The sequence below is a fragment of the Phocoena sinus genome, chromosome 15, assembly GCF_008692025.1.
Source record: "Phocoena sinus isolate mPhoSin1 chromosome 15, mPhoSin1.pri, whole genome shotgun sequence".
Taxonomy (NCBI): domain Eukaryota; kingdom Metazoa; phylum Chordata; class Mammalia; order Artiodactyla; family Phocoenidae; genus Phocoena; species Phocoena sinus.
Window position 1 is genome coordinate 43943561 of NC_045777.1, and position 69861 is coordinate 44013421.

General features: G+C 51.5%; 3 protein-coding genes across 5 annotated transcripts; 2 read left to right on the plus strand and 1 right to left on the minus strand.

The window, feature by feature from the left end:
* Window positions 1-21405: 21405 nt before the first annotated feature.
* CST3 (cystatin C) lies at window positions 21406-25624 on the plus strand. 3 transcript variants are annotated; one of them, XM_032607203.1, is made up of 4 exons: window positions 21406-21614; window positions 21894-22161; window positions 24624-24737; window positions 25285-25624. In XM_032607203.1, the coding sequence occupies exons 2-4, from the start codon at window positions 21916-21918 to the stop codon at window positions 25366-25368; spliced, it is 444 nt and encodes a 147-aa protein (XP_032463094.1). In that variant the 5' UTR covers window positions 21406-21614; window positions 21894-21915; the 3' UTR covers window positions 25369-25624. The 3 variants fall into 3 exon arrangements, with proteins under 3 accessions (XP_032463094.1, XP_032463095.1, XP_032463093.1); XM_032607204.1 differs by lacking the exon at window positions 21406-21614 and adding an exon at window positions 23805-23892 and having other exon boundaries at window positions 21815-22161; XM_032607202.1 differs by lacking the exon at window positions 21406-21614 and having other exon boundaries at window positions 21815-22161.
* A 14543-nt stretch (window positions 25625-40167) lies between these two features.
* CST9L (cystatin 9 like) lies at window positions 40168-42564 on the plus strand. The gene is made up of 3 exons (XM_032606089.1): window positions 40168-40403; window positions 41589-41715; window positions 42472-42564. Exons 1-3 carry the CDS (start codon window positions 40168-40170, stop codon window positions 42562-42564), a joined length of 456 nt encoding a protein of 151 aa, XP_032461980.1.
* A 3704-nt stretch (window positions 42565-46268) lies between these two features.
* CST8 (cystatin 8) lies at window positions 46269-56986 on the minus strand. The gene is made up of 3 exons (XM_032604118.1): window positions 56759-56986; window positions 48084-48197; window positions 46269-46352 (listed from the first exon to the last, which is right to left on the minus strand). The coding sequence occupies exons 1-3, from the start codon at window positions 56984-56986 to the stop codon at window positions 46269-46271; spliced, it is 426 nt and encodes a 141-aa protein (XP_032460009.1).
* Between the last annotated feature and the right edge of the window lie 12875 nt (window positions 56987-69861).

Genomic DNA, 69861 nt, shown 5'->3' on the forward strand with positions numbered 1-69861 from the left:
AACCCAGGAGGGGTCGGCAGATGGGCCGCCACACAACTGCCGAAGCATGAGGAAAGCCTCGTGCTGTTTTAGGCAGCTAAGCTGTGGGAAGGCTCCTTAAGCAGCGACAGGTAACTGACACTCAGAAAGTCCTAAACATTCCCCACAGCAAAGACTTGCCCCACCCACACTGGGTCCAAAGACGGTGAGCCTCCTCGACCCACAGGCTGTGAGCTTTCTTCTGGTGCCCATGATGGCCACGCTGCACATGGACCCAACTCTTCCCTTCTGAGTCCAGCCTATGTCATGGCCCATCGGTCTCCTCCCTCTAGCTTTCATCCTCTTTCCAAAGCACTAGTGTATTCAGAACACATCAAGCCGAACCACCGGGAATCTACCTCCCAAAGGACCCAAAAGAGATCCAGGACGGGTACACACAGGATCACAGCATGACGTCCTGCGGAGTATGGTCCAGACTCTCTCCCCAAAGGCCAGGCCAGGCCAGGCCATTGCCCAGCGGCCTGCAGGATGCACCAGGGAGCAAGGCCACAGTGTTATATGTCACGTCATGGACTAATTAGAGGGTGGTTAGGAGCCATCGAGGGCTTTAAGCAAAGAATCGCAATCCGCTCTGCTACGGTGGGTTGGAAGGCACAGGAGAGGAAGCCTGGAGTCTAGCTGGGGTGATTCACTCAGGACAACCCATGGGCTTCCTTATAGCTATGGCAGTAGGGGTGAGTGACACACTTAAAAGATATTTAAGAGAATTTTGCAAGTCTTCCATTTTTTCTTTTTTTACTGGTTGTAGAAAGATGAAGAATAAAGTGGAAACATTATAGACAGGTAGGTAGGCAGGTTGATAGACAGACGGATAGATAGATGATAGATAGGTAATAGAAAGAAGGAGAAAGAGAAAGGGAAGGAAGGAAGGAAGGAAGGGAGGGAGGGAGGGAGGGAGGAAGGGAAGGAGGGAGGGAGGGAGGGAGGAAGGGAAGGAGGGACGGAGGGAGGGAGGAAGGGAAGGAGGGAGGGAGGGAGGGAGGGAGGGGAGAGAAAGGAAGAAAGAAAGAAAGAAAGGAAGGAAGGAAGGAAGAAAGAAAGGAAGGAAGGAAGGAAGGAAGGAAGGAAGGAAGGAAGGAAGGGAGGGCAGGAGGAAGGGAGGGAGGGAGGGAGGGAGGAGAGAGAAAGGAAGAAAGAAAGAAAGAAAGAAAGAAAAAGAAAGAAAGAAAGAAAGGAAGGAAGAAAGAAAGAAAGGAAGGAAGAAAGAAAGGAAGGAAGGAAGAAAGAAAGGAAGGAAGGAAGGAAGGAAGAAAGAAAGGAAGGAAGGAAGGAAGGAAGGAAGGAAGGAAGGAAGGAAGGTAGGAAGGAAGGAAGGAAGGAAGGGAGGAAGGAATGCCAGGCACAGTTCTAAGCACTGCACAGATCTTATCCCACCTAACTCTCCCGACACCCCCAGGAGGCAGGGCACTGCAGTACTGTGGCGCGTTAGATTATTGTTTAAAAATATCCACACACACCGTCGCCGGTGCACGGTGGCCTGTGGCTCTCCACCACTTCACTGCGGGCTGGGCTGTGTGACTGTGCGACTTGCTCTACCTGAGGTAATGTTAGCAGGTGCGCCCTAACCAAAGGCTTAAAAAGCATTTGTGAATTTCGCATTTGTCACCAGTTTCCTCTTTCCCAACGTAACGAGAGTTCCAACACACGCTTTCTTCATGTGTTCTTGGTATTTGTTTTCTTAATGTCATGGAGTAAATGACAAACAGCAGCGGGGACACAGCTCTTAGCCCCGCGTGCTCTCGGCAGCCCTGGTGGTTGAGGAATCCGGCTGCACCGTCTTCGCTGAGGCCCACGGGGTCTGCCCTCCTGGGGCAGAACTGTGGGCGCACCTCGCCCACCCCCACCTTGTTTATGGTGGTCTTGGATCCGGGTATCTAGAGGCGTAGTCTGGGATGGGATTCTAGGACACGGGTTTCCTGAAGGGGTGTTTCCAGGGGAAACTTGCAGTGTGAGGGGCGGGCAGGAAAGGCAGAGGAAGCCATGGGCAGAGGCGGGTTTCAGGTGAGCTCCAGCCTCAGGGTGACCCCAGGGTCCCTGGAGCCTGAGTGGTACCACAGCGTTGTCCCCCTGGAGGCACAGGGTCCAGGCTCCAGATGGTCATTGGCCAAGGGCAGGGGGTCAGTCACCAGGCCCTAAGCCAAGGACACCTGTCTGGAGCAGCATCCGCAGGAGGAGGGGATGGGCCCACCCGCCTGGAGGGGCGCTGGGGGGCAGCCCTGCTACATGAGGTGTCCTTGGCTCCATGTGGAGACTTCAAGTGTGGGGCCGGAGACTTAGTGTCCTGAGCATCGACACAAGGTCCCAGGCAAGGCCTGAGGAGGGAGTGTGGATGTGATGCTGGACAGCACCCCAAAGGCAACAAGAATGACCACCTGGACCGGCCGTGACATTACAGGACCTTGCGACCCCTTAACCTGCAGGTACGTCACTGACAACGTGGGCAGGAGCTTCACGGATCCGCCCACCCATGACCTTCTCCTTGAGCTCAGAGACGCGACCGGCCAGACAATAGTGCCTTGTTCCCTAAACACCATGCACTGAGCTCATCCCAGGAGAGGAAGCCCAGGGCTCCGCCCATCTCCTGGCGCTAAGCCAAGTTCTGGCTCCTCCGTCCATGCCGTCTGTGTAACCACGGGCGTCGCCGGCCCTGCAGCACCCCCCCCCCCGAAATGGCCCTACTATCACTCCTCTGCAGGTGAGCTGAGCATTCAGGAGAGAGAAGTAAAAGGAAAAGAAGGTGAATTCAGAGAAATGAAACCCGGAATAAAATGTTACTTTTGCCGCAAGACTGAAGAGCAAGACTCGACAGCAGGACTGTGACAAGCAGAGTGTAAAGTCCCCGTTTCAAACCCCACGATGCGTAAGCACGTCACAGGTCACAGAACATGCCCAGGCCCGGCTCCGCCTGCACTCCTTCCTCTAGACCTCCGATTGCTGAGGTTCCTGGACCGGTCCCCTTGGCAACAACAGCTTGCTGGGATGAGGGAGGAGGTGGGTGGGTCAGGAGTCGACGTGAGGGGCTCATCTTCCCATGGTTTCGATACCTGACACACTCCCGCATCCCAGCCAAATCTGAAGGCCTGGCTTTTCGAACTACCTCTGCTTCTGCCCCTGGAGCTGTCTTCCTCGCTCACCTGAGTTAGGAGGGGCTGAACCACACCTTGGGGTCCAACCAGGCCGCACGAAGGGTCAAGTTCAGGGTTTGGGTTAGAACTTAGAGATAGTCGGCTACAGCCAGCCCTGAATTACGGAGACCCCGTGCAGCCCTTGCCCACCCAGCTCTTATCAGGGACAAACCTCAAGGCTTCCATAATTTTCCTAAGCCCCTATCTTGTTCAGTTTCTTCTGGAGCTAACAGAGGGTGCCAGGATTACCCAAGCCTCAGGTTCACGATTCCTTGCAACCCAGGTGGGAGGCCAGATGCCAGGGAGGCAAAGTGGACGGGCCACGTGGAAGAGGCCACATAACGTTGCTCAGCTCCCGGATGGGACACACTCCACACCGAGAAAGCCTAGCCCCACCAGCTCTGTGTGTGTGTGTGTGTGTGTGTGTGTGTGTGTGTGTGTGTGCTTGTGTGTGCGTTCATGTAACTTTCACTTGGTGCCCAGTCAGCATTTCCTTCAATGCCCTCATCAAGCGAAGGAGGAATTCGGGGATGAATTCTGGCTTTAAAGGTGTAAAGGCTCTTAACCTTCATTTTTACTCTTAATGGAGATTAGCTGTTCACCTTTGTGTTTGGAGAAATAACATGACTTTTTGGATTCCACAGTTCTGATTCAAGGTGGTTTGTCTTGGATTCCATGCTTGAAATGTCAAGAGAAGAGGATTTCCCCTTGTCCTCAGAGGAACCAGAGAGAGCAAAGAGAAGGCAAGCCTTCACCCTGACCTTCCCGTTTTGCCCAGGTTGCTTGTACTTTCACTGCCACCCTTGTACCAATGTGAGCAGCTGGAAATCGAAGATGTACAGTGATTCCCTCTCCCCTTTTGTTTGTTAGCTGTGAAATAAATCCCTGGGCATTTTCATGGCAGCTCTTTGAGGACGTCATTGCTAATTAAGTTCCACTGGAGGGTGGCTGATCACACATCAGGGAACATCGTCATAATCTGGTGTAAAATGCCCGACACTGTCGGCCAGTGGAATTCTGAATGCCCAATGGCTAACTTGGGGAGTTTTATCTTCTCCTAGGTGGTGTTAGAAAGCAGCTCAAGGGGTGAAAGGACACTGGGGCTGCAGCTCGAGGACACTGGTGCCGGTCCCTCCACTGCCACTGTCTTGGACTTAGTGCAGCTGGGTCCCAGGCAGATGGAGCCATGCCCTGAAAGACGCACGCCTCCAGAACATCAGCACTTAGTAGCTGGAGGAGATAATTATTAAATTACTTCATACACACTCACAAATCACAACCAATGACACGAAGCTGTGTTCTAATTTAGCTTAAAATGGCTACACTGTCATTTTACTGAGAAGTATGGGAAATCCCAGAAGGTCCAGAATCAGCAGCTGGTGGTGGGTAAAATGAGGAAATTCATCAGTGTCGTCTTTTATACCAAGAATGGGATTTTCTAGAGGCAAGGAGCACAGCGCCCTGCAAGGAACTGAAACCAAGGCTAACCAGCTTCAGAGAAAAGGGCTCATCTGAAAGGAAATGAGGTGGTACACAAAAGTGGGGAGGCTTGGAGAGCCCGGTTCAGAAATGAGCACAGACCGAGGGGTGTTGGGTGGCCTGATCACGGCCATGGCCACACCGGTCAGGGCTGAGCTCCCACCACCGCTCGGCAGTGGACCCTGACATCAGTGCCGTGGCCGAAAGGGCAGTGTGCCGGCCACCGGCACTGCCATGGAGGACGTGGACGCTTCCTTGTACAGTGTTCCTGTCTCTCTGTATTCCTATTCCCAATTAAAAATCCAGAATGGGAGCGTCTGACTGGCGTCCATGTCCCACGGTCCAGGAGGCGGGAGAGGGGTCTGGCTTTCTCAGCTGGTGTAGACGAGGCTGCAGTTCTGACTCCACGCCAGGACACACACAAGCGGGTGCCCCAGGAGGGAAGCCGGTTCAGACTCTCGACAGCCCCCCAAAACGAAACATTAAAGCAGCCAATATCCAGTACAGAAACCTAAAATCTTAGATTTGACTGGGGAGCTCAGTCATTAAGACAGCTTCAGCAGCAACAGTTAGCACAAGTTTCACAGGCCATGCTGACCATGCAAGCTGGGGAAGCCCTGGTCTACAGCCCCGGACAGGGATGGTCTGCCCGGGCTGTGGTCCACCTGCTCTGCGGCCCACCTGCTCTGCCCAGCTTGTTGCCAAGGTTGCTGTCCAGTTGTTGGCAGGGGGACTCAGTCCGGGACTGCTTTCCCCCTGGGCTCCCTGTCTCAGTTCCACGTCCTGCACGGCAGGTAGTCTCTGAGCTAGGACATCTGGACGTCTGTCACCTTGTGATGTTCAAGCCGAGTTTCCACCTGGGAGGTGGTGAATATTAGGGCCTCACAGCATCGCCTCCTCTCCTCTCCCCGGAGGCACACGGGAGAACAGCCCTGAAGTCAGAGCAGTGCCCGCCCCACTCTGGGCAAACTCCCCCACCTCCTCCGAGGTCTTTCTGGTGAGTTGCAGACCCCATGCAGCTGCCCTCCCCCTCCACTTATCCACCTGGTAAACAAAGGGGGAGGGAAGCAGCCTCAGGTCAGTCCTTGGTAGGGAGCTTAGCTCAGAGCCGGAAGTGAAAAGGGGATGGAGAAGGACTGAGTTCCTCCTGTACAGTGGAGAGATTTGGCCTTTTATACCAGACCCTCTGGGAGGAAGTGAAAGAGGAGGTGGGAAGCAGGTCGCTGTCTGTGGCAGGAAGTGAGGGAGCTAAGGAAACCCCCTCCCCAGTGGGAGCCCCTGCCTCACGCCTCTGGACCCCTGGCAGAGAGAGGGCAGAGCCGTTGGGCAAACGTGTGCACCCAGTGAGTCCACACGAAACAGTGGATACACAAGGCCCCGTGTCCTGATACCACTGTAGCCGAGGCTGTGTTTAGCTGGGTTCCAGCTTCTCCAACACAGGAAGGCCCTTTCCAGTGTGGCCCAGACACTGCTCCTGCCCCGTCCGGGAGAGTGCGGCCAGCCTGAGATTTCTGCCCCTCGGCGTGAGTGCAGAGCGTTGGCTGACAGTACAGTCCTTTATTCTACCCCCTCCATTCTCACAAGGAGAAATTCAAATTCTGGAAGGGACAAAGCTCGCATTTATCCAGGCCAGCTAATGAGGAATGCCGGACCAAATGCTGAGAATTCACACTGCTTAGGAAGTCAGCCTCGAACCCAAAGGATCCACAATTGAGCCAGAAAAGAGCCTTTTCCCCATCAAGCACTTCTTTGTTTTAACAACTCCCTTCAGCTCTGCATGCCCACCAGTGATTTATCCTTAATAAACGTATTCTCTGCACTCACTACTTCCTTCTTCTTGAAGCATCACCACCAAAACCCCGCGTGTGGCTGGTGATGTATTTAGGTCTGCAGATCTTTGGGGCTGGGTTGCTGAATCTCACTAAGAAGCGAGTGTAAGCCTTGCTTACACAGAAGGACCAGGAGACTGCCCCGGTGCCGACCAATAACCAGCAGCCCTGTGATGTTCAGGAATCTGTGCCCAGGATGGCAGAGAAACCCGGGCGTTCCCTCCCAGCTCCCACCCTGGGGCCGTGCCTGTGGGGTGCCGGCCTCACCCTGCCACTCCCTTCTGGTCCCTGTTGGGCCCAATCCATCACTTTCCACACCCTGTTGTCTCACACCCAGCCCAGTTCCACATCCATGGAGAAGAAACACACTTGGTCCCCACCCCGTTTCTGCCTGTGTGAGTGTGAAGATGTGCTGACCACCAACTCTTTGTGGATTGCAATATCTACAAATCAGAGGTAATGCCTCTCGGACTGGCTGAAAGGAAGTGAGGCAGCACATAAGGAAGGACCTGGGACCACCTTCATTTCCCTGCCTCGCCCTCTGTTCCTGCCGCCTCCTCCTTTCCCACCCTTGCCCACTCGAGGTCATCCCCACTTACCATCACCATTCTCACAGCCTCGGGGTGAGAGGGAGTTACATTTCCTAAGCACCGTAGTGGGAATTTTAGGAAGAAACCCACATATGCGTAGGATGGCCCTTTCTGCCACAGATCCTTGGCCTCAAATCACCATACGGCCCCTGGACCGTTACCCAGAAGAGGGAATTGGGGTCAGCACACCCGGAGGACCAGGATGCGGGCTCCGACTCGTAATGGTACCTAGTCCAAGCTCGTACTGCTCACTGCACGACAGGGCAATCAATCGAGATCCGAGTTGCTGGGGAAGGAATAGCGACATCATTCAGAAGCCAGCAGACCGAGCAGAGGGTAGACAAGTGTCCCAAAGAACCACCTTGCTGCGGACTGGATGCTAGTTTCTTTTATAGAACAAAGAAAGGGGCAGGCGAGGAGGTAAGTTAAAAAGACCCTAAACTTATGGCCTTGCAAATATTACCTGATCCGGCCAGACTGCAGAGAGGATGCCTTAATTTCTTCCTTCCTGCAGCCATTCACAGGTGGGCCTGGTCAGGAGGTTTCCTGGGAGCTAAACAAAGGTATTTTAGCTTAATATTCAGGCATGGGAGGTGAGGTTCCAGGACACGGGCCATTATGTATACTTTAAGCTATAGGCAGCATCCCTTTAGTCATTAACTTATAGCAAAAGCAATAGAAAACAAAGATTAAAGTGAAAGAAACAGATCCAATATGGAATCAGATTTGTTCTTCCCTGTTACTGTAAATTACGAGTAATATTAGCTGAGCGCTTGGCTTCTCGGTGGAGACAGCAGCCACCCAACACAGCGTTTGCCGCGGTGTCAGAATCTGCTGGGCCCAGCCCAAGTCCCACGGCCACACCTCTGGGAAGTGGACTTGCAGCCAAGATTCAGTGAGCAGCGCTTTTTGCGAAAATAAAAACGCATGGCAGGATGTGGGTGTATGCAGCCAACACATCAGCAAGGATTGCCTGTTCTGGAAACTTCGGTCAAGCTCGGTGTGGTACGTGCGTCCAAGCAGTGACTTCAGCTCCATCCTGCTCCAGCAGGACCCCGGGTCACCCACTGCGGCCCGAGGGCTTGGTGGCCTCCCAAGCGAAACCTCCGTCCGCTGGGCAGGCGTCTAAGAGAAACAAAGCCAGACGTCCCTCGCATCCTTGACTGCTAAACACTTGGTGTTATTCTGAGACTGAGGGAGGACTAACTCCTGGCTCTGGGAGCACCTGTCTGACCTTCGGCCTGGCCTGGCCACCCAGTGCTCGGGCTACAATCACCCGAGGAGACTGAAAACTATGGACGCCTGGCAGTTACCCAGAAACTCTGGGGGTGGGGGGGTGCCTGACCCCAAATAGCACCCCTGGGGCCCTGCTGTGTGACAGAGGAGGACCTCTGGCTGGGCCCTGAGGGACCCTTCCCAGAGTCCCGGCTCTCAGGGGTGTCCCCTCAGGCGAGCTGGGTGCCACCTCCTTTGTCCTGACCCCAGGGGAACCCATGGGCCACAGGGTGGGTTCAGGGGGTAGCTCGGCCCACTCCTGCAGGGCATGGAGATCACAGATGACAGAGAACGGGGTGGGGTGCGCAGGGAGGAAGGCAAGGAGGAGGCCTAAGGCGGGGGGTGGGGGCGGGATTTGGGTGGTCAGCAGCGGGCAGGACCCGGCTGGACCTGGGTGCTAAATTGCCTGAGTTTGATCATTATGTTGTGATTATATATTTTTTTAAAGTCATTTTCTTAGAGGTACTTCTTTTTCAAGGAGAAGTATTTAGGCATAAAAGGCCATAATACTGTAACTTACTCTCCAAAGCGTCAGCAAGTAATTACAATTATAATATATACATGTGTACTTATAATTGTATTTTCCACATGCCATTCCTGGCTCTTATAACAAGCCTGCCTTTCAAAATGCATATTTTCTTCCAAGATATTGTTTCTAAGGGTTTATGAGCTAGAAAACCAAAGAATGAGGTTTCTTTGAATTGTGTATAAAGTAAGAGTTCATCAGCTCTGAATAATCTGGTGAATAAAGTGATGAACCTCTTGCCATCTAACTGGCCTGCACACAACATGGTTGGACCTAGAGACTGTCATACTGAGTGAAGTAAGTCAGACAGAGAAAGACAGATATCATATGAAATCACTTATATGTGGAATCTGTAAAAAGGGTACGCATGAACTTGTCTACAAAACAGAAATAGAGTCACAGATGTAGAAAACAGACTTATGGTTACCGAGGGGGAAGGGTGGGAGGGATAAATTGGGAGACTGGGATTGACACATACACACTACCATCTATAAAATTGATAACTAATAAGGACCTACTGTATAGCACAGGGAACTCTACTCAGTACTCTGTAATGGGCTATATGGGAAAAGAATCTAAAAAAGAATCCTACAGAGACTAGCTACAAATCTAAAAATGTCACCTCTACTCCAATAAAAATTTTTAAAATTAATAATAATAATTGGCCTGCATAGACTCATTCTACTTATTCTTGTATTCTTGGGTGGAGTTTGCTGGAGCCGTAGTTTCTGGATAAAGTGTTGCCATTTTAAAATAGTTTAGCAGTGATTAGAAAATTAAATGTTTTAAAACATTTCTTAGAAAATTTCAGATATTTTTTATGCAATTCAATTTTTGTAGTTTTATGCAATTCAAATTTTGTAGTCTGAGGGAAACTTGCAGTGATTCTTTGCCCAAAGTATAGAAGACTTGAAAAACATATGCTTGCTTTTCCACGTGTTAACTTGCTTAGACAACCATGTTGGGTTTTAGTTTCTAAGTGTGCAGTTCAACCAAGCCTGGAAAGGTCAGAGGACTCCATTTCCTGGAATAAGGCAGGACGGGGATCAGACCAACCTCCCACTAGAAAAAAACCAGCGTCACTGACTCCAAAAATTTTTTAAATTTCTTAAAAGCCTCAAAGATTTGGCAAGATAACAAGAAACTAAAGTCCAAAATCAAAGGGGAGATGAGATCTCTGAAAGTTAAATGGTACCCTTAGAGTTGTCTTTGAACTAAGGGCATTTGCCAACTTGGGCAAACTTCAACTTTTAATTTTATACGTGTGTGTTTATGTGTGGGTACGTATGGGAGTAGATCAAGCAAACGCTAACAATTGGTATATATGTGTGTGTCAGTCAGGGCCCAGGCAGAGAAGCAGAACCAGAAGGAAATGCATGTGCAGAGGTTCAGGGTGAGGCACGGGCCTGCAGACAGGCAACAAGGCCACAGGGAGGGAGGCTGCTCGGGGACGCGGGGCTGGAGCTGCGGCCCCCGGGACAGGCAGGCCTCAGGCCTTTGGGCCTGATCTCAGGTGGCATCGGCCTGCAGCGGCTTGAAGCAGGGTTTCAGTTCCCGGCCAGAGATTGGGGTCAGGCCGAGGCAGTGAGAGCACTGAATCCTAGCCACTAGACCAGTGGCCAGTGACAAAGCCCTGGCCCTTTGGCTTTGCCGAAAAGAATTCCCACAAAGACAGAAAGTAGTGAAACCAGTAAAGTGTTTATTAGGAGGAAAAAGGGTACAGTACGTGTGGATAGACACACAGGCGGACTCAGAGAGAGAGTCGTGCCCTCGTGGTAGTTTAAATCACTTATATGGGGCATTTCTTCTGGGTTTCCTTTGGCCAATCATCTTGCTTTGCCTGGTTCTGAGTCCATATTTGGTTTATCTCAGGATCCTGCCGTGTGTGCAGGCGCCTCTCTTAGCCAAGATGGATGCCAGTGAAGAGGCCTATGGGTAGGTTGGCATCAGTGACACACTCTCCCTTTCTGACCTTCAAGGAGCTTTATAGTCGGGAAGGTCTCCTTGACTTCAGGATGAGAAATAAGTGGTCTCTTATCTTTTATCTGGGCGGGGCCCAGCCTCCTCTATTATCCTGCTATTATGGAGTTTCTGTCCACAGGAGAGAAACTCCAGCTGCTCAGCCTGGGGCCCATTATCTCCTGCCTCAGACCTGCTGCGTGAAGCCCACTGGGTCATCCAGGACACCCTCCCCTCCCTCAAGCGAACCTACTATGACTCTAACCACGTCTAAAAAATACCTTCACAACAACGCCAGGTCACACAGAAAACCCACCATCTACTTTTACAACTTTTCCATAATTTTGAAATCTTTCTAAATAAAAAGTCTCACGTGCTGAGCTGGGAGTTCCTTTCTCAGACCCGAGGGTCCGAAGGCCCGCCCTACTGGTCTGGCTGCACAATTCTGTCCCCATGTCCCTCACAGCCACACAAGGACCGGACCTTCCTCCCTTTAACCCCTGAGGAAATCAGCACACGCCCTCCCAGACAGGACGCCAGGCCTCAGCCACAGTGCTTCTCGAAACTTGATGTGCGATGAATCACTTGTTCTTCAGGAAGAGGGAAAGCAGTGCAGGCCAGAAACTCAGATCCACCTAAAGAAAGGAAGCAAAGGAATAGCAGAAGGCAAAATAAACTCTTTCATTTTGCTTAGTTATTTTATTTTTCTCTCACCTTCCACAAGCTAACCTGAACCACAGGAACGCACTGGATGAACACGTGAGGATACAATCTCCTCCCAAAGTAAAACTCTGTGCTTTACTTTTATACTGCCTTTTTTTTTTTCTTTGGCCCATATCCCAGCCTTCCCAAATAGCTCTGTTTTCTCTTTGTTTCTTCTCCAACTTGCAGGCTGACCTGAATGTTTCACAGGCAGGCACATGACCACAGTTGCCGTTGTTGTGAACGAGCTGGTGCCGCACCGTTGTGGCCCAGGGAGCTTGGAACCCCTGGTGACGCTCACAGCCGTCACGTCTGGCAGGGGACTCCGGCTAACACTCATTCCTCTTTGCAAAGACGCCCTCTTCTTGGATAAGCTGGACATATTCAATGGTTGCCGCCTGACCCTGGGAGCCAGGCGGGCGTGGGGGTGACACCCCCTGGTTCCTTTTCACATCACTGTCTCTGCCAGTTCTCATCTGCCTGTAGCCTCCGACTTCCGACTGTAGGGTGACCAAGAACAGCTCAGCGAGAAGCAGGTTTAGGCTCCTCAAGCACCTCAGGTACAGAAAACACGCTACTCTGGAGGGCAAGTAAGAACCACAGGAGGATGGAATTACGCTTTAAGCGCCAGCCGTTTCCAAACAAGCGTGTCCAGACCTGACCTCCCCGGATAACTGGCAGCCTGCTGTGTGTCTCAGCCACAGAACCCTGACCACTCAGTAGATTTCATTTCCCAAAATTCCTGAGACATGAAAAACAACTGGTACCATGGACTGTTTTCTTTTTTTGACTGTTTTCAATTGTACTTCTCTTTTTCCAAGTCCCTGGAGGGTTGTCCCTTCCCTGTCTTACTGAAAGAATTAACTCCAGTTCCATACGACTTAAGCTATAATGGGAGGAAATGGTGACATTTTCACAAAAACAACAAAAAACAGTTTCAGAATGCTAATCCAGTTCATTCATTAATTCAGGTAATACTTATCCATATTATTATGGTCATGGGCCAGGCAAGGGGAATGTCAGTGAACAAAACAGACAGAAGTACCAAGCTTGGGACTTCCCTGGTGGCGCAGTGGTTAAGAATCCGCCTGCCTATGCAGGGGACATGGGTTCGAGCCCTGGTCCGGGAAGATCCCACATGCCGCAGAGCAACTAAGCCAGTGAGCCACAACTACTGAGCCTGCGCTCCAGAGCCTGCGAGCCACACCTACTGAAGCCCGTGCCTAGAGCCCGTGCTCCGCAACAAGAGAAGCCACCGCGATGAGAAGCCCCATGCACCGCAACGAAGAGTAGCCCCTGCTCGCCGCAACTAGAAAAAGCCTGAGCGCAGCAACAAAGACCCAACACAGCCAAAAATAAATAAATAAATAAATTTATTTTAAAAAGAAAGAAAGAAAGAAACACCAGGCTTACATTCTGTGGGTAGAGATAGAAAAGAAAGAAATTATGTAACCACACATTCAGAAGGTACGATGGGAAAAATAAACCAGGGAAAGGGGCTGGGGATGTGGAGAAGGGGACTCACAATTTTAAAATGTGGGGTCGGGGAAGGTATCGCTGAGGCGCTGACCCTGAAGTCACAGCCCCGACTGCAGTGGGGAACTCTGTGGGCAACAGCTTAGGGATGGGCAACATTAGAGGGGGGCGGTCTTTGGCCACCAAGTAGAAAGGCAATCCGATGAATTTGGAGGTAGGATTCTGGTACCAATTACTGATTCTGGTCACCAGTTCAGAGGTGTGAGCTCTCCCCACAGCTAGCAATGCTCTGACACCAGCTGGGTGTCCTACAATTCAACTCAATCCTGACACTATCTATGTGAAGATGACGTCAGACACCACAGGATAAGGGCTCAGTCCCACCACTGACCCACCCACCCAGTTCAGAAGCCAGTTGCAAGATTGATTCAGCCTCCAGCCCCTCTCCCCCAACCCCAGGATCGGGGGCGGGCAAGACTGAAAATTCCCATCCTCTAATCACGTGGTTAGACTCCCTGGAAACAAGCTCCCAGCCTTGGGTGGTGGTCCAAAAGGCACCTCGTTACATAACGAAAGACACCTTTATGGCTCTCATCCCTCAGGAAATTGCAAGAGTTTTAGGAGCACTGTGCCAGAAAAAGGGATGGAGACTAAATATGTATTTCTTATTATAGCTTTCCCCCAATATCCAAAAATAGAGCGTTCCTAGGAAACCTTTCATAGATGAAACATCATAGAGTGAAGAAGTTACTATATTAGGAAACATCTTGCTAACAGACGCACAAAATAAATGGAGGTAAAGCCCAGATGCTCACAGACACAGCTCACAGCTCTGGTGGCCGATGCTGAGATACTGAGTGTGGTTCCAGGGAAGGAGCTGGCAGGGCCGCTCCCACGCCTGGGGTGCAAGTTACCCCTATAAAGGCTCAATGGAAACAGATGCTGAACGCAATTTTCACATCTTGCCTTTTGTTGTAAAAGTGAAAATCCTCTTCAGATTTCCTTCCTTTAGTGAAAACAGGTCTTACGTAAAAGCGAGGTGGCGTAAAGGAAACTTTGGAAAGCGGGGATCCCTGTGTAAATCACACCATCAAGGGGGTAAGGTGGCAGTTCTGTGCTGGAGACACAGAGTGGGAGTCGTGGGCATGGAGGATATTACAGCCGTGAGTGGGTGCACCTAGAGGGAAGGCACTCTCAGAGGTGCTGGAGGCGCAGGGCTCCAGCTGAGCCTGGCGGGGAGGCTGGACCAGGGAATTCTTCACCCCTAGACCAGCAAAGATAGGCCATGCTCCAGGTTTCTTGGAGTTCACAGAGAATCAAGACCATACGCTACTTCTGCAGCCATGGCCAGGTGCCTGGTGAGAGGCTCAGGCAGAACCCGGAGCACGGGCCCCTGGGCATTCCCGCACCTGCGACAGTTTGCATCACGCGGTGTTGAAATACCTGTTACATGCCTTTCTCATCAGACCAGGATGTCTGGAGGGCAGGAGCCGAGCTTTTCCATCTTTAAAGTCAGTCTCTGACATCCTGTGTTCCATGGATGTTCTCGAAGTTGATGAGTGAATAAATAGCACAGACACGGAATTGATAACATTTTTCACGGAGGGTAAGTCCAAGGCGGAACCACCACGATGTGATCCAGGTAGGAAGGCTGCAGTCCCGGCACAGAGCTGCCCATCGCGTGGCACCACTGAGGGTCTCGGGTCCAGCAAAGGGGCATTGAGGCCACCTGTACTTGTAAATATTCCCAAACAAAATAAAGCACAAAAAGCTGCTTCTGACACTACTTGACCACCACCACTTCCTTTTTGCTCCTTGGACCTGACTGAGTCAGGCACAGCTTTCTGGAGAATTATTTGGCAATCTGTATCCAAAAGAATCTTTGTAGCTTCTGACCCAGTAATTCCAATTCCAGGAAGAAAACAATCCAAAACACACACCAAGGAGCTTCCCTGGTGGCACAGTGGTTGAGAGTCTGCCTGCCGTTGCGGGGGACATGGGTTCGTGCCCCGGTCCGGGGGGGATCCCACATGCTGCAGAGCGGCTGGGCCCGTGAGCCATGGCCACTGAGCCTGCGCGTCCGGAGCCTGTGCTCCGCAGTGGGAGAGGCCACAGCGGTGAGAGGCCCGCATAACGCAAAACAAAACAAAACAAAACACACCAAGACTTTATTCCTATAGTAGTGTGTTTCACAGTATTACTCATCCCAGGAAAAAAAATGGAAACAATCTAAATGTCTAGCATTAGAGAAAAAATTAAACTATGGAATAACTAGTTGAATAGGGAGCAGAACAGAGTTTTCAAAGACGATTAACTTCACGAAAAACATTCACGACATAATGACAGTGAAAAACATGGCAGGAATTAGTCATCACATGACCTCCTGCACACATGTCCACAGAGGTACACACACAGTCACGTATACACATGTAACTTACCTCCTTTACAGTTTTTTTTATAACAAACATATTGTACTAATCTGATTAAAAAAAAAACAAGAACTTTTATTTTCAAATACAGGGAAGCATTGGGAACATCTGCTCTTTGTCTTTTAAAATCAGGTTTTCCTCTACATTTTCAAAAAGTAAAACTAGCTTTGGGGATGGGGCGAGGAAGGGAAGGAAGTTGTTTCAGGTTGAAAAGGGAAGCTGCAGCAAACATTCTGAGTGACCGAGGCTTGCTGCCCTTGTCACTATAGCTGCGCCTGCAATCCGGGGCCCGAGACACTCCTGAGACTCTTCTGGAGGGGCTCCCATGGCAGTCAAAGGCTGTCTTATAAACATACAACTTAAACAGCAGGGATGATCTCAGAAACATCAGGCTGAGTGAAAAAAGCCACATACTGTAGAATTCCATTCAATGAACTTCCAGAATAGACAAAACTAATCTATATATTGTTTTAAAAATCAGTGAAGCATTGTCCCTGGGGGTGGGGACCCAAAGTGCCTGGGAGTGGGGGTGAGGGAACTTGCTGAGGTGATGGTCACATTCTGTAGCTGATAGGAGTTTGGGTTACATGCATCTGTCAAAATCAAGTGAATGGGGACTTCCCTGGTGGCTCAGTGGTTAAAAATCCACCTGCCAATGCAGGGGACACAGGTTCGAGCCCTGGTCCGAGAAGATCCCACATGCCACGGAGCAATTAAGCCCATGCACCACAACTACTGAGCCTGAGCTCTAGAGCCTATGAGCCACAACCACTGAGCCCACGTGCCACAACTACTGAAACTCGCGTGCCTAGAGCCCGTGTTCCGCAACAAGAGAAGCCACCACAATGAGAAGCCCATGCACCACAACGAAAAGTAGTCCCTGCTCGCTGCAACTAGAGAAGGCCCACAGGAAGCAATGAAGACCCAACGCAGCCAAAAATAAATAAATTAATTAATTTTTAAAAATCAAGTGACTGTTCACTTCAGATTTGTGCATTTCACCGTAGGTAAATTTTCCAACAAGTGAAAAAGCTGTAAATAAACATCAAGCTCCAGTTAATGCCCTGCAGGCATAAGTATTTCGGAGGGGGGTGTGTGAAATGCACTGATGTCGACAACTCCCTTTGAAATGCACTTAAAAAGATAGATTGGGGCTTCCCTGGTGGCGCAGTGGTGAAGAACCCACCTGCCAATGCAGGTGACACAGGTTCGAGCCCTGGTCCAGGAAGATCCCACATGCCACAGAGCAACAAAGCCCGTGTGCCACAACTACTGAACCTGCGCTCTAGAGCCCGTGTGCCACAACTACTGAAGCCCGCGCGCCTTGAACCCGTGCTCCGCAACAAGAGAAGCCACCGCAATGAGATGTCCGTGTGCAGCAATGAAGACCCAACGCAGCCAAAAATAAATGAATAAAATTAATAAATTAAAAAAAAGATAGATTGATGACTGAAGAGAAAGGACAGGTGGACAATGTGATAAAGTAAGGTTGCAGTATTAGTGGTAGAATTTGGGTGGTGAGTATATGGGTGTTTTCGCTGAAATCCTTCTAACTTGGTTGCATGTTTGAAAATGTCCATAATAAAATGTCAGGGGAAATGTATCCCCTTCCTTCCCTGCACTCACCCCCCTTCCGCCTCTCTTTCTTCTCCCTTTTTTGGTTCTCCCCAGTCTCATAGGCCCAGACTTGGCAAGAGTATTTTCATCACGTTCCAGGTAAAACCTGGGGTCGGGCAGAGCACGGCCTGCCTGGCTTCTAGTGGGAAAGAAATATTATTCCAACACTTGTCCTCTGAGCCTGGCAGGAAGGGGGGCAGGGGACACTTTGGAGGGGGCAGGGAGTGCCAGCTCCAGCATCCAGGGTGCCAGCTTTCACGGGCCGCCCCACTGCAGATGGCTGAAGGAACGAGGCTGCACAAACACCCAGAGGGAAGTCAAGCAGTGACCACACCGAGGATCTGGAAAGGAAACGCTGACCATCCAGAATTGCCAAGGGGATTGCTAAACCCAGCTCAGAGCCACGCTGCTTTCCTCATGGCTGGACTGAGGCCCAGAGAGACGGGGGGGGCATGGGAGACGATGCACAGGCGCCCGCCCTGGTCCCTAGACGCCCTTTCCCTCCCCCGACACCGCGGGCTGTGCTGCTTCCGCCGCATGTGGGAGCTGCTCTGGTAAATGTGCCGCTTGAGAGGATAAATGGTAATTGACAACACAAGGCGAGGAGGGCCCTTTCCACGTGGACCTGAGCACAAGCTTTCAGAGGATTCTCTGCTCCCCCGTTAAGTGCAAAACAGCTATAGGCCACTGAGCTCACTCTGGCCTCTTCTATGGGGGCTGCCAACAGCCTTTACCTTGAGCATCCCGGTGTACCATTGCCATGGCATCAATCCCTAGTAGAGCCCTAAATGCTTTGCCCACACAGGCACACGGTGTAGAAGCATCTCCATGTCTCCCCAAGTGGGGGTGGGAAGGGGGCACAGGGGGAAGTTGTGTGTAAGGGACCTCAGGGCTCAACCCCAGAGAACCCTGTGCCTCCGATAAGAGAGGCTCCTAATCTTTCCGTGTTAAGATGTCACAAAAACGTACGACTTGCTCGGTCTAAGCTACCATTGTGGACACCAAGTTTTAATTGCTCAAAGCCCTAGTGTTCACAATCTCAACTCTTGGCCACTTGATGTGACCACTTACCACTTTGGGGGATGTTTTATGTGCTTGGTCATTTATTTATTGAAGTATTACTTAATATCCACTTATTATTGTTTATTGATTTCAGAGAACTGTCACTCCCTCACCTTAAATTCTCACTCTGCTAATTCAGATCACGAGATCAGCAGACACACACGCAGCCTTGTGGAAACATGGTCGGTTTGCTCTTCACCCGGCAGAAGGGAAACACACTCACCTCCTGGGCAGACGTGTCCCCTCCATGCTGCACTCCGTGGGTGGGTGCTGGAACCCCGTGCCTCACCTTGAGTTCACTGTTTCTCTCTGGGTTCCTGCTAGCTTATCCCAGGAGCTGCAGGCCCCAGAAACCAGGGCTTGGGCGGCTCTGTCATTTTTCACCGTGCTTACACATCCCACTGAAGCCTGGCCATTTCTGTGTTTCCGACCCCCACACCCTACAGTTAACAAAGTGGCCAGCCTCACCAGACTTGTGACGTGTGCCGAGATCATCCACACAGCTGGAGCAGAGGCCCAGCCTCATCCTGGCCTTCCCCTCCTTATCAGACTGTCCTGCAGGCTGCTCCAGTGGCTCCCATGGGTACCCTGTGCTAGGATTGGAGATGTTGCTGTACCAAGATGCCTACCGCCAGTGTAATCAACCTCCAGATGCACGTGTCACCGTTCAGGCCACCCCAACAGGCTCAAACCCACCACCGTGCTCCCATTCTCTGCTGACCCGCACCTCCTCCGTGATGACGGACGGGAGGACCCCGCCGGTCTCTGCACAGCACACCTTCTGAGGCTGCAGCCCCAGCTGCCCAGTGTGGTGGGAAACCCCAGTGGGGATCAGTCCCTGCCCTTAAGAGACAGTCATGCTGCTCAGAAGTGCTGGCCGGGGCAGTCCACTCTGCCCTGCTCTGTGGAGCTCCCCTCTCTTCTAGTTCACTGAGAAAGCACCTCTTCTCCCTCATCGCACTGCAAAGGCATCCCTGCTGCACCTAGTGGGTGCCATGACTTTTCTAGAGGCTCCTGAGTCAGAGCAGGGAGAGACTGGGGGGAGGAGAGCGCAGAAGATGCCACCCCTAAATGTGCCGCTTTGGCATGTGGAGTATTTAGAGCTGAAGGCAGTCAAGACGCAGCAGCCTCAGGAAAAACTTTTACCTCCTCCTAACTGCCTCAAGAAATTTAGATACCGGACAGAGAGACGCTACCAGAGACATGTTTTTATCTGAGAGAGCCATCTGTGTGGTAGGGCTGACATCTGATCCTCCAGCAACTCCTCGTCTCATCTTCCTGTGAGTCCCCTCGGCTCCATTTGAAGCCCCAGGCCCCCATTCCTTAGATCAGGGCGGCTTACAAGCTTCAACTACCTGACTGCCTTTGTGGCGCATCTTTGTGGGGCTCCTAAATGTATACAGTTAAATTAATTTTTCTCCTGTTAATCTGCCTTATGGCAATTTAATTATTAGACCAGCCAAAGAACCTAGAAGGGTACAAGGAAACATTTCTTGCCCCTACAATTATAACTGGGCCTCAGGCAACAGGGTCTCAGAAACACTGAACGTGAATATTCATTACTGATATCTTTCAGGGTTCCATGCCGGCTCCCTGCTGCTCCAGCCCCAAGGCCACAGCGGCTCTAGGATGATGCCTTGATGCCTTGACCACTCCCGGGAGAGTTCCTCTGTGTTTGCTCCAAGGGCCCAGAGGCCTCCTGATGTTTCTGCCACCATCTCCATAGGTCATTGGTCACTGGGCCACCTTCAGGCACACAGGGTGCAGGTAAGAGAATAGCCTTTCCCTCCACTCCCAGGGCCATGCTCAGGCCCAGACCTGCATGGTCCTGGGCTGGAGGGTCTGGTAGCCCACACAGTACCCAGCTGACCACGTCCTCTCAGCCCGGGGAGAAATAGAACCAATAATTAGGTTAACCCAACAATAGAGGAGGCTCAAAAATGATGCTCAAAACCCAGATGCGCACACTGCATGAGGCCATTTGCAGAAAGTTCAAGGAGAGGCAAAGCCCTAGTCCACAGAGACAGATGTGTGCATCACCCAGAACCAGGGGCGTACACAGGATTGACCACAGAGAGGCAGGAGGAAATGTTCTAGAGCTTGGTGGGGCGGCACTACCGGTGTATGCACGTGCTAGAATTCCTCAGTCTGGACACATAAAATGAGGCATGCATTGTATGGGCATCATACCTCATTCAAGTTGATTTTTAAAAATCAAGAAAGGTTTCCAAGCAGTGGACAGAAGACCAGGGCTAGACATGCACCTCCCTGAGGGTACAAGCAGCTGCCCCTCCCCCACTGGCCAGGTAAGGGTCATCTTCACCCCTCCACCTGCATCCCCCACCCATAGTAGGGCGCATACAGCTGCCAGGGTGAGATTGCAGGTCATACCTCTTCTCTGCTTAAACACCAGCCGCTTTGCTTCCTGTCCCTAGAGCAGGCCGGCCGAGCCCCACCCCAGGGCCTTTGCACTGGCTGTTCCCTCTGCCTGATGCTCTCTTCCCTTGTGTCTGCAGGACTTCCTGCCCTTTAGGTAGGTTTCCACCTAAATGTGTGTCGCCTCAGAGGCATCCCTGACTGGGGTCCATCTCTATTTCACCCTTCACTCCGCTTCCAACAAAGTCCCTGTAGCTCCCTGATCTTAATTACTGATCACTACCCTCCCCCCTACACCCCCTAACGCTGGGCTGGGCAATGCCACAGCCAGGCTTGGAGATGAGGTCAGTCCACACTGACGCCTGCTCTAAGGATAAAATGTACACACACAGAAGATTGTAAGATATGTCATTCACATATGGGTTAAACAAAAAGTATTGTTTTTATATGCTTGTTTCTTTTTGCTCTTTTTTTTTTTTTTTTTTTTTTTGTGGTACATGGGCCTCTCACTGTTGTGGCCTCTTCCATTGCGGAGCACAGGCTCAGTGGCCATGGCTCACGGGCCTAGCCGCTCTGCGGCATGTGGGATCTTCCCGGACCAGGGCATGAACCCATGTCCCCTGCATTGGCAGGAGGACTCTCGACCACTGCGCCACCAGGGAAGCCCACTTTTTGCTCTTTTTAATGTGTCTCCCAGCTAATGTAGTTATGCAAGGGTTTGTCTTATGTCTCCATCACGTAGGGGCTCTACCACCTGGAGTCCCTGGCCCCCGGGTCCCCTGCCCACACTCCATACACAGGCCCCAGACGCTCTGGCCAGGGAGAAGCCCCAGAAAGGTGTGCCAACTGAATAAATAAATGAGCTGTGAGAAAGAGAACCCGATGAGCTTTTCTCAAATAAAGGTTAATTCATTTACGTTTGGCAAAGAAGTTCCCCCAGGACCGGGCGCACACGAGGTCTTCCTTCGTCTGCCTCGGAAGGCTGCAGCCTTGTGCGCTGGGGACTCCTAGACGCGGACAGCCGAGAGGGGGGGCGAGAGACGCCCCTTCCCCCTTTCAGACCAGGAGACAGAGCTCGGGGTTACAAGCATCGCCGACCTCAAGGAGGTGACACCTTCTGCGAGACCGGGGTGAGCCGGGCTGAGGAGCGCGGGAGTGGGAAAACGGGACTCGGAGAGGAGGACCGGGACTGGGAAGGAGTGAGCCGCGTCGGGCGGGTAGAGAAGCGAGAGGAGGGGCACGATTGGGGGAGGGGCAGGACTAGGGCGGAGGACAGGGGCGAGCGGTGGGGAGGGGCGGAAGAGGAGAAGCCAGGCGGGCGGGGGCGGGGCATCCGGGGCGGCCCAGGGATAAAGACTCGGTGGCTGACTGGGCTGTGCTCCTGTCACCGGATCGCTCTTCGGCTGCAGCTCCGTCCGCCTCCGAGAGATCATGGCCGGATCCCCGCGCACCCCGCTGCTTCTGCTGGCCGTCTTGGCCCTCGCCCTGGCCCTGGCCGTGAGCCCTGCGGCAGGGCAGGGCGTCAGAAAGAAAGGCCTGGTGGGCGGCCTGATGGAGGCGGACGTCAACGAGAAGGGCGTACAGGAGGCGCTGTCCTTTGCCATCAGAGAGTACAACAAGCAAAGCAACGACGCCTATCAGAGCCGCGCGGTGCGCGTAGTGCGCGCCTTCAAGCAGGTGCGTCCAGTCTGGGAGGGGGCACAGGGCCGGGATGCGGGGGCCGGGGAGGGGGCGCGGAGCCCCGGGTGCAGGGGCCGGGGGCGCCGGGCCAAGCTACAAGGCAGGGGCGCCGGGGCCGGGCAGCCCTGAATGCGGGAGGCCGGCCCCCGAGAGGGCGTGGCCTGCGCGCTCACCAGCCCCGCCCCCCCAGCCCCCCCAGCTCTCGGGAGGGCAGCTCCCAGCCCCTTGAGGCCCCGGGGATCGCAAAGGACGCGGACGGACTTCTCACCCCGGCGCAGCCCCCGACCTTTTCCGGCGCCCGCAGCCCTTGGCGAGACCGGCCGGCCCTCTCGGTCGGCGCTGGGGTCAGGGCCCAGCCTCCTGGGACCCGGGGGGGCTTGGCGCGAGTTGTCAACTAAATGACCGCAGGCGAGGTAAAAACAGACCCACACCTGTCTGTCCTTCTGGCTCTGCCACTGAATGCCCTTAAGCACTTTTTCCTTTTTATTTTGACATAATTTCAGACTTAAAAAGCAGTAGCAAAAATAGCACATAGAATCACTGTAGATTCTTCACCCAGATTCTTCAAACGTTAAAAAGTTGACATAGTTGCTTGATCCACCTCATCCCCACGTACACGTGTGTAGGGATGTATATATGCATTTATTTTTCTGAACCCTTTGAAGGTAAACACTTTTGTGTATATTTCCTAAAAACAAGGTTATTTTCTTCCATAACCACAATACAGTTTTGAAAATCAGGACTCTTTAATACACAGGCCTTATTCAGATGCCACTGATCATCCCACTGTGTCATTTATAGCCAAGGACACTCCCAGGCCACACGATGCAGCCACTGTCCTGCAGCCCCTTTTACTCTGGAGCAGCCCCTGGGTTGTCTCATGACCTTGGCGTTGTTTCTGAAGGGTCCAGCCAGTTGTGGCTCAGACTGTCAGTGGGTTTGGGCTGGCCTGATGTTTCCTCGACATGAGAGAGCCTCTAGTCACACAGAAGAGGCATGCTCCCCTCTGAGCCTCCTGTCAGCAGATGCCACTAAACGTACCTGGCCACCATGTTGTCGTGTAGTGGCACTGGGGACAGACACTCTGAACATCCTCCAGGGCACCCGGAGGTCATCAGCAAACAGACAAGTCCGTGAGTTGGCCCATGGTGTCCAGTGTGTCCCAGAGCAGGGGATCTGGCATAAGAATACAAAGCTTCCTGGACCGTCGCTTCCACCGGCAGGTCACATCCATGGGAACAGCCTCTGGGCTGTGACATCTCACTCCCACCCTGAGATGGGCACACGGTCGCTGACAGCCTGACCTCTGCCTCTGTCAGCCTGCCTGGGGTTCTGGCCAGATAAGGAGCCCATTGTCAGAGTTGAGAAGAGGGCAGGAGGGAGAGTTAGGATGGGCTACAGGGCCTTGCGCTGGTCCTTGAAGGAAGGCTAGAATTTAGACCCTCCGGCCTGCATCCCATTGGAGAGCAGGACGCAGCCACACAGCACCGAGAGTGTGGTCCTGCATGCCAGCCATAGGGCTCCCTGCCATCTTCTCTTGAAACTTCAGAAGATGGGTCAAGACCAGACCCATTTCTCCTCCTGCAGCAGTGGGCTGGTGCTGTCCCCTTTGGATAGGACCTGCTCTCTCCATTCACCAGGTCCCCTCCAGCCTGCTCCTCTCCAGTGTGACACTAGCTCACTGGCCACATGGGGAAGCTGACAGCAGAGGGATCATGGGTCTACCAGGTGGGTCTACCAGGTGGAGCCTGGGTCCTGGCCCCTCATTCCGTGTTTCTCCAGGTTCTAACGAAACATGTCTGGGATGCCTGTGTGAAGCCAGAGTTCGCTTCTCTTCTGTAATCTCAAGTGTAAAAGGCACGCAATATATGACACACTTGAGAAATATTCCCATCAAAAACCACACCTAAGAGGAAGGCACTCCAGGCGGTCTTTTATTGGCCTAAACGTCCGCGAACGTGAAGCTCTCGTTTTCTTCTGTTCCGGGAGGGAATAAATAAACCTGGGCTACATGCAGGGAATGGGATGCTGTGGGCTCCACCCTGGGGACTGGAGTTCACCGTAAGTGTAATCACCAGGCCACAGCTTTCCTGCGGATGCAGTGTGGACTCTTGACACAGGGCCACCATCTTGCGCTCAGTCCCCTCCCTGGCCCTGGGCGCTGGCCAGTTGCTTGCCTGTACCCAGGCTGGCTCCTCGGAGCTGTGCCTTCTGTTCCTGGACCCAGTTAGAGCGTTGGTCCCTGGCTTCCCCCTCTGTGTCCCTGTGGGAGATGCCTTGTTGGAGCAGCTGGTAAACAAGTTCCAGGGAGGGCCTGGGGCGCAGCGGCCGTCAGGAGGCGGCTGTGCTTCCTGGGTGTGGCTCTGGCAGCCTGTGAACGCGGGGGGTGGTGGGAAGAAGGTAACCATGTGTGTGCAGCCGGCAGGTGTCATAAGCGTGTGTGCTCTCTCCGTGTCCAGGTTGTGTCCGGGATGAACTACTTCTTGGACGTGGAGATTGGCCGAACCACGTGCACAAAGTCCCAGGCCAACTTGGACAACTGTCCCTTCCATGACCAGCCACAACTGAAAAGGGTACGCGCCTGACGGGAGCAGGGGTTGGGGGTGCTCATGGGGGCGCATCACGGGTGCCTGCCGGGGCTGTGAAGGGAAGGGTATGTGTGCACGTGACTGCTCTGGATTTATGGGGGTTTAGCTGGGGAATTGGGGCACCGTCTGCTTTGGGGATTGTTGCCTGCGGGATGGAGGACCCAGCTGCGGGTGTTTGCTGGGAAGGGAGAAAAGGCCCTTTAATCCCAGCCTCGCGCCCCCATCCCCGGGCAGATTAGAGGGAATTGGAGGCCTGTAACCGGCCCACCATGCCACCTGCTCACCAAAGGCCAGACTCTCCCAGGGGCTTGGCTGGTTCTCAGGGGTCTCGGCCTCAGGGAGGGCTGCACTCCTTTGTCACCCCTCCCGGGCCCCACCTCTGCAGGGGCTTTCCTGGACCTGGGTCCCAGCCCCTGGGTCCTCCCCTCTGGTCCTGTCTCAGTGCCAGCCTGCTGGGGGTGGGGGCTGGGGCCAGTGCACTTTCCTCTTTAACTGTAACCCTGACCAACCATCCCTCTCTTCCCTTTCGCAGCAAAAGCTTTGCAACTTCCAGGTTTACGTCGTCCCCTGGACGAACACCATCTCCCTGGTGAATTTCAGCTGCCAGAATGAATAGGGGACTGGGCATCAGGCAGGCCGCTGACTGCCTCTCACTCACGCCCCCCCAGAGCACTCACACCTCCCTCCGATGGGTGACCCGCCTGGTGGATGTGCCCTCCGTGTGCCGTCCCAGCAGACACACAGAGAAGGCTCCTTGGGCATTTTTGGAACGGCTAAGGGGCTCTAACTCATTTCTTTCTTCTAATTGCTTTCCAAGTGAACCAAATGCCCTCGCTCTGCTATTTTACTCAATAAAAAAGTAACAGCAGCTACTCCTTGAGTTGCTCACTGTCTCGGGCGGTGCAGCGGGAAGGATCTAAGCAGTTACTTTATGGAGGCACCCCGTCTCGCTGGCTCTGAGGGCAGGCAATGGGGAGGGGCGGGGAGCAGGCGTGGCAGGCGAGCTGGGCCTTCAGCTCTCATACTCCTGATAATCGGACAAGGGAGAGGAGGGGGGACCTAAGCTGCTGACCCCAGAGACTCAGCTGCTGTGTCTGTGAATGAGTCAGACTGTGTGCTGGGGCTGGACAGGAGGCTGGGGAGGTGATGGAGCCTGAGACCTGAGTCACCCTCCGAGGGGCTGCACGTGTGCTGAGCTGATCAGACTCCTGGGATGAGTCTCACTGGTCACGTTCCCTAGAAGCAAAATAATGATTTAATGTCTACCTCTTTCCACAAACAACTTTGGGTACCTACGAAAAAACAAAGACCAAAAGTATGTGTAACTGATGGAGCGAGGGAATACGGATCAGAATCAAGGTCAAACAAGGTCGGAATTGGGAATTCAATAGAATGAGAGCAGGCCTTCTCTGATACATTTCGGGAGCCGTGGAATCTACAAGGATTTTACCTATTCACACTCCTCCTATTCTCTGGGCTCCTAGATAAAACGGGTCTTAGCGCAGAACTCCACGTAAGGGGTGTGGAACTTAAGACACATAGTGGGCCTTCTTCTTTCCCTAAGGGCTGTATAATTAATAGGCAATGTCACCTCTTAGTGTCACCATCGTTCTGCAGCAGAGTGGATATTTAGTGCCCCAAGCTGGGAACAACGCCGCTCCCTGCACTGCCCTCACGTTGACCATTCACTACCGAGGGTGACGCTTCCTCTGTTCCCAGATACCCACCACGCTCAGGTCAGCGTTGCCCAGCCCTCCTGTTGTGTTGCAGTGACCACAGAAGGCGAAGGGACAAAGGGAACTCACCTAGATGACTCCAAGGCTGGCACCTCAGGTGCCACAGCTGCACCTGCAAAGCTAGAACCGGGACACCAGGAAGAGGGTGGGGACCGTCCCCTTCCACCTGCCGTCCCCTGACTCACTGGGCCCTGAGGGCTTCCCCCCCACCCCGCCGCCCCCTATCTCTGTCTTCACCGAGCGCACAGCAGAGCCTTCTCACCCCAGACTTGACTTAACAGAAGGGCTTTGGGATTCAAGGAGTGAGGCGCTGTCTGCAGGCCTGGCACTGGCCAGGTTTGAACCTGGGGCTGGGCCCTGCAGGGGATCCTGGGACTTGTGGACACAGAAGTGGTGGCCTGGGGCAAAGGCCTCCCTGCAGAGACTCTCCTCCTGGGTGGAAAATCTTGCCTTTCCACAAGCAGCCAGCAGCTAGGCTGATTTCCCATAAAGTCATCCCTTTGTGATGCTTCCAATGCCCTGTTCGTCGTGGAAGTCTGGGCAGCTGCGTCGGGGTGTTCTCTGCTTGGCTCACCTGCTTCTCCCACCACCTAGCCCCCGCTTCCGCAGCCCACACTGCAGGGTTCAGGTCGGTGCCACCCCAGGTGGGACAGGGGGTGGGACTGTGTGACTGGGAGGCCTCACTGACCAGGATGTCACCCAGACCAGTGTGTCTAGGTAGGAAGCACAGCCCCTGAAACTTTCATCTGCACGGTTGTACTTTTTCTTTTTTTCTTTTTGCTGTACGCGGGCCTCTCACTGTTGTGGCCTCTCCCGTTGCGGAGCACAGGCTCTGGACGCGCAGGCTCAGCGGCCATGGCTCACGGGCCCAGCCGCTCCACGGCATGTGGGATCTTCCCGGACCGGGGCACGAACCCGTGTCCCCTGCATCGACAGGCAGACTCTCAATCACTGCACAACCAGAGAAGCCCTGCACAGTTGTACTTTTATGCTTGTTTATTTTAAACATAAATATAAGTGTGGTTAAAAAGCAGAATTCAACTGAGTGAATTTGAAGGTCTTGGCTTTATCCAATGGCTCATGAATGTGGCAGCATCTCATAGAGCGACCTGAAGGGCACGCAGAGGAGCCCTAGAGCATGGAAGTTGCTATAGAAAGGAGGGTGGGTGAGGAAGTCAGCCAAAGAAAAGGGTTATTTTGGGCCTAGACATCTTTGGGAGGAAGGGGAGCAGGGAAGGCATGGGTTTTACCGTGCAGGCTGCCTCTTCTTCCTCTGGGGATGGGGAGGCCCCACGTGACAGGTGACCTCATCGTACTGAGCAGAAAATCCCATGCTGTTAGGATGACATTTCTGGGGAAGGTCAAGACTACACTTAGGTGAGGTGTTAAATCTAGGTTTTGTATCCTGTGACGCCACTGGGGGGCTGTGTGTTTTCTCTTTGTGTATAATTGAAGTGAAACTATTCATATAATTAGATTTAGCACAGGGCGTGGCTCTGGATGAAGCTCATTGATCTAACTACATTTTATAGTGGTTTAAAACGTTGACACTCCTTGCATTGAGAGGTGGGGTCCGTAAGCTGCCTATTCACTCTAGGTGGGCTTGTGACTCCTTCAACCGAAAACTGCAGAAGAAGTGGCCCTGTGACCTTCAAGCTGCAGAGAAAGCTTCCTTCCCCCAGCTCCCTCAGACACTTGCCTTGGGGGAAGCCATGTGGAGAGGCCCCAGGGGTGCCCACCGGACGGCCCCAGAGGAGCTCCCAGCCAAAGCCGGCATCAGCGGCCGCCAGGTGAGTGGGCCACCATGGATGTCCAGCCCACCTGGACATCCAGCCCTGGCTGTCATCTGATTGCAGTCACGAGACAGCCCCAAGCAAGAGAAAATGGTTGTTGTACAGCACCTAGTGTTCAAGGGATGTGTCACATGGCGGTGGGTCTGGGGCAGGTGCGTGTGGAGAGCACACAGACACAGAAGGGGTGATGCCCAGGGAGGCTGGGTGAATGTCCCACTGGCCACGTGGCCTCCAGCTCCCGCTGTGTTGAGCCTCAGGTGTCGTTCTGGGGTGGAGGGAGGGGCAGTAGAGCTCCTTCCTCGTGGGGTCGCGGGAATCCCGTTTGTTCATGTCTGTAAACACCTAGAACAGTGCACAACACATGAAGCCACTGAAGTTTGTCACATTAATGCATCTCATGTCTCCAGTCAGAATGTCAACAGACTTTAGTTTTAGGTGGTGTCTTACAAGAGTCTAATGTCATTTTTTCAAATGAGGTGATTAGCCTTTTTTTTTCCTGTGAATTTTCCAAGAACTGCTTCAAAAGATGAGGCTTTTCGTTCCCACAGCATAGGGGGTCACTTTCTGTATCTCAGTGCTAAATCTAGCTGGTTCATTTTTCTGTGCCAACTACTCCATTTTAATACACTGTTTTCATATCCACTGGGTAAGAGCCATCCTCTTTATTATTTTCTAAATTTTATTTCCAAATATGTTGTATTTATTTATTTCTAAATATGTTGTATTTGTTTTTTTTAATTTTCAAACAGGTTCTGATCCTCTCTCGTGACTCTGGGCAGTGGCCACAGCTCCCCGTCAGCCCCGTGGACACGAGGGTGAACAACCGACACACTTACAACCGTTCTGGACCCAGACAACCACTCTGTTTTTCACTTTCAGTACCGTATTCAATAAATTACATGAGAGAGTCAACACTTCATTATAAAATAGGGCTTGTGTTAGATGGTTTTGCCCAACCGCAGGCTAATGTAAGTATTCTGAGCACATTTAAGGTGGGCTAGGCTAAACTCCAATGTTTGGTAGGTTAGGCCTATTAGATGCAGTTTTGACTTACAATATTTCAACTTATGATGAGTTTATCAGGCTGTAAGTTGAGAAGATCTGTATCCCCTTTTTGTGGATCATTTCTTGACTTATTTGATTCTAGCTGGTTTGGGTCATGGAGACTCTGGCTCAGGCATACTCTCCAAACCATGGGCATTGTTTTGTTTCTAATAATAATTTTTGTCTCCCTAATTCACTGTATTCTCTTGGAAGTTTTAAATGCATGTGGGCAGCCATTGACCAGGCGATAGTTGGTCTCTTGCGGACTAAAAGACGAAAGAGAACAGGGGACATAACCGGCTCCAAGGAAACGAGCTTGACATCCTCTCCTGTGAACACCACACTGAGACCCAAGGAGGCAATGGTAACTGAGTCACACTAAGGCCAGTGGTTTTTTTTTTTTTGTGGTACGCTGGCCTTTCCCTGTTGTGGCCTCTCCCTCTGCGGAGCACAGGCTCCGGACGTGCAGGCTCAGCGGCCATGGCTCACGGGCCCAGCCAGTCCGTGGCATGTGGGATCTTCTCGGACCGGGGCACGAACCCATGTCCCCTGCATCGGCAGGCGGACTCTCAACCACTGCGCCACCAGGGAAGCCCAGGCCAGTGGTTTTGATCAAACCTCTGGAGTGGCCAAGAGGATGACCGGTGGCGTCGGGTGGGGGGGGGACTATGGAAATAAATATCTAGGCCCAAGACAGGGCTGCTCCTCCTGAAGATGCCACGTCAGCAAACTGAACTTCAGGGTTCTTGTAAATGCTTCACTTGACCAGAAATGCAGAATATCCAGTCAGCCAATCCGCAAATTCCAAGCCAACTCTGGCTCCACGTTTATTTCCTTGTTCCTTGATCTTTCTAAAACAAGATCAGATATGCAGCCCCCCCCATCATGCCCTGTGTCCACGTTGCTGCTTCCGACGCTCTATAAACTCGCTCTTGACCAAAATCCCTTGAGAAGAATGTGCCACTGTACTCCCCCAACCCATGGATTATTTTCCCTTGAATAGAGGGCATCAAACTTGTTCCTAAATTGTCTTAATTTTGTCATTTGACAATCTTGTCAAGAAATAGGAAAGACAACCCAAAGACTGGAAGAAAACATTTGGAAATCATCTATCTGATATGGAGCGTGTATCCAGAATTCATAAAGAACTCTTACAACTCAATAAGAAGAGAACTAACCCATTTTTAAATAAACAAATAAACCCCAATTTTAAAAATTAAAAAATAACACAATGAAATTTTTACAAAAATAACTCAATTTAAAGATCCCAAAGGATCTGAACAGACATGTCTCCAAAGAAGACATGCAAATGGCCAATAAGCACATGAAAAATGCTCATCGTTAGCCACTAGGGAAACGCAAATCAAAATCAAACTGAGAGACCACTTCATACCCACCACATGGTTATAAGAAGAAAGACAAACAATAACAAATTAGAATCCTCATATATTGCTGGTGGGGATTAAAATGGTGCAACTGTAAAAGGTTAAATGTAGAGTTACCACATCACCCAGCAATTCTACTTCTCTGTTGATACTGATATAAATGAAAATGTGACCATAAAAAACTTATACATGAATTCTTATAGCAGCATTATTCACAGTTTCAAAAAATAGAAATAAAACCCCCAGATGTCTGTCAATTGATGAACGAGTAAACAAAATGTAATATATCTACACAACAGAATATGTTGGGCAATAAAAAGAAGGATGTACTGATCCATGCTACCGCATGGATGAACCCTGAAAACGTTACGCTATTTGAAAAAACTCAGCAACAAAAAGACCACATATTGTATAATCCTGTTTATGTTAAATGGCCAAAGGAGGCAAATTTATGGAGACAGAATGTAGACTAGTGGTTGCCCAGGGTTGGGGGTGGCAGAGGGGTGGGAAGTGACTGTTACAGGTAGGGGGTGGCTTTGGGGGAATAATGAAAATGGTCTAAAATTAGATTTGCACAATTCTGTGAATATACTAAGAACCACTAAACTGTACACATTAAATGGTTGAATTGTGTGGTTTGTGAATTATACCTGAATAAAGTTGTTTTTAAAAAATTCATCCCAAAGCTACAATTGACCCAAACCAAATGTTTTCTGCCTGTTCTCTTTCCCATCCCAAATAATTTCCAGCCACATTTCCAAGCCTCAACAAAATTAAATCAGTACAGTCAAACAATTGTACTCTGATGACAAGTCAACATAGACATTTCCAGCCCGCCTGACCCCCATTATCTCATTCCCAGGAAAAATCAAATTCAAGATTAACTCCTCTTGCAAGATGAAGTCCTAAGAAATTAGAGTCCAAAGGATTTAAAACCCCAACTAGGATGCCCTTGTTCTTGTGTGAGTTAAAGACCCAAAGTCTTAAGTTAAAGTTCACCAAGGATCCTCCCCCAATTTTTATTTGGTTCAGGCTCAGCCAGAATCTCAGCCATTGAGGCTCCTGGTCTTGGTTCCTGGGCGAAGTCCAATTTCCTGCAGCCACTAGAGCCCATTTCTCACTCTGATTGGGTGTAGGGGTTTTAAAGCAGCACTTCCCAAAATGTAGTCCTTGGACCAGTAGCAGTAGCAATGCCAGCCGGGAATCTGTTAGGAATAAACATTCCTGGGCTCCAGCCCAGCCCTGCTGAATCAGTCTGGGGTGGAGCCCAATAATCCATGTTAAGAAACTGTGGCAGTGCTTCCCTGGTGGCGCAGTGGTTGAGAGTCCGCCTGCCGATGCAGGGGACACGGGTTCGTGCCCCAGTCCGGGAAGATCCCACATGCCGCCGAGCGGCTAGGCCCGTGAGCCATGGCCGCTGAGCCTGCGCGTCCGGAGCCTATGCTCCGCAATGGGAGAGGACACAGCAGTGAGAGGCCCGCGTACCGCAAAAAAAAGAAGAAACTGTGGCAGGCAGCCCCCTGGCTGGTCCCCCTGATCTCCATCTCCTGGGATTCATGCCCTTGTGTAATCCCTTTCCCCTGAGTATGGCTGGACTCAGTGACTAGTTTTTAATGAAAGGACCACAGCAGAAGTGATGAGGCATCACTGACCAATCTTTCCATAACATCTGTAGACTGTGGCTTCCGCCTCGGGCTTCCGCCTCGGGCACTCGATGGCTCACTGTGACCACAGGACACTCAGGCAGCCCCTGGAGAGACTCACAGACGAGGAACCAAGACATGCCAGCAGCCACATGGAGGGGCTTGGAATCAGCCCCTCACCAGCCAAAGCAGTCAAGCCTCCATCTGAGACGCATCTATGCTGACAGCCTGATGTAACCTCATGGTACCTTGGGCTGGAGGCACCAGTTTGGCTGCACCTGGATTCCTGGGGCACAGAAACGGTGAGACAATCAATGCTCACTGTTTGAAGTTGCTAATTTGTTGCACAGCAATGGGTAACTGACTCACCAGCCCTGAGGGCATTCTGAAGCAGGCTAAAGTTGAGAACCACTGCTTCACTGAAGGAATTGTCAGAGACCAACTGAATCAGATTTCTCACTCCTCCCCTTGCCCTTCAGTAAGGATCAGGAAAGTTGTTTTTTTTTTTTTTTTTTTTTGCGGTATGTGGGCCTCTCACTGTTGTGGCCTCTCCCTCTGCGGAGCACAGGCTCCGGACGCGCAGGCTCAGCGACCATGGCTCACGGGCCCAGCCGCTCCGCGGCATGTGGGATCTTCCCGGACCGGGGCACGAACCCGTGTCCCCTGCATCGGCAGGCGGATTCTCAATCACTGCGCCACCAGGGAAGCCCAGGAAAGTTTTTGATGGTCTTCTGCCCTTTCATTAAGGAGTCCTTTGGCTGCTTGTGGTTTTTTGTTTGGTTGGTTGCACTTTTTAGTGCCAGAATAAGTCAACACGGCTGTGAATTTAGTTTTTCCCAAGCAATCTTGCAATCTCATGAGGTGCAAGCTATGAGGAGGGATGTCGGGGAAAGAGGGAGGGGCACAGAGACAGGGTAGGTGGGAAGCCTGAGGGCAAGGCAATCACCTTAGGATTTGACTGCAAGGGATTTGAGCTCTCTCCCATGCTTATCTTAGACCATGTAGACTGAAAGTCTAAAGGCAAGTGCCACTGATCACTCCCCAAGTGAGCCCTGGCTATTGCTGGCACCGTCCCCCTGCCCCGTCCCCATACTCACATCACTCTGTGGGGTCTCACAGCTTCTTTGCATTCCCAGGGATGCAAAAAGCTGAGAACCATTCTTTTCTTTTTTCAAATTAATGTCAACACACGAGCAACCCCTTCACGCTCCCAGCCACTGTCCAGGCCCCAGGAGCAGGTCACTGTGTCCCAGTTTTCCCAGGGCCTCCCTGGGGCTGGTCTGGTCACAGGTTTACATCACTGCCCTGAACTGGCCAGTATCAGGCTCTCTGTCTGATCTCTGATGTGACAGGGGCAGCGGACACACGCAGGCATCGCCCCACCTCTGGTACCTGATGCTCACATTTCACTACTGCTAGAGGTCACCTTTTGACTTGAACCACTGTGCGTGGATGCTGGACAGGTAGATCCAAGTCTAATTCTTCAGCCTGCGTTCACGTGGGTGGTGGGAGGCTTAAGAAAGAGGTTCACTTAGTTGAGAACAGCTGACGGGCCTGAAAATGTAAAGAAGGTGGAAAATGGATGGGATCAGTTTTCTGTTCCCCCAAAGGGAATGCCACCTCTGCACTGACTTTCCTGTGTGATGTTTCCAGAGTAAGTGCCAGTGCTGGGCATCTGTGGTTGATCCCTGAACAACACGAATTAAAGAAGTGGAAATTTGGCCGAGTTGACGGAACTGCCGCAGGAGACCCCAAACCGACTCTGAATGGACTCGTTTCAAGGAAAAGCAGCTGGCGTCTCCGCCACGGTAGCCGTGAAGGCAAAAAAGACACACTTGTCAGATTGGCAGCGTCTAAAGAGACTGTTTTGAAAAGAGCAGCGGTAAACACTGCCCAGAGTTGTCAAAATGAAAAGTCTGCAGGTTTCCACACAGCGTGAGAAAGTGGCCCGGGCGGGACAGCCCCAAAGGCCCAGGCAGAGGGGTTCCGGCCACGAGGGAGAAAGGGAGGCACTTGGCTGGCGGACGATCGCACAGATCTTCTCCCTGATTTCATCCCAGGATAGAACAAGAGCCCAGGGCTGCTGACCTGGGCGTGGAGCAGGGACGGTGGTGTTCCGGGAGCCCCAGTTCAGCGGGGCTAAGAGGTCACACAGCACAGCTGCCCACACCCCTCATGGGAACTTGACCCCAAGCCACATGCAGGAAGAGGGGAGGGGCTGGGAAAGCTGAGAACCTGCTGTGGGGTCAGAACACAGGGACTGTATCGCCCGAGCTCCCCAACACGTGGAATTGGAAGCTGGGAGGGCGAGTTTGGCTGTCAAAGCCTTTCAAAGAGGCAACCATCCTACTCGATTCTCCAGGATGAGTTTCCTTGAGCTCTGATCCCAGCGTGAATCAGACCAAGGCCAAGTAGCAACGCCCGCCCCCCTAACCTGCGTCCACCCCATCCCGGGGGGACCTGACAGGCAGTGATGGAGCCTGCAAAGCCCTCCTTGATAATAGTATTTGATGCACATTTCCTGAGTTGTTTTGCAGATGTAACCCCCTGTCCCGCAACAAATGGAAGATGTTCACTGCTTGATGACCAAGAGCACATAGCCCTAGGCCTCCTGGAGCCTAAGGACTGAAAATGTTAACCCCTGTGACACCGCCCTGCTACCTCACCATCAGCCAATCAGAGAACTGTGCACAAGCTGATCACAGACCTGCAAGCCCCCTCCCTCACCTGGCTTTTAAAAGTGCTTTGCTGAAACCCTTCCGGCGAGCTCGAGGCTTTTTAGGGCGTGAGCCACCTGGACTCCTTGCCTGGCCCTGCAGTAAACCTTTCTTTGCTCCAAATTCTGACATTTCGGTTTGTTTGGCCTCACTGTGCGTAGGGCACACGAACGTGCGTTAACAACCCTATACCCCGTCGCACAGCCCAGAACCCCAGTGCTTACTGCTGGTGACGAGGGTGGTCAGGACCATGCCTGGCTCCCGAGGGACGCTTGTCCCATGACTAGGGAGAAGCATGGGCGGCACAGAATTGCTTGTCAGCGCCTGGCTCTGCCAGGGTCTCTGTGGTGCCATCCACACATTACCTTGTGCATCTCATAACCACCCTCCAGGCGGGTGCCGGGTGATTCGAAATCTGTGGTCATGGAAACAGGAGCTGACTTGAATCAGAAATGTGTCCCCGGGGCGGCGAGTAGGAAGAAGTGTAAATGAGGCCCCAGCTCAGAGGTGTCAGCCCCAGGGCCTCCATGGCCCTGCTTTGCCTCCTCCTGGTCCTGTGCATGGCCTCCACCTCCCCCTGCCCGCTGGACCAGTGGAGGAGGCCTCACATCCTTTGTATTTTTCTTTCTTTTTGTCATTTTCAGATGCTGTTGTAGCTCTTCCTTTTCAGTTTAAATTTGCTGGAAGTCTAAACGGCATTCCTTAAGTGAACAAAACTCAGTCACGTGATACCTGCGCTAAGCAGGGTGGGGTGGGGCTGGGCCCACACAGAGGGGCTGTCCTGGCCCTGCTCCAGCTGATCCTGATACAGTCCAGGGCTCTTGGCCTTCCCCAATCAATAGAAAGTGATCAGAGGCCAGACAAGGCATTCAGGCTGGCTTTGTTGGGGCCCCGGCTGCAGCAGGGGGGAGTGAAGACAAACAGGTCCCCTTGCTTGCCTGCTCCCTGAGGGGGGGGCGAGCTTGTTCCTTATATGGCGTGAGGGTACGAGTGTGTCCAGGGGTCGGGCTGGAGTTGTGGCCCGGGTGGTCTGCCCGCCCCTTAGGTGGTGGTGTGTGCTGGGGGCATGCCCAGTACCCTGCTTCTGCTCCAGGCTCTTCAAAAATGGCAGTTGGGTTTTTTGGTCTCTTTTGTCCAGAATTTGCCCTAACTTCATGCATGCAGTTATTTTTAGTCCCATGCCATTTCTTTGTATTTTGTTGCTGGAGGAGAGGTGTGTCCAGGTGCAAGCATCGCAGAACTGCAGCAAAGCGTCCCAGGTCCCAGCCGGTCTCAATTTCTCTGGCAGACGGTGGTCACGCAGCTCGGTCCTGGGGTTCTCTCTGCCCATTTCTTCCTCTGACCACGTGGACCCTAGGCACATCCTTGTTTCCCAGCTCCTGGGGAGCCTGGGGAATCTTGGGCTATTTGGGTGGGGTCCCGAGGGGAGTGTTAAACAGGAGGTGGTCTGGAAGCCAAGCATGCGATCCTGGGCAAGGAGGCGCAGACAGGAGGGTCCGGTCAGTCTGGGCAGTGAGTTCAGGGCACCAGACCCCCCGGAAGGAAGGCTTTGAGCTGTGAGTTTGGGGGCGTTGTCCGGAAGGCTCATTGTGTGTCCTGTGTAGAGATGACCGACTGCTCACCCCAGCTCCCCAGAGAAGGGCTGGTGGTTGGTCCTGGCCATGGCCCATACTCTCTGATCCTTGAAAGGGATGCTTCTGGCACACAGAGCTGGGCTTCACGGAATCAGGCCCATTTCAGTGAGTACTTCTGGAGAACTCCCTGTGAGACGCCCAGGGGGTGTTTGGTGCCAGCAACACGAACATGGACGTGACAGAAGCCCTGCCTCCCCTGGGAGACAGGCCAACCGGTGCCCATGATCCAGTCCAAGGAGACAGAGTTCTTCCGATGGGAGTCAGGACAGCTTTGGAAAAGAGGTGGCACTTGGCCTGGACCCTGAGGGATGAGTAGGAGTCTTGAGAGCAAAGGTAGCCCAATCCCAGGTACAGGCAGGGCCAGGCAGAGGGACCCCAGCAGGGACTGCACACCTTCTGGGTTTCCTGGGCCCCGGCTCTGTCTGTGCCCATGTCTTAGGGCCTCCCAACCTAAGGCCCACATTCACCTTTCTTCCCTGGGCTCTTGTCTGGATGTGTCCGTAGCTCTCAGTCTGGGAAGGGAGACCACCAGACCACCAAGGACTCGGGGGCTCTGTACACATTTGTAAGGGCCAGTCGTGTCCACGTGCTGTGTCCCGGGCTGGCTGTGGCCATGCCGTCCTCTCCTGGGCTGCACTGAGAGGAGAGATGCTGTGCACAGGGGTCCACACCGTCCCTCGTATGAGAGTGTGTGTGGACACCCGCTTTGAATGCACAGGTCTGCTTGGCCTCAGGACATGAACAAGACAGACCCGTGTTTTTCAGGCTCCTCTGGTGACAAAGTGTGAGTGGCCACTGTGGGCATTGCCGGCCTCTGTCAAGATACTTGCTATCCATCCAGGTGTGTGTCAGGACTCACTCACGTCTCCACAGCCTGTTCCCCCCAAAAATCCACTGAGACGTTCCTGCAGTTGCTGACCACCTCATCTCACCCCTACACCTGGATATTCACTGTCCGGCAAAAAAAGCCACGTCACTTCCGTTTCCTTTGCAGTTTTAGTGAACTTACAGCCATCTAAGAAAACGGACAACCCGTTGTGGATTTTTTTGGTTACATCACTTTATGGAAAATATGACCGACAAGCAAAAGCTGCACACATCCAATGTCTACACTTAAGAGTTTGGAGGTTGGGATCCATGTGAGAAAGCTCCCACTGCCCAGGCTATACACGGATCACCTTCACGTTTTTATTTAATGTTTTGCTTTTCCGGTGTTGAGAGCACTTATTCAACATCTGACCTGTCAGCCCAGGTGCCAGTCCACGGCAGTGTCAGCTCCAGGCCCTATGTCATAGAGTACACGTCCAGAAATTGTCCATCTCGTAAGTAAGATTTATATCCTCTGACCAACATCCCCTCCAGTTGCCTCCTTCCAGCGCTGGGAGCCAGCATTCCACTTTCTGCTTCTGTGACTTTGAGTACTTTGGAGTCCTCATGAAAGTGGAATCAAGCAGTGTTTTGTCCTCTGTCTGGCTTCCGTCACTAAAATTTCCTCCTGGTCCATCCACATTGATGTAACATCCTTCTGCTTCGAGGTTGAATGGTAGTCCAGAGACACAACCTCTCTCGGGTTTTCCTGCACGTCTGGCTGCTTCTCACACCTGATCATATTGCCTTGCTTCTTTGTTGCAAACACCAAATGGCAAAACGACATCTTCTAGCTAGGACTGAGTCCTGTGCTTGGACACCAGGGAACGGCGACCATGGAAACTGTTTGAAAAAAAAAAAAAAAAAATCACAGGGAATTCTCAGGCAGTCCAGTGGTTAGAGCTCTGAGCTTTCACTGCTGAGGGCCAGGCCAAGATCTCAGGGAGGAGTGAGGGGAGGATGAGATGTGAGCTGGTCTCGGGCACCTGGGCACCCCGAGGAGGGGAGGCTTGGGCAGGGTTCAGAGCGCCTGCTCCCGGGAAGACAGCAGCTCTAAGCAAGTCGGGCGGGGGTGGGGTGGGGACAGAAAGTCAGGGTCAAAGCCCCTTCTCTCCCCCCATAGGCACCATCTACTCACTGATGCTGGGCTTCTAGAAACTCACCTTTTTCTCTGTCCCCAGGCGTGGTATCCTTACTCCTTCTCTGATCCAGTGTGGCCACCAGAAACCATTCTCAAGTCCCCAGCCCACACAAGTGAGTGACTTCCCATTGTGACTCTGCTGTGGCCACTCCCGGGGACCCTGAACTGTGCTACTCAACGTGTGGACCAGAGGCAGGGACAGTACCATCCCCTGCGAACCGACTAAGAGGCACATTCTCCAGGCCTGAACAGACCTGTTGGGTCAGGATCCTGGAGGAGGGCAAGGCCCAGAGTAGGGGGCATCCACAGACCTCCAGGGGATGCTCAGCCCCTCGGAAGTGCTCCAGTAGCTGCGGACAGAGGATAAAGGCCTGTTTCGGGGGCACAGAGGCAAAGTCTTGTCTGGAAAGAGTGTGCTGTGTCATCGTCCCAGAGCTGGTTTGTGCCCCAGCTGGAGGCTGTGACAGTCTCTTCCTCGGACGCAAACCCAACACACAGGAGTCGTGTGCCCGCTGAGCTGTGGCCCCGAGGCGCCGAGACACTGGCGTCTGCTGCGGGCTCAGCTCAGCCTCCTGAGCACCTTGGCTTCCTCCCCTCTCTCTGCTTCCCCCTCACTCACTCTGCCTCCTCCGGTGACAGCCCCAGACAAGGGGGCACCCGGGCCCAGGGTGTGTCAGAGGCCACCCTCCAGTCACACCTCTGGAGGGAGGGTGTGTCCATCAGCTAGCCAGGCCCCAGGCTGAGAACCCAGGGCGGAGTGATTGTGTCATGCGAGATGCAGGGATTTGGCGGGAAGCTCCTGCTTCTAGGACCTGCAAGTCTTCTCCCCCGGCACCCGCCCAGGGGCTTGGGCACCTGTGTTCCAGAACTTGAGGGGGCTGGGGGCCACGGGGGACAAGGACACACTTGCACTTGTCCAGACCTCGGCCCTCTGCTGCTTTCTTAGCGTGAATACACTTCCCCTCTGGGCAGGCCGCCTTCTGTCACCCACAAGCTGGCTCTGGGCCACTCATCCTCTTTGGCTCTGTCCCTCCTCTTCTCGCTGATCCACACCTACTGCTGTGTCCAGAGACCCCCTTCCAATTCAACCCTTTGCAATTGTGTCCTTGATTCAGAGTCCGAAACTGGGACACACAACTCAGCCTCCCCTCCCACTGAGGTGCCGAGGGGGGTGTGTGGCTGGGCTTCAGCTGCAGGGGTCCCTCCTCCACGGCTGGTCCTTCTCCACCCACCCTGCCTGGGTCTCACTTCTCTTTCCTCAACAGGAGGCAATTTTATCAGCTTTGGATGGAGGAGGCAGGGTCACAAGAGGGAAGGGACAGGGTGTGACGCCAGAGGGGAGGACCAGGGCTAGGAGTATGTCCCGGAGCAGACGAACTGGCCCAATGCCCAGGGAGGCTGGGTGGGAGCCGGCGCAGGGAAGGGCGAAGCCTGGGTGTCCGGGCGCCCACAGCCATGCTGTGTCAGCAGTGGACGTGCAGGTGGGCTCAGCCCTGGGCCCTGCTCCTCTTAGGTCCCCAGCTCGTGGTGACTCACGGCTGGCAACCCCAAGGGGAAGGGAATGGTGAAGACCAAGCAACCTTGGAACTTTACTTCCCTGCCACCGTGGAGTATGCCGTACATGTATTCAACCAGAGGAGCCAGGACAGCAATGCCTACAAGGTGGTGCGGATCCTGAGGTCGTGGAAGGAGCCGGTAGGTACCACATCCTCCCCGCTCCTGCACTGGCCCACACCTGCTGCTAATGAGGGTCAGGAGGGGGTTGTCATCAAGGGACCTCTATCACCATTTGAAACCCATAATATAGAGGGATAAACTCTATTTGGTTAGTTTCAGGTTTTATAAAAAAAATAACTTGGAATTTTTTAAACTGGCAGTCTACTCACATGTAAGGGGTGTTTTCAGTTTTCATCATTTCTTACCTTGTTTAATGAAGAATGACCAAATATGGAGTAAGAGGGGATGAAACTATTTAGTAAAAATAAAGAGCCAGACAGAAGATACTGGATTAGAGAGATTTAGAAAAGATTTCATGGAAATAACATTAAAATAGGTTAGTTGAGGAAAAACAGAGAGAGAGAGATACACAGAGACACCCACAGAGGGAGGGGGAGAGCGGCTCGGGAGTCACAGGCCCCCCTGGTCCTGAGGAGCCTCTGGGAGCTCACAACCTTTCCTCTGACTCCACGTGTTCTGGGCTCCCTCTGGGTCCCCACCTACGTGGACCGAGTGTGATTTACACTCTTCCCAGATGGCATTCTTAACCCTAAAATGTTCCCCTAGCAATGCAGTCTCTACAGAATGCAACCAGGGGTGTGGTTTTCATGTGGGCTGCAGACACGAACACCGAGAACACTCCGGAGGAGGAGCACTTCTGGTCCTGTGTGTGGTTGCGTGCGCGTGCGTGGTTGTGTGTGCGTGTGTGGCTGTGTGCGTGTACTTTGTCTGAATGCTTGTGTGTGGTGGGGCGCTGGGGCGTCACTCCCTCTGCACCACTGGGTTGAGTGATAGAAGGAAGGCAAAGGGCCCTCCACACTGCTGGGCTTCACTCCGTGGACACTGGAGCTGGTCCTGGCTGGTCCGGCTGCCCTGCACCCTCCAGCTGGGCCTCTGTCTATGGTCTTTGGCCTGGAGTCCAAGACTGACTCTGGGTGTTGGAAATAAAGGCCGGATGGAGCCAGAAGACACTGTAAGGCTGAAGGACCAGGGAGTGGAGAAGAGGACAGAAACCTTCAGAGTGCACTTTGTGAGAGGGGTGGTTTCATAGAGCCATCGTCCCAATCCTGTGAGTGTGCCTGTGTGCTTGTATTCTCGTGTGTGTGTGTGTGTGCGTGAATGTGTGTGTGGGGGGGTGCAGGGAATGGGTCCACTTCAAGCTCTGTACAAACGCAGGCAAATGGCATCGTGTTCTCCACGGAGCTGCAGCTCAGCAGAACCAGGTGTGGGAAATTTGACGAAGACATTGAGAACTGTCCGTTTCAAGCAAGTCCAGACGTGAACAATGTAAGACACGCGACAGCAGCCCTCAGGTTACAAGGCTGTGGACGCTGCCTCGGGGCAGGGGGTGTGGGGAGCGATGACAATGCCCTTCCAAGGGACACGGAGGGACATTCGCAGGATGGAGCCCAGCCAGACAGGCCGGCCCCGGTCACTCGTATGCCCCTGGCCCGTCTAGCCGCTGCACCCCAGGTCACACTGAGGTCAGGTTGCTCCGGACCACTTGGGTCCGGGTCACCTGGGGCAGAGACGGGAATGTGCCCTCCCTGGTGTTCACCCACCTCCCTTCCCTGCCTTCAGGAAAAGTGCGGAGAGGAGCGGCAACAACATCACCTTGGCTGAGTAGCCCCCTCTCGGGTCCCCCTGCCACTGACCCAGAGCCCGAGGGGTGGAAGCTGAGGAGCCCCACTGCCCTCCCTCCCAGGCCCTGCCCTGGTGATAAGGCGGGTGAACCCCGCCCCAGGACAAACCCGAGTCGAATCAGAGGCCCTGCTGGGACGCTGGGGTCATGGGTCACACTGGGACATCCTGGGGGGCGGGTCCCTGGAGACCACAGAGCTGGAGAGGGGAGAATGACCCAGGTGCCTCTGGGGTTAGGAGAGAGTCCCAGGTCGGGAACATCCAGGACTGAGGGCCAGAGCCTGCACCCCCAGCTGCCCACCCCAGGAAGGCAAGGTTGGGGGGATGCTGGCTTTAGAGCTGGGGCCACACGCTTCCCAAGGCTCCTCCCGCCACTCTCTGTCCCTGTGCTTTGTCCCGTAGACCATCACCTGCTTCTTTACAATTGACACTGAACCCTGGAGAACAAACTTTCAACTCCTGAACAACACCTGCTCGGAGGGCTCAGCTGAATGAGACCACACCCTGCCGTGGCCCTTCAGTGGCTGAGCAGCTCTGGTTCTGTCCTCTGTATGAACAGGTGTCTGGGTGTCACATCCGGGCAATGTGGACATTCCTCCCTGTCATTTCCTCCTGTAGAATTGGTCATTAAACGTCAGCACTGCAAGCAGCTTTGTGCCACCTGGTTCCAGAGGTTGGGTGCTGGGCAGCTGAGGCTGTCCTGCCAGCAGGGCAGCCGGCTGAGCCCAGGGGCTGGGTCTCTCCTCCGTGGACACCTGAGCCAGCCGCAGGTGCCGCAAGGTAGGAGCACAGGTGCGTCTGAGCAGTGTCTCCAGGCTCAGCATCCCTGCCCCAGGGTGGCCATTCAGAGGTGGCTGTGCTGAAGCCCATGGCTGCCCTGGGACTGTTGGTAGCAGCCACGTGGACCTTCTCCCTCCTTGCCTCCTCTCCTTGTGCTGCCTGCGATCACCTCCTGAATCAAAACCTGCTCTCAAGTGTGTGTCGCAGGGTCTCCTGGAGAGGGGACCCTTTGTGTGGTGTGAGGACTTCTTCAGGATGCGTCCTCCACACACACCTGGCTGACTTCCCAGGCCCGTGACTCCGGCAGAGCCAAGGGGAGCCCAGACACGGGCATCCTCGCTGTTGGTGGGCGTTGCTCAGCATAGGCACGGCTGTGCTCTTGTCCCCCTGCCACCTGGGCCTGGACCAGGCAAGTTGCTCTCCAAGACCCTCCCCCACCCCTCCTCCTTCTCCCTCTGAGGCCTTTCCTGACTCCTGGCTGTTTCCACCAAAGGAAGCTTAAAGGATCCTTTACGCACTGTGCTTCCCATCATGTTTCCAAGGAACCGAAGCCACAACTCTCCTTAAGCAACTCCTGGGAAAGGGTCTCCTCTGAGGTCACCCCAATGTGGGGAAGCTGCCTGGCCCTTCATGAGCTCACCCCTTTCCTGGGGCTGTGGAGGGACCCTGGGAGGGGCGTCAAACCCGGCTTCTGCCAGGGATGGTGCGCTGCCTGTCAGCCCACACGCGTGGGGCTTTGCCAGTGCATCTGCCCCTGGAGGGGAGCTGCAGGGCCTGGGTTTGTTCCGACCCCACTATCCCTCACTAGTCCAGAAGGTAGGACACCTGCACTGCTTAGCTTGGTGAGCACAGGTGTGGACTGAGGGATGTGTCCTGGTGGGAGGAGCCTCCTCCCTGACCCTGCGCACCTCTGCCTGGAATGGTGTGTGCTGGACCCCTTCCTCCCACTGGAATCTGTGCACTGAAGAATCAGGGAAGTGGGTTTCTGGCCCTGTTGTCCATCCCTGGGCAACACCTCGCCGAAGGCAGAGGCAGGATTGCTGGGCTCCAAGCGCAGCCCACAGCTAAGGCAGGCACCCCCTCTCCTGAAACGAGAAACTAGTGGGGACTCTGCCCTCCCAGCTGCTGACCTGTCGGCCATAGGCTCTGGGTCACCAAGGCTTGCAGCTGGGCATCGAGAGGGCCATGAAAGGAAATGCAGCATCAGTGACCAAATGCCTTGCCTCCAGACCCTGTGTTCTGCTCTGTGCCCACTTTCCCATCTGCCAGGGGCACATTCGGACACTTTCCTCAGCTTTCCCACGTGTCAGGATCCAGGCACAGCCCTGGAGCTCAATAAATAAGGACTCAACACAAAGGAATAAGCAAGTGGAGACTTTGGGAGGACTTTGCAGCTGCCCGGGTCTCTCCGGTGGACAGGAAGGGGCGGGGCTGTCTGGTGATGGACGCAGGGTCACACCCAGCAGCTGGCCGTCCCTTCCCTGTGTACTCCTCAGCCCACTCTCCCTGTCTGCACCTCCCCCAGCCCTGGTCCCCAGACTCCCAGGGAGCTAGAACAGCCGTGGGATTTGGATCCTAGTTTCTTCGTGGCGGTAATCAGTCCGGGAATGCAACATGCCCTGCTGGAAGGTGCATTTGTGACTCTTTCTCTTTTTTTTCCCCCCCCAAATTCTTGACGATCTATGCTGGGGGGAGAGGGGTGAATGAAAAGGGCGAGGGAGATTAAGAGGTACAAAAGTCTAGTTATAAATGAGATACAGGATGAAAGGTCCAGCATGGGGGCAGTCAATAATATTGTAATAACTTTGTATCAATAGGGTGACAGATAGCAACTAGACTTATCTTGGGGATCACTTTGTACAATAGAGGAATATTGTTGTGTAGTTGGAACTAAGAGTGTTGTAGGTCAATTACACTGTAATTTATAAAAAAGAACTGAGGTATTTCTCTCCCAAGTCCTGCATTGGCGGAGGGCTCCTCTCAGGAGCATCAGGCACCCTGCTGTCCAACCCGCCCCTCACAGATGCTCACCGCAGGCAAGTCCTGCCAGAGGAGGAGTCCCAGGGAGGCTTCACCTGTCAGCCAGGTGGGATTCGACCTGCTCCTGTGTGGTTGTTGACACTTACCTGGCTGGCTGGCCCTCACCTGCACACCAGTGCTGTAGTTTCCACACCTACGTTTTGGAACGTGCTTCCTTCTTGTCATGTTGACCCGCTTCACCATCTCAGCCCAGCCCTACACATACACACACACACAGACACACATACACACACGGACATACACACAGCGAGAGCCGGCCTCTTCCATGGCCTCTGCTGAACCATATCTCTTGGTCATCACACCTTTAAGCCTCCCCTCCCGCACTGAACCAGAGCTGATCTAGGTGACCAACAACAAAAAGAGTTGACGGTGCGTCACACCTGAGGCTGGGTCACCGAGGGCGCTGTGGCTTCCATCCCCGTCTCTCGGACACTCTGTCCAGAGGAACCGATCTCCCTTACCCAGCGCAGAGAGGCCAAGTGGAGAGGCCCACACTGAGGATAGCAGAGACCACCTGCCGACAGCCAACGCCAGCCAGCAGCCGGGAGGGCAAGCCGCCTGGAGAGTGGGTTCTCCGGGGCCAAACTCACCTTCAGATGAGGGCAGTGCCGTCAGAGCCTGAGTGTGACCTCAGGATAGCTGACATCAGCCAAGCCACCCCAGACCCCTGGTGCACAGACACCACGGAGACGTAAATACGTTGCTGAAGCACCAAGGGCAGGGTGATCAGTCACGCATCATTAGATTATACCTCTTACCCTGTGCGAGCACACACACGCATGAACACACACACACACACATGCACAAATGCAGCCTGCTCTCCATGTACCATCACTCTTGCATTTTTCTGCCTCAATTCAAAACCAAAAGTAAAACACAAATCTCCAAATGATACAGCTAGCTCCCAGGTTGGATCGGGGGGGTTAAAACTGTTTCTAAAGCCATTTTGCTGTTTTCCAGAACCCTGGGCAGGGAGATTTCTGTGGAAATCCATGGATGGACATTCTCAACGCATCTTTAGAGCCTTGCAGAAACTACCCACCAGCCTGAAGCAGTGGAGGGGTGGGTCTTCCTATTAGTTCCACACAAAGAGCTGTCAGCGAAAAGTAACTTGTGCCCAGAGTTTGGTGAAACACGGAAACAGGTTCGTGTTCTCTTCCATTCATTGGGAGCAGACTGCCCCTGCTGGTACATGCGTTGACCAAGCAGAAGACACTACACAGCCCGGCACAATATCAGCCTCCACGCCCGAAGAATGCACAAAAAAGCAACAAGGCTACAAAATGAAGTCAATAGGTCAGATGTGTTATTTAAATGTTCTGCGAGTGTCTTTGCTTCTTTAAATGCTCATGAGAGTGGCAGAATGTGCTAGAAGACCATTAGACAGGCTCACATTCTTTCTTCAGCATACTGAGTTCAAAGTTCCAGGGTTTGGATGCCACAATAAAGGTGCAATGAAACATCTAAAAGAGACAAAAACAATAACCAGCTGGTAAGAACAATTGCAAAAAACAAAAGTCAAAAACCCCCAGAAGTTCCTCTTTCCAGGTGCCAGGATTTAGCTTCAAGAGGGACAAAAGGCCATCTGAGCCAGCCACGCCTCTACAGATCCCCAAGCTGTTGGCCCAATGGCAGAGCAGCCAGCCTCATGACTGGGATGGACCCCCATCGGTTCACCTCCCTGAGAGCTGAAGCCATCACGGTTGTGGCTCCATTTGCTCCAGGTTAGCAAGAGTTGGAGCCCAGGACCAATTATCCTCAAGAAATCCTAGTGTCCAGCTCTGGCCCTTCTCCAGACACGCCAACTTCCTGTGGCCCATGGAGACCCCACGCGACGTGGAGGGCCCAGTGGGTCCTTCCCAGGGTATACGGCACCACAAGAATAGCCAGGGTCCTGCATGTCTTGGAAAGCGGTGTCAGAGTCTGGCCAGATTCCACCAGGGAAAGCTTGCAGCTGGGGAGCTGGGAGGAGACACAGGGCCTGCAGAGGGAGCGGGGCTCCAGGCTCCTGGTGTGGATGAGATCACTGTGTCCCTCCTCTCACCTAAAATCTTTATTCAGTTAGAAGAAAAATATAAAGTACAAATAGCTCTTTATGGCAACACCCAGTAGAAGTGAAGTTGCATAAGATACACAGACTGAGGGGTCAGGTTGAGGGGGAAATAGGACCAAGTGACCAGTAACCCAGACAGACCACGGAGGAACTGAGGCCAGGTCAGCGGGGTGTCCAGGCTGGAGGGGCATCAGGATGGGTGGAGCTGGTTCCTGGCAATGGCAGGGAGGGCAGGGAGGGCAGGTAGTGCGCTTACCAGAGGGTTAACTAATTGCTTAACTTGTGATCGCCAGGGTAGACAGGAAAAAATCGCAAAATAAAGGGATTGAAAACCCAATTATTAAAATCAACCATAGAGAATACTTTAGTACTGTATTAACATATTAAAAATCTTTAAGAGGTGAAAAAATATTGGACAAGGAATTCAACTTCTTGGAACTCTGCCCACAAGGCAACAGCAATCAGATATACACACAAACAGAAATAAAGAAGAATATTCATTATGGCACTGTTCATAATAGCTAAAAATTAGAAAAACTTAAATAATCAATTCTCAGGGGGTGACTAAATAATATGTGGAAACACCATTAAACGAAGTCAAATAGTTTCATTACATAACGCCCTCAAATAATTTTACGGTTTTGGAAATCCTTAGATTTTATTATTAAATAAAAATCTAAATTGTGGAACAGTGTACAGTGTGATCCCCACTACACAAAAATACAAATGTAAAATATAGAAGAAACTAGGATGTATAAAACTAAGTTGACAGCAGTAAACTTTCCATAAAGGAATTTTTAGCTGATTGTTTTTTTTCTTCTGTAGTTGATTTTAAGCTACTTAATACTTCGGAAAATTTCTAAATTTTCTACCTTAAGTGAATAGGGCCTTTTACTATTTAAAACAGTATCAGGTTTTAAAATTTATTTTCCACGGAGCTCAGGTAGTTACCCTTTCTTCCTTTCTAAGTCTCAATAAATAAAGAAAACAGATAAGCTCGAATCTATAGGAGGTCAGAAATGGGGAATCTCTAGGAGTTCCATGATCCATGCAAAGGCACAGACTGGGAGGAATCCTTGGAAGGTAACAGGTGATTTTGAGCAGACCATCCAAGGCTGTTGAACTCTATCTTAGCACCTACCTTCTGCATTTGGGGATCCCATTGTACTAAGCAGTTTTCATTCTCCCCCGAAGCTTTCCTGCACATTGTCCGGGCAATTTTGACTTCAAGAAGGTAATCCAAACTATCTGTGACCTGTCCATGAGTAAGTTAAAGTTAGAGATCATAAAAGAATATGTGGTATCAATTGTCATTTCTGATAAACAAACATGTCACTGACTGCTTAGGGCAAAAGGTGTCTTCTCACCTCCTTCCCTCCTACAGTTTTTTTTTTTTTTGGCCAGAGTTTTGGGGTAACGTGGAGGTGGTTCTTACCTCTCTCTCTCTCTCTCTCTCTCTCTCTCTGTTTCTCAGTCACTCTCATTATGGTATTTAATTTTAAAGTAATGTCACAGTAAACTGTCACCAAAATAAAGCAAGAAGACTATTCCCTAAAGGCCATTTTTCCTGGGAAAACTAATGGTTTGCTCATTGGAGCTCTGGAAATAAACAGCATTTTTATCGAAATCCACTGAGAATGTATCGATTCCCTTTAAAGTTTTGGTAGTTTTAGTCATCCTTGCCTTATTCCACGTCATATACCCTCCCAAATCCCTGAATTTCTGGGCATCTCCCCTCCCCTCCCCTCCCCATGCAGAACCTCCCCTCCCCATCCAGCATCACTCAGAGGCAGTAGCATGGGTGGATTAAGAGCAGACAACCTGGGTTTAAATCTTGGCTCTTCTACTTAGTAGCTGTGTGACCCTGGGCAAGTTACTAAACCCCTCTGTGCCTGTTTCCTCCTATGTGAACTTGAAAACCTGAGTGCGCATACAGAAAGCCACTGGATCTAGCACAAAGTAAACATGGCTCCAGGCTGCCATTGGCGGTCTTTCCTACCAGTCTTCGCCGTGTGTGAAATCGGCAGCAGAACCCCAGCCAGCTATGAACTGGAGCAGGCGGCCACATGCTTTTTCTTCAAGGGCCAGAGAGGAAATATTCCAGGCTTTGCAGCACAAATACAGCCCAGAGGACCCTCAAAAAGTGTGTGTGGCTGTGTCTTAACAAAACTGTGTTTATGGACACTGAAGTTTCAATGTAAAGTAATTTTCATATGTCACAAAATAGTCTCCTTCTTTTGTTTCTTATAATCATTTGTAGCTCACGGGATGTACAAATATGAGAAGTGGGCCAGATTTGACTTCAGGCTGTTAGTGGCCACTGCTGATAAAGATCTTTGCACTTTTAACTTAAATCATCCAATGGAATAGAGCAGTTTTCTTTCTATGGCACATGGGCCTATGTTATTTTTATCCGAATTTTCACCCAGCATTTTTCTGTTCGCTTTCATTAGGAGTTATTTTTGTTTGGGGGGTGGTGCATTCTTCCTTACCCCCTTTCTTCAATATGTTTTCCAGCAGTTTGTAGCTGGAATGCCAAGGATTTTTAAACACTTCTGTTCTAGCCTCTTTTGGAACCTGTTTCTACCTGATTCTTTTGCATCCTTACCCGCATTTGAGCTGACAGTCAACTAAGAAATAAAATGTACATTCCTGACCACTCCCTCCCATCAGGAAACTTGCACAAGCCTCTTAGATAGCCTCATCCACCAGAGGGAAGACAGCAGAAGGAAGAACTACAGTCTTGCAGCCTGTGGAACAAAAACCACATTCACAGAAGGATAGACAAGATGAAAAGGCAGAGAGCTATGAATTGAAGAATTGAAGAACAAACAAATGGAGATGAACAATACAATAACTGAAATGAAAAATACACTAGAAGCAATCAATAGCAGAATAACAGAGGCAGAAGAATGAATAAGTGACCTGGAAGACAGAATGGTGGAATTCACTGCTGCAGAACAGAATAAAGAAAAAAGAATGAAAAGAAATGAAGACAGCCTAAGAGACCTCTGGGACAACATTAAACACAACAACATTCACATTATAGGTGTCCCAGAAGGAGAAGAGAGAGAGAAAGGACCCGAGAAAATATTTGAAGAGATTATAGTTGAAAACTTCCCTAACATGGGAAAGGAAATAGCTACCCAAGTCCAGGAAGTGCAGAGAGTCCTGTACAGGATAAACCCAAGGAGAAACACACTGAGATACATAGTAATCAAACTGGCAAAAATTAAAGACAAAGAAAAATTATTGAAAGCAGCAAGGGAAAAATGACAAATAACATACAAGGGAATTCCCATAAGCTTAACAGCTGATTTCTCAGCAGAAATTCTACAAGCCAGAAGAGGGTGGCATGATATACTTAAAGTGATGAAAGGGAAGACCCTACAACCAAGATTACTCTACCTGGCAAGGATCTCATTCAGATTCGATGGAGAAATCAAAAGCTTTACAGACAAGCAAAAGATAAGAGAATTCAGCACCACCAAACCAGCTCTACAAGAAATGCTAAAGGAACTTCTCTAAGTGGGAAACACAAGAGAAGAAAATGACCTACAAAAACAAACCCAAAACAATTAAGAAAATGGTAATAGGAACATACATATCGATAATTACCTTAAATGTGAATGGATTAAATGCTCCAACCAAAAGACACAGGCTTCCTGAATGGATACAAAAACAATACCCATATATTTGCTGTCTACAAGAGACCCACTTCAGACCTAGGGACACATACAGACTGAAAGTGAGGGGATGGAAAAAGATATTCCTTGCAAATGGAAATCAAAAGAAAGCTGGAGTAGCAATACTCATATCAGGTAAAATAGACTTTAAAATAAAGAATGTTAAAGGAGACAAGGAAAAATACTACCTAATGATCAAGGGATCAATCCAAGAAGAAGATAAAACAATTATACATATATATGCACCCAACATAGGAGCACCTCAATACATAAGGCAACTGCTAACAGCTATAAAAAGGGAAATCGACAGTAACACAGTAACAGTGGGGGACTTTAGCACCTCACTTGCACCAATGGACAGATCATCCAAACAGAAAATTACTAAGGAAACACAGCTTTAAATGACACAGTAGACCAAGTAGATTTGATTGATATTTATAGGACATTGCCTCCAAAAACAGCAGATTACACTTTCTTCTCAAGTGTGCATGGAACATTCTCCAGGATATATCACATCTTGGGTCACAAATCAAGCCTCAGTAAATTTAAGAAAACTGAAATAATATCAAGCATCTTTTCTGACCAAAATGCTATGAGATTAGAAATCAAAGGAAAAAACAAAACACATGGAGGCTAAACAAGACGTTACTAAATAACCAAGAGATCACTGAAGAAATCAAAGAGGAAATCAAAAAATACCTAGAGACATATGACAATGAAAACACGATGATCCAAAACCTATGGGATGCAGCAAAAGCAGTTCTAAGAGGGAAGTTTATAGCTATACAAGCCTACCTCAAGAAACAAGAAAAATCTCAAATAAACAATCTAACCTTACACCTAAAGAAACTAGAGAAAGAAGAACAAACAAAACCCAAAGTTAGCAGAAGGAAAGAAATCATAAAGATCAGAGCAGAAATAAATGAAATAGAAACAAAGAAAATAATAACAAATATCAATAGAACTAAAAGCTGGTTCTTTGAGAAGAGAGACAAAATTGATAAACCATTAGCCAGACTCATCAAGACAAAGAGGCAGAAGACTCAAATCAATAAAATTAGAAATGAAAAAGGAGAAGTTACAACAGACACTGCAGAAATACAAAGGATCCTAAGAGACTACTACAAGCAACTCTATGCCAATAAAATGGACAACCTGGAAGAAATGGACAAATTCCTAGAAAGGTATAACCTTCCAAGACTGAACCAGCAAGAAATAGAAAATATGAACAGACAAATCACAAGTAATGAAATTGAAACTGTGATTAAAAATCTTCCAACAAACAAAAGCCCAGGACCAGGTGGCTTCACAAGTGAATTCTATCAAACATTTAGAGAAGAGATAACACCCATCCTTCTCAAACTCTTCTAAAAAATTGCACAAGAAGGAACACTTCCAAACTCATTCTATGAGGCCACCATCACCCTGATACCAAAACCAGACAAAGATACTACAAAAAAAAAAGAAAATTACAGACCAATATCACTGATGAATATAGATGCAAAAATCCTCAACAAAATACTAGCAAACAGAATCCAGCAACACATTAAAAGGATCAAACACCATGATCAAGTGGGATTTATCCCAGGGATGTGAGGATTCTTCAATATACACAAATCAATCAATGCAATACACCATATTAACAAATTGAAGAATAAAAACCATTTGATCATCTCAATAGATGCAGAAAAAGCTTTTGACAAAATTCAACATCGATTTATGATAAAAATTCTCCAGAAAGTAGGCATAGAGGGAACCTACCTCAACATAATAAAGGCCATATATGACAAACCCACAGCAAACATCATTCTCAATGGTGAAACACTGAAAGCATTTCATCTAAGATCAGGAACAAGAGAAGGATGTCCACTCTCACCACTATTATTCAACATAGGCTTGGAAGTCCTAGCCATGGCAATCAGAGAAGAAAAAGAAATAAAAGGAATACAAGTTGGAAAAGAAGAAGTAAAACTGTCACTGTTTGCAGATGACACGATACTATACATAGAGAATCCTAAAGATGCCACCAGAAAACTGCTAGAGCTAATCAATGAATTTGGTAAAGTTGCAGGATACAAAATTAATGCACAGAAATCTCTTGCATTCCTATACACTAATGATGAAAAATCTGAAAGAGAAATTAAGGAAACACTCCCATTTATCACTGCAGCAAAAAGAATAAAATACCTAGGAATAAACCTACATAGGCAGACAAAAGGCCTGTATGCAGAAAACTATAAGACACTGATGAAAGAAATTAAAGATGATACCAACAGATGGAGAGATATACCATGTTCTTGGATTGGAAGAATCAATATTGTGAAAATGACTCGACTACCCAAAGCAATCTACAGATTCAATGCAATCCCTATCAAATTACCAATGGCATTTTTTTACAGAACTGAACTGAAAAAGTCTTAAAATTTGTATGGAGACATAAAAGATCCCGAATAACCAAAGCAGTCTTGAGGGAATAAAACGGAGCTGGAGGAATCAGACTCCCTGACTTCAGACTATACTACAAAGCTACAGTAATCAAGACAATATGGTACTGGCACTAAAACAGAAATATAGATCAATGGAACAAGACAGAAAGCACAGAGATAAACCCACGCACCTATGGTCAACTAATATATGACAAAGGAGGCAAGGGTACACAATGGAGAAAGGACAGTCTCTTCAATAAGTGGTGCTGGGAAAACTGGACAGCTACATGTAAGAAATGAAATTAGAACACTCCTTAACACCATACACAAAAATAAACTCAAAATGAATTAGAGATCTAAATGTAAGACTGGACACTATAAAACTCTTAGAGGAAGACATAGGAAGAACACTCTTTGACATAAATCACGGCAAGATCTTTTTTGATCCACCACCTAGAGTAACGGAAATAAAAACAAAAATAAACAAATGGGACCTAATGAAACTTAAAAGCTTTTGCACAGCAAAGGAAACCATAAGCAAGATGAAAAGACAGTCCTCAGAATGGGAAAAAATATTTGCAAACGAATCAATAGACAAAGGATATCTCCAAAATATATAAACAGCTCATGCAGCTCAATATTAACAAAACAACCCAATCCAAAAATGGGCAGAAAGCCTAAATAGACATTTCTCCAAGGAAGACATACGGATGGTCAAGATGCACATGAAAAGCTGCTCAACATCACTAATTATGAGAGAAATGCAAATCAAAACTACAGTGAGGTATCACCTAACACCAGTTAGAATGGGCATCATCAGAAAATCTACAAATAACAAACGCTGGAGAGGGTGTGGAGAAAAGGGAACCCTCTTGCACCATTGGTGGGAATGTAAATTGATACAGTCACTATGGAGAACAGTATGGAGGTTCCTTAAAAAACTAAAAATAGAATTACCCTATGACCCAGCAATCCCACTTCTGGGCATATACCCAGAGAAAACCATAATTCAAAAAGACACATGTTGGGCTTCCCTGGTGGCACAGTGGTTGAGAGTCCGCCTGCCGATGCAGGGGACACAGGTTTGTGCCCCGGTCCGGGAAGATCCCACATGCCACAGAGCGGCTGGGCCCTTGAACCATGGCCGCTGAGCCTGCGCATCCGGAGCCTGTGCTCTGCAATGGGAGAGGCCAGAACAGTGAGAGGCCCCCCTACTGCAAAAACAAGAAAACAAAAAAACAGACACATGCACCCCAATGTTCATTGCAGCAGTATTTACAATAGCCAGGTCATGGAAGCAACCTAAATGCCCATTGACAGATGAATGGATAAAGAAGATGTGGTACATATACACAATGGAATATTACTCAGCCATAAAAAGGAACGAAATTGGGTAGAGACGTGGATGGATCTAGAGACTGTCATACAGAGTGAAGTAAGTCAGAAAGAGAAAAACAAATATTGTATACTAACACATATATGTGGAACCTAGAAAAATGGTACAGATGAACCGGTTTGCAGGGAAGAAATTGAGACACAGATGTAGAGAACAAACGTATGGACACCAAGGGGGGAAAGCGGCGGGGGGTGGGAGTGGTGGTGGTGTGATGAATTGGGAGATTGGGATTGACATGTATACACTGATGTGGATAAAATGGATGACTAATAAGGACCTGTTGTATAAAATAATAAATTAAATAAAATTCAAAAATTAAAAAAAAATAGAATAGAAAAGAGTCCTACATCTGCAGAACTACCTCATGCTTGGCAGGGGTGACACTGTGGTATAGTGTAGAAATAATGCCCTTTTTAATAAGTGGTGCTATTTGGTTAAAATAAAAACAAAAAAAGAAAACCACACACACACAAAATGTACATTCGTGAAAAGAAGTAGCAAACACTATGAAATGATTCGTTAGTCTTGAGCTATGTGGGTCTTTGGTTTATTTTATTATTAAATACCTGCCTTTAAAGCAGAACCATCTATACCTATTTCTGTAAATGGAGAACACAGATGAAAACATCCAAGAAAGTGGACTAACCCTGGGAAAGACGGGAACTTCACTAAGAACAGGTACCAAATCTGAGCCCTCTGGGGCATTGACATCCATGAGGTCTTACTTCAGCCACCCATTGGGGACGCACATCCTGGACCAGGTGTCGTTGCCTGAAAACACAAACCACACAACTGGGGCCACACGGAGAACCACAGGAGCCCGGGGCCCTCAGCCTGTGCAGGTGGCCAGGAACCAGGGGTCCCGGCCTCTTAGGGGATCCAGATGCTGAGTGAAACTTCTGCCCACATAAGAAAACAGGAAACGGAAGCAGGTTGACGGCGGCTGGAGGGTGGGCAGTGCAGGTTAGAGGGCAGATGGGGCGAGTGGAGGAGGAAGAGGGGCAGAGGTGTAGGTCAGGCCGGCATCACATGTAACCCAGGCCCAGTGGGGCCCCCTCACCCTCTGCCGACCCCTCTCATCGCTCACCCCTCCACCTCCCATCTTGGGCTCCTGCATAAACCTCAGGACAACCCTCTTTCTCAGGAAACACAGCGCTGGTTCAATGCACTCATCTTAGACATGGTCCGTGTTCAAATCCCTCCAACTGCCCTAAGAACATCCTTTACAGTATAATTTTAAATCCAAGAGACAATACAGGATCACATCTGGCACTTAACGTCATGTTTCTTAAGCTTCCTTTAATGAGAACCGTTTCCTTCTTCTTCCCCGTCTTTCACAGCACTGATTTTTTTCAGCATGCAGGCCTCTCACTGTTGTGGCCTCTCCCGTTGCGGAGCACAGGCTCCGGACACGCAGGCTCAGCGGCCATGGCTCACGGGCACAGCCGCTCCGCGGCATGTGGGACCTTCCCGGACCAGGGCACGAACCCGTGTCCCCTGCATCGGCAGGCGGACTCTCAACCACTGTGCCACCACCAGGGAAGCCCAGCACTGATATTTTTAAGCGGTCTTAGAGAATGCCGCATAATACGGACTCGTCTAATTGTCCCTCGAGATCACCCTCAGGCTTTTGGAGCAGGAACACCGTATATAGGCAACGCTGTGTCCTTGCAGTGATGTCACATCAGAGGTACACGGTGTCAATTTGTCCCATGTGTCCTGGCTGTAATTAATTAACAAGCAACCCCTACAGCGGTCCACCCCCCTCCCTCCTCCTCCCCTCCCCCTCTCCTGCCACACCGGGTGGAGGATTCATTGCTGATCTTCGGCCTGAGTTATCACCATGGTGGTTGCAAAAGGTGATTTTCTAGTTTCACATTCTTTCACATCTCTAAGTAGGCATTTTTCTGGAAAAAAAGAGCCTTCCCTTCTGCCCTGGTTCCTTTTTACAGTGAAAGCTGGATGTGGAGTTTGTTCACTTGTTAAATGTGTTATAATCCATCCCTGTAGCCACTTAGGTTGATGATATCAGCTCAAACTGTTCCAAACTCGACCCCTTCAGAAGCCCTTCTGGGCTCTTACCTGTGTTTTCTGATGTGACTATAACTAAGTTTAAGTTATTTGAATGGATATATTATGTTTTACCCCAGAATGTTAAAGGAGGAAGTTTAATTAACTTTCTTCCAAAAATCCCTAAAATAAAGTTCATAAATTTTGGCTCAGGTGTCTCTCAGCTGCTCTCCACGGATGACAGCCCTGCCACAAAGGTGAGTGTGGGGGCAGAGAACGGGGAGTGAAAGCCACCAACCTGCTCCTGGGACTTCAGAATCTGCAACACCTTGAAGGTGTACTCGTCCTTGCTGGCCTTGTTGTACTCCTTCATGGCGAACCACAGTGCATGCTGCACGTATACGTAGGATTCGGGGACGTCTTGGAATTTCCTCACCACCTTCGATGAACCCCAGGCCTGGAAACCTCTGGACGCGAGGGCCACCATGGCCATCAGGAGCAGCAGGCCGGGGCGGAGCCTGGCCATGGCACCTCAGCCCAGGGGCGCGGCCGAGCCCCTCCTGTCCTCGCAAGGCTGGCCGGGCCCTGCTGCCTCTGCACGCGGCCCCTCCTAGCTCTGCTGCAGGCGGAGAGGGGAGAACAGCGGTTAACATCACCTGCCTAAAAAAGAGGCTGCCTGCGAAATGTTCAATGCAGTCCATTTTCCCATCTTGGATGCTTCCTTTCTGGAAGGACGCACACCTCTGTGCACTCACGTGTGGGAGGGATGCACACATACATGTACACACACACACGCCTGTCTCTGCCGGCTGGGTTGGGCCCTGTGGTAGGCACTGCATGTGCTGTGTGGTCTCTCATCATCAGAGCCCCGTGGGGCTGCGAAACCCTTTACACAGGAGGAGACGGCCACGGGGCCGCGTGTCTGCTTCAGAGCTGGGCTGCCCTGCCTCAGTCTCACCCACGCGTAGGAGGGATCATGGCTTGTAAAGTGCATTTGCTTGGGAGGAATCCCTTCTGCCACAGAAGGTCACCAGGATTTGGCTCACAAGGCGGAAGCAGCGGTTAATGTGTCAGATGCAGACAAGGAGCAAGCCCCTCGAGACAAAGCAGGGTCCGTGGGTCGTGTTCGCTGCAGAGAAGTGGGGACAGAGTGTCCAAACAGAGGACGTGATGGCCAAACCAAGAGATGCCTGGTGTCCGTCAGACTCTAGATACAGACACCCAGCACTGAACACTCCTGGGGTCTTAGCTCGGTTGCCCACCCAGGACACCGCTCTGACCCACGTGCCCTCTGCCAGGAATCACCAACCAAACCCAGGCCGCGGGAGGCGACCTTCCCGTGTGCCTCCCAGAGACGGGCCTGTGGAGAGGCTGATGCGTGAGGACACCGGGTCCCCTCCGCCTGCCGGCCTGGCCCGTGGTAACCTACCCGCTCCTGCCCGGCCTCCGCGCGACGGCAGCATTGTGACACACGTGGGATTGGAGCGGTTCAGACCCGCTCCGTGGCCTCTGGAGCAGTTGCCCAGACACACAGGACGGTTGCCCTGGGCCGTCTTCCATCCAGCACGGCTAAACCTGGGACCTACCTGAGCACCAAGCTCCTTTCCACGATGCTGCGGCCGAGCCCTGAGCTGGCCGCCGGCCGCAGGCGGTCTCTCTCCTTCCTCAGGACCCGAGCTCAGTGGCTCCTGCCTGTGGCCCGCTTGTCTCTGGCACGCTCAGTTCACAGCCATGCGCCTGCTCAGGGTGTCTGTTGGCGTCAGGGTGCGTCTGCCCTCAGCTGCCCTCCCTGCCAGTGGTCACCTCTGGCCCTTTTGTGATGTAAGCCCTGCCCCACTGATGCTGCCCAGGTGACCAGCCCCTCTGTCAGGGGACCCTCTGCCCTCAGAAGTCCACAGGCTCACCAGGAGCCCCCAGCATCTGCCCCAAGTGCTGAGTCCCAGCTCCTGTCCCTTGGCTCCTGACTTTCTAAATTTCTGTGCTTTGGATGGGCAGCTGGAAGTGAAGTCACCTCCAAGGCTGTTTCCATCAGTGTCTTGTCATGTGGCCCCTCTTTGGTGTCTTAGAGACACCAAACAGCCAGGCTCAGGGGACCTGGGGCCAGAGGCCCTCAGGTCGGAAGGCCAGGGGTGGTGCCGAGGACACGAAGCAGAAGGCTGGCAGCAGACTCAGGCGTGATGAGCCTCTGTGGGATGAACAGAGGGCAGATCCCCCTTGGCCCGCCAGCCATTCCTCCCCATCTCCAGCCTTGTCCCGGGCAGGCTGCCCGGACGGTCGGGACTCCATCCCACTCTGCTTTTGGGGCCTGGCTCGGCCTCAGAGAGGGGCTCCCAAGAACTCAGAAGTTGGGAAATCACTAGTTTTCTTTCCAGGATATTAAAAATACACATCAGCCCAAGGAGGCTCCTACCTGAGATCCATAAGTAAAATCCAGACAGGGCCTATGAGACCTGAGAGTCACCGGCTGGAGGGTCAAATGTGTGAGACAGAGTCCTGGGCTGGAAATCAGGAGCCATTTCTGAGCTTGTAGAAAACACAGAAGCCAGATGGAGAAGAAACATCAATCTGACCGCATATTTTGTACAGCACACACTCACACATGCTCTCGCCCCCCAAAGTCGACAGGTAAATGGGAGCACAATATGTTATTTGGAAGATATTTGGCAAAGGGTTAAGTTCCCTTTTATGGGAAAAGCTCTTTTTTTTTAAATTTTAATTTTGTTAACATCTTTATTGGAGTATAACTGCTTTACAATGGTGTGTTATTTTCTGCTTTATAACAAAGTGAATCAGTTATACATATACATGTGTCCCCATATCTCTTCCCTCTTGCGTCTCCCTCCCTCCCACCCTCCCTATCCCACCCCTCTAAGTGGTCACAAAGCACCGAGCTGATCTCCCTGTGCTATGCGGCTGCTTTTAAAATCCGAAAGAAAAAGACAATTTCCTCACTCGTCTCGGCTCAAAGGGAGCCAAAGATATGAGCAATAATATGTCCAGAAGCGAGTCCATTTCCCCTCTTGGCCCCATGAATCGTTTGAAAACTGTGGCCTGGGCTGAGGCCTCCTTCAACACAAGTAGAGACAGCCCACATCTCTCCCTGGGAGTAGGCTGGGGCCCACCCAGCTGGTCCGGGAAAACTTCAAGGGCGGGGCAGGGTGCTGACGCTGGGATGGCTGTGGACCCACGGGACTGAGTCCTGTGCTGGTCCTCAGGCCTCCACTGACTGATGGAGTACGGAGGGGAGACAGCCCCTGGGCCCTCTGGGCACGGCCCCACTCCCCTCCATCCCCCGCAGCCGGCTCACCCCAGCTGCTTTGGGGTCATCGGCAATGGCAGATACTGACTGTTCCAGAAGCTATTGCCCCTAATGAAGCCTCTCATTCTGCCCCTGACGGTTGGAACTGGGGTTCCAGGAGAGGCTGGCTGGTGCTTCTTACCCCGGCTGCCTTAAGGGGTGCGGCCAGAGGGCAGGTGGGACGCACGGGGCGCACTGCAGGGGCAGGGTGGTTTTTAAACAACTTCACTGAAATATAATTCTCATACCATACAATTCAACCATTTAAATGTGTGATTCAATGGCTTTTAGTATCTTCACAGTTTTACCTCCAAAACCACAATCAGCTTTCCCAGCAAGGCTGAACCAATACCCTCCCAATCTCCCTGCCTCCTTCCAATCCTCGAATCTGCTTTCTCTATAGATTTACCTATTCTGGACATTTCCTATAAATGGGATCATACTGTATATGTCTTGTGGTGTATGGCTTTCTCTTAGTATGTTTTCAAGGTTCATCCACGTTACAGCATGAATTGCTACTTCATTTCTTTTTATCCCTGAATAACTTTCCTTCATGCGTGTGTGTCCTGTGTTTCATCTATCCATTCACCAATTAGTGGACATGGGGGTTTTGACTACTTTTTGGCTATTATGACGAACACTGCTACAAACTTTCATATTTGGGCTTTTGTGTGGACATATGCTTTTATTTCTCTTGGTATACAGGTCAGAGTGGAATTACTGGGTTACCTGAACTCTGTATTTAACTTTTTGAGGAACTGCTAGATGGTTTCCCAAAGGGGCTGCACCCTTTTACCTTCCCATCAGCGGTGTATGAGGGTTCCATTCCTCTACATCCTTGCCAGCACTGGTTACTATCTCTCTATTTATTTATTTATTTATTTACATTTTGGCTGCGTTGGTCTTAATTGCAGCATGTGGGATCTTTTGCTGTGACGGATGGGTGGGATCTTCATTGCAGCACATGGACTTCTCTCTAGTTGTGGCGTGCAGGTTTTCTCTCCATTTGCAGCACGCTGGGTCCAGAGCACGTGGACTCTGTAGTTTGCAGCAGGTGGGCTCTCTAGTTGAGGCGCTCGGGCTCAGTAGTTGTGGTGCGTGGACTTAGTTGTCCTGTGGCATGTGGGATCTTAGTTCCCTGACCAGGGATTGAACCCACGTCCCCTGCCTTGGAAGGCAAGTTCTTTACCACTGGACCACCAGGGAAGTCCCACACTCTCTGTTTGTGATGATTGCCAGCCTAGTGGGTATGAAGGGAGACAAGTGGTTAGACTTTGACAAATGTGATGCAGAACATTTTAATTTCCATAATATCAAAGAGCTCTTGCAAGTAATTTTTAAAAAGACAAAAATCCAATAGGAAACTTGGAGAAAAGTAATCAACACAGAAGTCACAGAAAAAGAAATATAAATGTCTTTAATACATGTGTGAAAATATGCTTAGCTTCCTTAACAACAGAAATTCAAATGAACCCAACCATGAAGTGTCACCATTCTCCTACACTTTGGAAAAAAGTTAAAAAACAATGACAGTGTCTGGTTGATAAGGTGCCTCCATCAGCATTGGTGGAGTAAGAATCCAATGTCTTTGCTCAGGGTGATTTAGCAATCTCTGTTAAACGTTTAAAAGTTACATAGTCCTCAACACATCCACATGCAGGATGTCCCACAGAAATATTTGCCTACATGCACAAAAGGGCATGGGGACACAGTTTCTTCTTGGCTGGAGTAGAGTAGTTATTACCTAAATTTTTCTGTCTTTATAGACTGCCCCTATCCTGGACCTTCAGCTGGAGAGAGCAGGCTTGGGGTGGACAGAGGAAAAACACAACTGTTTACAAAATGACATCTTCACCAACTTTGTCAGCACAGATCAGTTTCGACATCCTAGGCAGGGTTTAGGTGGAGGGGAGGGACTCCCCGTGGGTACTTGGTGTGGAGGGAGCTTCACAACCTGTATCAGAGGCTGTGCTTGGGGAGGGAGGGGGATCACACTGACACGGGTCCCAGTCAGAAGCTTGGGGGTGCTGAGGGGTCAGCCGAGGGCCTTGGCCCCTGTCGCTCCACAGTTCTGGCCATCAGCACTTTCTCCACTTCTTCATGTGGACCATTGCGTCTTTGTCGTTCTGGTATAAACCGTGGGAAGCAGATCAAGACAAGCCTTGGACTCCTCTTCTACCCGGATCGATACAGGTGAGCCCTCCTCGGCAGCAGTTCTGGAACCATTCGGGCTGTAGGGCCAGATAGCGTTACTGAAATGAGTTGTTTGGTGATTTATTTCCCCTTTCTGCAGGCCTCCGTCCCTCCACTCTGAACCACACCCCCAAAGCTCTCCACTGTCCACCTAAAGTCATTCCGCACCTGCAGGATTGAGGGTCTGCCGGAGGCGGGGAGGCCAAGATCTCTCCCTGGGAGAGGCCCCCATGAAAGGCTGTGCAGCTGAGGCCCAAACTCCGCCATGAGGGAGCCCTGTTACGTTCAGGCCAACACCCTCGAAAGCAAAGAGCCTGGAAGGGAAAAGGGCCCATCACCTTTCTCCACATCCACATTAGCTGGCTGCTTGCCAAGGCAGGTGCTGAGCAATGACAGCAGAAGCTAGGATGGCGCCCAGTCCTTCTGGACTCACAAGAGGCACCGCCGAGGGCCAGACACCTGGCTCCAGTCCTATGCCCGTCCTCACCCGCACTCAGCCCGGCTGTGTGACATAATTCCTGCCTGGTTCATCTCATTCGGCAGTTCTTCTTATAGCAATGCCCTTAGGTCTTGCTCCAGGGGTGGCTGAATTGGGAAAGATCCTGCAGAAATCACCCTCATTTCATCACAAATCCCCTTTCGTCAAGAGGAAGGCCACGGTCCAGTCCCCAGCACTTTGGAGCAATCCCCTGATCTGTGGCCTGGCTCTGGGCCTCTCTCGTGGGTGAAGTTTGCTGTGACACTGAGCAAGGTGAAGCTGGGTCCACCACACAGCCAGTTCCATCTTGGCAATGGTCACAGTCCCACATTCTTGCTTTTCCCACGGGCAAGGTGAGGGTGAGAGAGTGATGGCAGAAGGGGCTTCTCGGTGTGTGCGCAGGGGGCTGGCCTTGAGGCCTTGAGGTTCCCGGCCAGGAGGCGCAGTCAGGGTTCTGGAAGCAGAGCAAGCCGGGCACTGGGCATGTGTACACCTCGGGTTGAGCCCATCAAGTCCGACAGCTCGGGGGCCTGTCCCTGCAGTGTCCGTGGTGGGAGCCCATGTAGAGCCAGAGACCAGCTCATTGCCATTGGCAATTCTTTTCCTGAGAAAGGCCCCCAGGTTCACGTTCCTGTCCTCACGGGGGGATGGGTAAACGCTGCTGGCACACCTAATGTCCAGATAAGAGCTGGGGACTCGCAGACCCAAGACCTCCCCATCCTCTATTCCAAGGACCCTCTGCTCTTTGGGCAAGAGCCTTGCAGTCTCTGTTTTGGCCCTGGCCTACTTTGAAGTTGCAACAATTAAACTCTGTGTCAGCCGAAGAACAAATGACTGTAGAACTAATGCCTTTGAACTCTTTGGTGGGACAAGGCTGACAGTGAAAAGTGGGAGGAGGCAACAGAGGCCAGGGCTCAGGTCTCTGCTGCCAACTGTCCCTAAGGCCGCTAGCCGGCCTGATCCCAGCAGAAACCTGCAAATGTGTCGGCACATGGATAGCAGAACCGTCAGCCTCCCCCGCTGTAACGGACGTACATGCCTCCGACCCAGCACATCGCCTGGTCCTACCGAGCCAGCAGGCATTCTGTCCTCCAAGATGAAGGCTAGAAGACTGAGGGCCCAGTTACACCGTGAGGGCTTTGAACTAGAAGGTGGCAGCGTTGGGACAAGAACTCCATCTTCTGTGCTGGCCTGTGGCTGTACCCCTGCCCTCGAGGTGCCAGCAGCCTAGAGCTCAGACATGCTGGTGTCCGGGAGTTGTCCCACAGCTGACCCTGCTCCTGGCCTCACTCCCCTGGCCAGGGGGCTCCGTGACTCAGCCAGGACTAGAGACTCGTTTCCTCGTGCTCAGACACGCTCATGCCCAAGAAGGGAGGCCGTTAGCTGGGACTGGTACCCAGGTAGCCAGGATCTGCCCGCAGGATCTGTAAAATGCTGTGGGGAGAGGGCCTGCCCCCTGCCAAGCCTGGCCCCGAGCTCCTCTGCAAGTGCCCTGCTGTCCTGGGCCCCTCTGTCCTCTGTTCCCCGTGGCTTCCTGGGCTCCCATCCTTCCACGGCCCAGCCTGGGCCCACACATACATCCAGAAGTCAGGAGGCTGTCCGTCACGGGGGGCAGCCCCACCGAGGGTGGGGACATGGTGAGTGAGTGCCCATGTGGAGTCTCCGCCGATGGGCAGGGGGCCCAGGGTGGGCCATGGGTGGGCAGAGCAGGTGAGCATAAAATGCTCGGGGCACAGTGGGCGCACAAAGGCACAGTCCGGTCCCCACCGGCATGGTCACCAGCCTGTAGAGGGGCCATCCAGGCCCTGCAAGTTGCCTCTCCTTCCAGATGATCCACACCGGTCTGCGGGAGAGGGTGGTTCCCCAGGGTGGCAGGGGGAGCTGAAGAGCCTCTGGCTGGCCCTAGGTGACATCCACGGCAGTGCATTGACCTGGCCCTGCAGGCCCAGCAGTAGCCTGGTGATTGGGGCAGAGACGGGCTTCTGTGCCAGGTATGCTCAAGTACACTTGACGGGCCGTTGACTATGGGAGGAGGTAAATGCCCTGCTCAGTTTGGCTTTGGGACAACACTTGCGGGGTGGTCCTGGCTGAGACTGGAGATGCCAGGAGGTCAAACAGGAGGGGTTTATGGCCAGGCCGGTGCAGCAGCCTGCCTCCGTCCAGGACCTGCCAATGAATCGGGGAGCCCTCCACGGTGGACGTGAGGAGAGCTGGCAGGAGTGCCCTTCACCAAGGAAAGCAGCCTGCGGGCAAGGGACCCCTGGACCGCAGAAGGCCCGTCTCACCCCCTGGGCCTCTGCTCCGGCTGCAGCCCCACTTCTGCTTACTCTCCTCTCCCCTGGCTGAGCCCGTTGGTCTCGGGAGAGGACCCAAATCTTTATCCCATGTGCCTTGGAAACAGATCAGCCTTGTTATTTCATTCCCAGGGTCTGAGGGGAACAGCTACTTTGCTACCCTGGGTCCATCCTAGAGCTCCAACGTGGCCACCCCACCATCCCCTGCGCAGGGTGGACACTGGTGGCCGCTCCGCACACTTTCAGTGCCCGTGTCTTGACCCTTTGTCCCTGACTCCTCTGGAGACCCTAGAAATGCACCTCCTGTGTCTACATGTACCTACCACATGGAAAGGGGAACACCACCCACTAGGCGCACGTGGGTGATGAGTCCGTGCCCCTCCCCACGGGCTCTCAGTCCAGCAGGGCCTGGGAGCCAGGCGGTCCCCACGCTGGCCTGGGTCAAGGCTAGCAGACCTGGGGTGTGGTCAGTGGTGGGGCACGCAGTGGACATGGCAGAGCTGGGACAGTGCTTACATCTCTGAGACCAGGACCAGGCTGCACTCTCCCCACAGCCCACCTGGCCCTTTCCCAGGTTGGAGGCCCTGAGCTCCCTGCTGCTGCTACCCAGGTGATCCCCGGAGCACCCACCCCTGGTCCTGGCAGCTCTGGCCTTGTTTCCCACTGGCCTGCGGGGTCTCCACAGCCCGGTCCAGGATTGGGCTAAATGGATTCCTTGTTCTCGCAGAGGATGGCCATGACTGGTCACCAGCTGGAAAGACCTTGGGTCCCTGCAAGGATAGGGGCAGGGCAGAGGACGGGACCCCCAGACCAGTCCTGAGGTTGGGCAGCCTCCGAGGCCATGTGACCAGTCTTGTTGGGCGGCATTTCCTTGATCTCTGTGGCCTTCCAGGGCCACTTTGCTCCTGCGTCCCAGACTGAGGCAGACAGTGTTGGGTCCAGGGTGCAGGGGGGCTTCAGCAGAATGGCGTAGAGGCTGTAGGTCTGACCTCCCACCAGGGAAGTGAGTGTGTGTGTGTGTGTGTGTGTGTGTGTGAGAGAGAGAGAGAGAGAGAGAGAGAGAGAGAGAGAGAGAGAGAGAGAGAGAGACAGACGGTAACATCTCAGCAGAAAGGACATGAAACCCAGCAAGGGAAAGAGAGGCCTGCCTGACATCTTATTTCATGTGAAGAAAGAGAAAATGAAAAGAGACTTGGAGAGACAGGTTAAAAAGAAGTGAAGTTAGATTAAATTTTGATATAAGTTAACACAAACTTAGAAATAGGCCTGTACGGGGTATCTCTGTCCACGTGGGAGGAACACCTGTACCAGCGGGGTGGCAGTCACCCCGCCCCCAGCACATCCGGCTAGCCCCGCACTGTGCCCTGCCCGCTTGCTGCAGACACCGGATTCCTGCGGATCCCACCCAACTGTCCAGAAGGAAGGACCATCCCAAGAGGTTGGTCCCAATAGGCTGTCTTTCCTAAGGCGCCTACATGTGCTTCGTGAGCAGGGGGGGATGCGCAGCTGTGGTCTGACCTGAGCACCGGGGCTGGGTAGTGGGTCTGCTGCCCTGCAGGAAGCATCCCACCAGGGTATCTGGGGGGCACTTTTGGATGGAGCCCTCCTGGCCTGAGGGGAAGAGTAGTTTTTAATCAGGATAAGTGTATTAGGTCCAAGTGATGTTAAGCCTGTTTCAGGTCCAAATCCTGGGCCCTTACCTGGGGGAGGCTCCTGGGGTTGGGGGCAGAGCAGGAGTTGTGTCGGAGGAGAGCGGGGCACACATGGGTGGGCTGGGAAGAGAGACTTGGGGGGCTGACAGGAGGGAAGAGACAATCAGAGGAGAGGCAAGGGCTCTGCAAGGTGAATGCCACTTGTCCCCTGTCACCCCAGGGGTCACCCCAGACACCATGCCGGTGTCTCCAACCGTGAGACCTTAATTTGGAGGAACCAGAGACGAAAGAAGTGGCCTTTGAGTCTCGAGGCCTCATTCTGTCTGGGGCAGGAATGCTGAATCCCTGCCACCCACCAGGCCCTGAGGTGAAGCCCTGAACGCTGGAAACACAGTTGGTCTCCCAAATTGTACCCAACACCACGTTTAAAACAGCCTACTTAGTTTTTAAAAATCTAATTGTGGTAAATACATATAACATCTCCCATCCAAACCATTTAAGTGTATAGTTCAGTAGTGCTGAGTATATTCACAGTGCTGTGCCACTGATCTCCACAAGCTTTTCATCCTGTGAAATTAAAACTCTATCCATTAAAGAATCCCCCCTCAGACACACCTTTTTTTTTTTTTCTTGCGGTACGCGGGCCTCTCACTGCTGTGGCCTCTCCCGTTGTGGAGCACAGGCTCCGGATGCGCAGGCCCAGCGGCCATGGCACACGGGCCCAGCCGCTCCGCCGCATGTGGGATCTCCCCGGACCGGGGAACGAACCCGTGTCCCCTGCATCGGCAGGCGGACTCTCAACCACTGCGCCACTAGGGAAGGCCCAGACACACCTATTTTTAATGATTGCTTTCTTTGAGGAAGTTTCATCTCCTGTTATCATCTCTGCTTGTGTACTTCCTTCTCCACATACCCCCATCTCTCCTCAGTCTCTCTCCATACACACACACACCTGCACACATGTGCACCCACAGACACTTGTGAACACTGAAGCTTCCTTTGAAGGCCTTATTGTCCTCACCCCTCTAGATCTGTGACCACTGTTGACATTTACATAAAGAGAAACACAAATTCTCCCAATTCACAGACCCCCCAAGGGGAAGACTGCTGCTTCTGCCAGGGGGTCTCCCAGCTGCGTCCCCCTCATCTCCCACCAGTGACCCATCCACTTGGGACCCAGGGAGAAAGGGGCCTCAGGCCAAAGGAGGCTTCCAGAAGGAACCTGTGAGTACCCACTGCGTTCAGCCCTCTGTGGGGCAGGGCACGGGGCGGGGGGGGGGGGCGCGGATTACCAGATCAAAAGGAGATTCCTTCCCAGGGGTGTGGTGGGAAATGAAATCAGACCACACCCCACCCTCTGTGCTCAGTGACAAATGTTCCTTATTCCTGGGGGCGGGCCATCATGCCTGCTAAAGGCAAGTGGCCTCCCGTGAGGCCAGGAAGGAGGACTTGGTCTCGCTCATCTTTCGTTACCACATAACATGAATCTAGAAAGCAGAACAGCAAGCAGGGGGACATGTATGAGGAAAGCACGCTGGTAATGGCTCACAGGCCATTCATTGCTGTTTCACAGACAAAGGAAGGGATGGTGGTAGGAGCTCCAGAGCCCCTAGGCATCCACACACTTCTTCTTCATCACGGTGAAATCGCTGTGCCACGGGAGTGTGCCCACCAGAAAGGTGCACATTTGGCTCTGAAAAAGACCACCACCACAGCAAAGTCAGCAGTGTGCCAAGAGGAAGAGAAAAAAAATGGCTCTGTTGCCAGGTGTCAGCTTAGGATACTAAGTGTCAGCTTAGGAATATGTGGGAAGACGGGTCATCACCCATCAAGGAATGCCCCCAAGAACCAGCCGGCTGGAGGCTGCAGACCTTTGTAGCCACCAGCAGGTACCTGGAGGGGTATCTGTCCCCGTCCCTCCCATGGATGGACAGCAAATATTAATACTCATCATATTTTGGTGGGAGATCAGATGTAACCTTGATTTTATTTTGAATTCTCTTTAATATTTTCTACAATGTAGATTGTATGCAATTCTATGCCATGTATAAACTAACGTAGGTCATTTTAATAATCAAACAATGCCTTTTGTTCTAACAACAATGTCAGGATAAGAGCAATTTAGAGAGTTCTAGGACCTAACATATCTTTTATTCCAAAGACCCCTTCTCTCCCTTTCCAAATGTCATTGACGACTTCTCTGGTGGCGCAGTGGTTAAGAATCCACCTGCCAATGCAGGTGACACGGGTTCGAGCCCTGGTCCAGGAAGATCCCACATGCCATGGAGCAACTAAGCCCGTGCACCACAACTACTGAACCTGCGTGCCACAGCTACTGAAGCCCGTGCGCCTAGAGCCTGAGCTCCACAACAAGAGAAGCCACGCAATGAGAAGCCTCCTCACCGCAATGGAAGAGTAACCTCTGCTCGCTGCAACTAGAGAAAGCCCGTGCACAGCAATGAAGATCCAACGCAGCCAAAAATAAATAAATAAAAATTTAAAAAGCCATTGAAATGACAAATGAAATATTCTATGTGTGGGTGATAGACGGATGAGTGAGGGGAGAGAGACAGATGAACAGGTCGGTAGCAATCCTGGAAAAACAGCAAAGGGCATCTTCAATAATTGGCTGGAAACACTGGGGCATTTCAGGAGCTAAGAGGCAAACGGTGTCAGAGAGAATGGCGTTAGGTCTCCACTGAGTTCTGCACACATGCAAAGGAGTATTATGGGGGCCTCATTGCCCACAAACCAACAAAATACCAAGTCAAAATGTTTTTATAGGCAAATTACATCAAGCCTTGAGAACCCAAAGCTCTTTTGGTCTTTAAACTGATCTAGATCACAGGAAAAAATGGAAAGCCCCCATTCTCATTACACCAGACCACAGAAATCCTGAAACCAAAATATAGCTGAGAAATAAATTATAACCCAAACTTACTTACTAAATAGCCTTAAAAAAATACCAGCAAATTAAAAGCAGCTGCATAGTAAACAGTTACTGTCCCTAATGCAGTGATTTTCAGCATTCCTGTGACATGAAGTATGTGGATGTCAGTACCCGGACATTCTGATTCAGTAGGTTTGGGGTCAGGCCATGGAACGTGTGTGTGCCCGTGTGTCCGTGTGTGCACCACACGCTCCAAGCCATTCTCTAGGGAAGTTTGACTGTTTAATATATAAAAGCAAAATTCCTAAATGAAAAGTGGCACATCGATCCCTCTGTATTCTAAGAGACAAGTGCGGACACCACCCATGCCACTGCTCCCTTCCAGCCCGGGCCCCACGGAGTGTCTCCACAAAGGGAGGTGACAAGAAGAAGGGGCTGTCCTGCCATCAACGAGGTGGTGACTGGAGAACACCCCCACACACACATGCATAAGCACGTCCACAATTGGCCTTCAGGAATCGCACCCCGCACTCAGAGAGACCCAGAAATTTGCCATAAAAGGGACAGGGATGCCAGGTGTGCATGTCCACAGCAGG

What these genes read in the sequence shown, in the direction of transcription:
- CST3 (XM_032607203.1), top strand. Translation starts at nt 21,916, where the DNA reads ATGGCCGGATCCCCGCGCACCCCGCTGCTTCTGCTGGCCGTCTTGGCC. An exon ending in TAGTGCGCGCCTTCAAGCAG is followed by an intron (nt 22,162 to 24,623) that starts GTGCGTCCAGTC and finishes CTCCGTGTCCAG; the next exon opens with GTTGTGTCCGGGATGAACTA. An exon ending in ACCAGCCACAACTGAAAAGG is followed by an intron (nt 24,738 to 25,284) that starts GTACGCGCCTGA and finishes TCCCTTTCGCAG; the next exon opens with CAAAAGCTTTGCAACTTCCA.
- CST9L (XM_032606089.1), top strand. Translation starts at nt 40,168, where the DNA reads ATGCTGTGTCAGCAGTGGACGTGCAGGTGGGCTCAGCCCTGGGCCCTG. An exon ending in ATCCTGAGGTCGTGGAAGGA is followed by an intron (nt 40,404 to 41,588) that starts GCCGGTAGGTAC and finishes GTCCACTTCAAG; the next exon opens with CTCTGTACAAACGCAGGCAA. An exon ending in CAAGTCCAGACGTGAACAAT is followed by an intron (nt 41,716 to 42,471) that starts GTAAGACACGCG and finishes TTTGTCCCGTAG; the next exon opens with ACCATCACCTGCTTCTTTAC.
- CST8 (XM_032604118.1), bottom strand. Translation starts at nt 56,986, where the DNA reads ATGGCCAGGCTCCGCCCCGGCCTGCTGCTCCTGATGGCCATGGTGGCC. An exon ending in TTCTGAAGTCCCAGGAGCAG is followed by an intron (nt 48,198 to 56,758) that starts GTTGGTGGCTTT and finishes ACTCATGGACAG; the next exon opens with GTCACAGATAGTTTGGATTA. An exon ending in GGGATCCCCAAATGCAGAAG is followed by an intron (nt 46,353 to 48,083) that starts GTAGGTGCTAAG and finishes TGTCTCTTTTAG; the next exon opens with ATGTTTCATTGCACCTTTAT.